Raw genomic sequence first — 72089 nt, 5'->3', positions numbered from 1 at the left:
AAAGTTCATCATCATCATCATCATCATCATCATCAACCTTTATTTGACTAGGCGAGTTAATTAAGAGCAGACTCTTATTTGCAATAACGGCCTAGGTGGGGTAGTGCCCCCCTGGGGAGGGGTTTGAGGATTAAAATTAAATAATAATAATAATAATAATAATAATAATAATAATAATAAAAAAGGGATAAAACAGGGACAGGGTTAAGGACAGACATATAGACATACACAGAGTAAGCAGTTGCTGTAGCCAGCACATGAAACACAGACACAGAAGTTCATATCACGCACAACCATCAGCAGTATTACACATACGGGTTCAAGCTGTTCGACGGGACATTAAGCTACAATAAGATTTGTGTGTGTGTGTGTGTGTGTGTGTGTGTGTGTGTGTGTGTGTGTGTGTGTGCGTGCAGCTGATGCTGATCATCGGCCTGGCTCAGGCCCTGGTGGTGTTCCGGGTGGTGGCGGCGCCGCTGCTGTCCGAGGGCAGCTGGGAGTTCATCAGGGATCACGCCAACATGGTGGCCATGATGCTGGGCGCTGTGCTGCACTACATAACCATCCAGATCATGACCCGGGTAAACAGACTGAGGCCCCCAGGGGCCCTCACAGGCCTGCCAGGGGCCCTCAGCCAAATGAGGAACAGTTTAAGTTCATTATAATAATAATAATGTGATTCATGTTGGCAGAGCATTTTATCCAACTGGACGTCGCTGTATAAAATGACCTCTAGTGACCTCTAGGAGAATCACAGCCTCATCAAACTTTACACACACAAACTAGAGGAGGATTCAAAAATAAAACTCTCCATAAACCATAATGTTGAAACGCAGTACATATAGAATCAGGACTGAGGTATTGTGGCAGTACTGAACCAGGAGGTAAACATTTCGTCCCAGCCGGGGGATTTTCTCTCTGCAGGAGTCACTTAAATAAAACTCTTCACTGCAGAGCACATGGCAAAATAAGTTATACACAAAAAACACATTAATAAAGTTGCTCTAATTTCTCATTTGTCTCATATTTTGTCTGCAGGTGAACAGGTGGGTCGCCTTCAGGCTGTGTGAGATAGGTGAGCATCAGAGGAATATTCATCTCTACATGTCAGAAAATATTTTTAATTCAGTAGCGATAAGTGTGAATGTTTTCAATTATGCAATATATTTTTACGTTTGTAAGATCATTTAGCTTAGGAAAAACATATGATTATTAATATACATATATATCATAATACAGTCCAACTCAAATATTTAAACATATCTTTTGAATGCACTTTAAAATATTTGTGTGTGTGTGTGTGTGTGTGTGTGTGTGTGTGTGTGTGTGTGTGTGTGTGTTTGCAGAGAAGATTCGCTCGCTCGCTGCCGCAGAGCGAAGCTTCACAGTGAAGATGTTCACCTTCCAGTTCTTCACCCTCTTCTCCTCGCTCTTCTATGTGGCTTTCTTCCTGGGCAGGTACTGTGTGTGTGTGTGTGTGTGTGTGTGTGTCGCTTCAGTTACGCATGTTTTGAGAGACATAATCATATATTTTTCAGATATTCAGTAATTCACATCTTTGGTCCTTCTCTTCTCCGTGTCTCAGTTCACGCTGCTTCTTGTTTCTTGTTCTGTAACTTTTATTTTTTAAAAACTCGATGACTGGTTCTGTTCTTGCTAAATATTTGTTTTATTATATCTGGCCGTTTTTAAATTTAAATTTTAATTGTAATTGTTTTAATTGCAAATCAGCATCTGCTAAAAAACACGCTGATGCTTGTACTTGACAGCTGTTTCCAGTTTGTTAGTGTGTGTTGCATCAATGCCTGTCAAATAAACCATAAATAAATATAATAAATAACATTTTATTTTCTGTCTTACAGGATCAACGGCTATCCAGGCAACTACGTGCGGATAGCAGGCAGGTGGAGGCTGGAGGAGGTGAGAGCTCACAGCTGCTTATTGTATTTTCTATTTTTTATCGATTTTTTTATTGTTTTTATGGGTCATGTTTGACATAAAAAAAAAAAAAAACGAGTTTGCACCAAACGTGTTCCATCTGTTTTGCAATTCATGCAGACATTGAAGTAAAAAGATTTCAAAATGGCAGAGGAATAGATTATCGACATGAAAATATGTGATGTCCTCTGCACTCCAGGGTAGTTTGAACTGGGCGAGCACAGAAACTAAATGTGAAAAAACATTTTTGCTTACAGAAATAAAATTAAAATCAGACTTTAAAAAAGTAACTATACCTGAAACTGTTTTGTGTGCTTACAAAATTCATCTAAAATTATAGAGAACATGTCTTTAGTTTTCGTCTTTGTCAGTTTGCTTGGTTGTTCGTCATCAAAATGATAAAATGATGCTTTGTTGAGTTTTTATTACGCAAAACTTTTTCTGACCTTCTTGAATCTCAACTCCGACAAATACCCCATATTACAAAAGAAAAAGACTAAAACTGACAAAAACTAAACCAAAACTAAGCATTTTGAAAAAGTACCCACTGTAAAAACAAACTGAAATCAAAAACAGAAAGTCAAAAAGAAATAAAAATAATGAATATAAAATGTAAAGTGATGAAGAGCTTGTTCTGGTTTGCCTGATGTGCCGTCCTGCTCATCTGCGCTCTCAGTTTCTGCTACATTTTGTGTTTTGAGGCGGTCGCGCCACAATGAAACACAGCTAATGTGGGTGTTCAGGGTATCCGCGGGGTCATGAAAAGTATTAAAAGGTGATAAATCAGTTTTGGGAAAATTAAGACCCTTAAAAAGTATTAAAAAGTCTTATCACGACTTTATAAAGTCTTAAATTTTGAAAGTATTTTTTCTGAATTAGCTGTCCAAGAGTTTGAGTCCCAAAAACATCGTAAAAGTGTGTGAATTTATTCATTTTTATTCAAAAACAAAGGTGAACAGGTACATAAAAAACTAGGCTATTGTGGGTCCGTTCGTAAATTGTCTCTGAGAGCGCCAGAGCGAGCGGGCGGGTGGAAATTCAGAAGCACAAAGTACGCTCTGGCGCTCCTAGTGCATATTACGAACGCACCGAAATGTTACATGAAGCCCCGCGAAAACGGAAGACAAGGCTGGTGAACGCATGGATGGCTGAACAGTAACACAATGGGAAAGTGCAAATTTGCAGCGTCCTGGTTGGAAATAACGGACTTCAGAGACTGGTTGCAGCCAGTCGAGGGGAATGTCAGGGAATCATTGTACATTATGCAAGAAGAAGATAAGCATTGTGTCAATGGGAACTAACTGAATTTTGTTGTATCATAGTGGTCTATAGTCTTTATCACAAACTAAAACTTAAGTTAAAAATATCACTGATGTAAATGGTTACAGCTTGAAGTGGCCATGAGGTATTAAAAAATATTGAGTAGGTCTTGAAAAAGTCTTAAAAAGGTATTTAAATTAACTTCAAGATTCCTGCCCTGTTACCCTGTTGTTACCCTGTATACTCGGAGAAACACAGGGTCGTGGACAGTCTTCGGTTATTTTCAGCGCAGCAGCTCGATGTGAGGTGGCTCCTCGTCCTCTGGTTTCCAGATTTGGGAAATAACGTCCTTCCTAAACACACGTTGCGGTCCTCAGGCCGTTACGTTGCCCTGCAACATGTGCAACCTCTTACTTTTAATGACGGGTCCCATCTGAAGGCAGCGCTTGCTGTTGTAAACGCTGCCGCCAACAGCCAAGTTTCCTTTCATGATATATGTATATATATATATATATATATATATATATATATATATACAGATAATTGAAGTCGTCCTCTTGGATTATGGTGATTTAATCTCTGGTCACACCTCTGCCGCCATTCATAAACACCTCCGCCCTGACGTTTAGCACAGCTGACAGGTATTCTACTCAAAAGGCTGGATGGCTCTAAGCCCTTAATGGCATCTTGCTATCATACATCATATATATAGCTGTTATTTGATTCGTTCAAGTGACTGGCTAATGCTCCAAGTCCTGCGTATAAACACTAACTTTGGGAAAACTTTAGTTTTTGTGCTGCGCCCTTAGAACATTTTACAACATTAAAACTTAACAGTTGTACCTACAAGTCAGTTTAAAACCAAGATTACAAACTCTTCCACTCTTGAATATTTCTGTAAACCTCTGTTATGATTTGACGCTATACAAATAAAATTGAATTGAATGTACCTGTTTTTAAATGTGTTCTGTTGTTGTTTGTTTTTTTTTTTTGTTTGTTTGTTTTTTGTTTTTTGAGTATGTATTTTCCATGTGTTGTTCAGGGATGTAATGTATGTGTGAAACTATGCACTGCTGCTCCTTCCTCCTTTGTACTCACAGATAGAGTGTATGTCGGGGAGTGATATTTAAAAGTTCTCTGCGACACTAGACATTAATCTGCTCTCTTGTCCTGGTGTCTGCCTCCTCCAGTGTCATCCCAGCGGCTGTTTGACCGACCTGTTCATCCAGATGGCCGTCATCATGCTGCTCAAGCAAATACTCAACAACATCTTTGAATTCACTGTGCCGTGAGTATGCCTGGTCTTCAGCATCACACTGTAAGGCACCAGGTGTCAGTGGGGAAATTTAAAGTTTGATAAGGTTTATTTTGCCCTCGGTGATGCTGGTCTGTAATATTCACCCACTGCATGTCGCATTAAAATCATCTTGCACTAGCCAAAGTCAAATTTATAAAAGTATTTCTCATAGGACTCTACAGAAAAAAGAGCCTATCTGTATTTAACTAAATGACAATCAGTCACAAAACAAAATATAGAAATGCACTTGGAGAGATGCTTCACTTGTGCTGCATGGTATTTGGGTATTAATGCCCCTTGTGTTGTCATGTGTTGTCCCACATTGACCTTAATAGGACACACGGAAACAGCAGGTGTAATGTGATGGAATTGACTAGTTTTAGTTAGTAGTCCAGCGGAGGCTTTTGCACAAGTTGAAGGTTTTAAGACCGGGGTTTTGGTGGCCAAAAGCAGGACACTACAGTGACTGAGTAGAAGAATATTTAAAAAGGACACTTTTTTTTTTTTTTTAAATCAAATGTAACAGCAAGATTTGTTACTGTGGGACTCCAAGTAATTAGACAGTTTGAAATGCTATCAGTGACTTGAGATCTTTGGGTTTTTTGGGGGGTCCACAATGCACAATTTTGTTGGCAGCTGTTGTTAGATTTAATTGGTACTCTATTTAGAGTTGAGTGTCCTTAGCATAACAATTAAAATGGGCATCACAACTAAGAAAAAATGGACCAAGAGACAGGATAAGTAGAGAATAGCAGGGGACTCAGCACTGAGCCCTGTGGGACACCAAATCTAACTTTGTAGCATCAAGATGATGGTGCTCCACTGGTGCATGCAGAGCCTTAGTTTTACTTGGTAGCTACTATTTTTATCAAGAACATAACAAAAATGAGAAGCAAACAGATTTGAAATAGTTGTGTAATTATTAATTACACGAGGATCGAAGTTAGTTTTTCTAAAGAAAGTGTTTAATCATGCTTCTTTTCAGGCAGAGGGCACAAGGCCAGAAAAGACTTTTGTATGAATGATATTAGTGTTCCTAATATTGATGTTGCTTTGAATGAGTCGAGTAGGAAGGGTTTGATTAATTTTGGCATTCATTTGATGTGTGATGTATATTGCCCTAAAAGCCAGCAGCACACATTTGTAAGTCTACACAACGAAAAATCTCAAGCTTGGAAAAGTGCCATTTACACAACCTTTTGCACACCAGAGCTAGCTAACTAGCTGTTCTTACATGCCTAGCTTTGACTGAAAGCATCCAGCTCACACCCCGATTTGTGGGTCCACAACAGAAAATGAAAACACCTCATCATAAAATAACCACAGACTGATATCTAACAGTGTGAGAGTATCTGAGGGAGGATTTTGTCTTTTTGATGTCAAATCTTGGTGTTTCTCAGCTGGCTGAAGAGCTTCTGCCGGAGGAACACCGCCAAGAAGCTGGAGAGGAAGTGTGGCCGCTGCTACAGGAAGGCCTGCCGTGATGAAACTGGAACTGTGGAACCATGTGAAGTCTGCAAACTCCGTGATTGGCTGCGCAACTACCACCTGGCCGACATCAACGCCTTCAGCCTCTTCAACGAGTTCCTGGAGATGGGTAGGCCAGAGGCACCCCCTCCCCCAACAGCAGTATCACTTTCTTAAAGTCTTCTCTTCGTTCTGCCATTTTTCTTTATCTTCCTCTCACAAAACATTCAAATACCAGCCCTTGTGTAAGTGTTAAATAGTGCCTCGGTTAACTCCCTAAAAATTTCTGCTGCAGATACAGAAATCAAAATCCATGCCAAAGTCCACGACAGAAGCTTGGAAAAGAACTGTCTTTTTGCTCGTTCTATAAAACTGTATTTGTCATGTGGTGAGATTGTGCATGTTAAGGTGAAACCTGTTTGTACAGCCTGATGTGTGAATGAAGCCTGTTTCCTCTGTCTGCTGCTGACTCATCCCGTCATCCTGCAGTGATCCAGTTCAGCTTCACCACCATCTTCGTAGCGGCGTTCCCGCTGGCTCCCCTGCTCGCTCTGATCAACAACATCTTTGAGATCCGCCTGGATGCCATCAAGATGGTCAGCTTGGAGCGGCGGCTCGTTCCCAGGAAAACCAATGACATCGGTGAGTTGTGGGCGTGTTGGTGTGTACGTCAGAGTCCTGCCTCAACAAGTTGGCAGCTGCTTTGATTCTGGCCTGCATACTGCCTAAAAGTCACATGACCAATGCTGTTGCAGCTGTTTGGCTATTTGGACAGTATTTCTGTTCTCAGTCCTGCTGCACCTTCACAGTTTAAACCTTAAAATGTTGTGTTTCAGTTTGGTGTTGAACAGCTTCATTGGAACTCTGCTGGAGGAATGGAGCTCCTTTCCTCCAAAAGAACTTTATTTTGTTTTTAACGTTAATTTGTCACCTGTCTGTATATAAACGTACTGTACAGTCTCACCTGTGTGCTCTGTCTGCAGGGATCTGGACGAACGTTTTGGAGGCCATCGGCGTGCTGGCAGTGATCGCCAACGGCCTGGTGATCGGAGTCTCATCCGACTTCATCCCTCGCCTCGTCTACCGCTATGGCTACGGACCGTGTGCCAACGGAAACATGTCCACACAGTCAGTGACGTCTTAGTCTTAAAACACACACAGGAGAACACACACCACAGTTATCCCAGCAGCTCAGCTCAGAATGGCAGGGTGTGTCAGGGTGTTGCAGGATGTTGCAGGATGTTGCAGGATGTTGCAGTGTGTGTCAGGGTGTTGCAGGGTGTGTCAGGGTGTTGCAGGGTGTTGCAGTGTGTGTCAGGGTGTTGCAGGGTGTGTCAGGGTGTTGCAGGGTGTGTCAGGGTGTTGCAGGGTGTGTCAGGGTGTTGCAGGGTGTTGCAGTGTGTGTCAGGGTGTTGCAGGGTGTTGCAGTGTGTGTCAGGGTGTTGCAGGGTGTGTCAGGGTGTGTCAGGGTGTTGCAGGGTGTTGCAGCGTGTGTCAGGGTGTTGCAGGGTGTTGCAGCGTGTGTCAGGGTGTTGCAGGGTGTTGTGTAACTGGGACTTGTGTGGTTTGGTTGCAGCTGCATGCAGGGCTACATCAACAACACTCTGTCCACGGCCTACATGTCAGACCCGATGGTGCAGAAGGCCTTCCGGCCCGATCAGCTGATCACAGAGAACGGCGTCAACGTCACTCAGTGCAGGTGAGATGATCAGCTTCTGACCGCAGTTTCTCTCTCTCTCTCTCTGTCTTGCTCTTCCTCCAGGCTGGGGACACACCGATATATTTTATCTACTATCTTCTCACTCTTAAAGCTTAATTTTGATACCGATATGCATGTTTTGTAAGGACTGTAGTGTAAATGCAGGTGTAAATCAGGTTCATATCTTTAGACCTGATGATCTAAAGATATGAACAATGATTAATTTTGGTTAAAATCAAGTTTTTAACCAAGTTTTAAAGTCCATGGCTGAGTTTGTCTGCTTTGAAACTGCAGTGCACAAAGGACAGTCTCAAAACAGCAGGTGTAGAGGTGCAAGATTTTAAGGTCTTAACCATAAGAAACCAATCACATCAGCTGACAAGGTGGTGGTTTGCATATCATTAGCACCAGCCATGCAGGTCGCTTGAGCGTTTCCAATCAGAATCTGAAGCAGGAACACTTTGTTGATCCCTGAGGGGAAATCGGCTCAGTTGCAGTTGCTCAAATTCTCAAGAAAAATATATATAAGCATAAGTGAAATTATAAGAAATAGAAAGGGAAAATAACAAAATATTCGCATTACACATTTGTTAAAAAAAAAACGTGTATTATGTAAAAGTGTGTGCATTAATCCTACAATAATATTACAGCAATATATTCAGAAAAAAAGAATAAGTTTAGCATATGTGAAAAGTAAACCTATATACACCACATAGACACTGAGGTATTGCACTATTTAATTATTATAAAGTCCTACTGGTATAAAATTATTGTACTGCTCAGTAATTAAAGAAAAACTAAAACAAACTAATGGGACCAAATGGAAATGTCTGTTTCACATGAACAATATCAGCGTAACTAAGAGATTCACTGACAGAAATATTTTTTTACATGTTTAGATTATCAGATATGACACAAGTTACGAGCCAGTGGGCGGGGACTCTTTGAATATTCATAGACCCACGCATACTTAATGAGTGCAAGATGTAGAGTTATATCTAAACCATTTTAAGGCATGAAGAGATGATTTTCCATAGAAAAGTTTTCTAAATAGGTGATATTGATGAACAGAGATTATTTCTTAGTGAATGGCTGGAGGGGCTTTAAGATAATTGACACCATTTTAGTTTTATTTTATGCGACTGGAATTTTTTTCGTAGTGTGACACTTAATCTGTCAAATCAGCAACAAGCGGACGATTACTGGCAATAAAAATAATATTACACTGATGGCCATTATGCTGAAAATTATTATATATGTACAGTTAAAAGTGAAAGTGCAGACCATTAAAGTGGCATACATGTAAACTTTGATGCCTTGAACATTTTTCAGAACTGGAGCCGTCACGAAAAGAGCGCTGATCAGCTGTGTTGAATTGTTTGTTGAACTGACCCTGACACGACTGACGTGATTAAAACATCAGTGTCCACGCCTGTATGCTGATGGTGCTCAGCTGCTCAGATCATCATGTCACAGCAAAATGAATGATGAAGTGCAGAGAAACACAACAGAAAAGCAGCTTCAAAGAAACATGAACATTTTACCGTCTGTGATAGATTCATAGAAAAGCCCACAGTTTGGGATGAAAGGACTTGTTTACAGCTTCGAGATAATAATTGTCATGCTGTGTGTGTGTGTGTGTGTGTGTGTGTGTAGCTATAAGGATTACCGGAGCGATGAGGACAACAGTCTGACATCTCAGTTCTGGCTGGTTTTGGCCGTTCGATTCGCCTTCGTCATCCTGTTTGAGGTACGGTGAGGACTGATATTAAATATATTTAATGTCTATAATGAAAATGAGACTTGGTCCACTCACAAGAGATCTGACGTCTGACTCCTCCGATGATTAATTAGAGCTATAAATGTTGTCGTCTCGTATCCTTTTACTAATTTCTTGCTAATTTTCAAGTCTTTTTTGTTGCTGATTTCCTCAGTTTTTCCTCATTTCTGGAAGTGAATCTGCTCGGTTTCAAAGAGTTAAATGTTTTGTGTTTAGAAACAAATCTGATGTCGATCCAGAATCACCGATGTTCAAATATCTAATTTTAATAAGAATAAATATAGTTTTCTTTTCATCTTTGTAATCTATTTTTGCAAAATTTCAAGCTTTTTTGTGTGGACTAATTTTATGTTGTTTGTTTGTTTTTTGTAAATTGTTACTAATGTTCCAGTATGCATTTTTTTAACCTTTTCCTAGCAAATGCACTTTATTTCATTGAAGAACATGGGGAAAAGGTGATGAATACATTAGCAACACATGACCTTTTGTTTGTAATAAATTAGTGAAAAAATTACAAGAAAATAACCAGAAAATTGGGGGAAAAAAACACACAACATCAAATTAGCTGCATTTTTTTTAAATGACAAGAAAACTGTATCTATATTATTGAAATGATGTAGAGCATTCAAATTACAGAATTTAAATTACAATTACAGAAATTAAACTGTTCCTCATTTAGCTGAGGACCCTCCAGAAGACCCTCAAGGACCCCCGGGGGTCCCCAGACCCCACTTTGAAAACCGCTGGGTTTTGAGAAGATGCTGAACACTTTAACTTGTAGAGCAGCTGCAGGTCACGTGACCTGAGTGACGTCAGATTTATGGCACATCTGCACCATCAGTTTACACTCGTTTATTTCTGTTTGTTGTTGTTTTGTTTTTGTTTGTTTTTTTTATTATCTACATTTCTGATATGTGTCTGAGTTTTCCCGCCTCAGCGCTTCTTCCTTGTCTTGTTGGTGATGTGGTTCACTGAAGAGCCACTGAGCTGCTGTTCCTGTGTGACACTCATCAGCCACAAGGGGGCGCCTCACATTCAGACTTCATGTGCATCAGCATGAAGCTGCTGCTTCAGGTTCTTCTCCTCCATACAAGTGTGACAGACCTGTCTCTCTCTCCTTCTCTCTCTCCCTGTCCCTCTCTCTGCCTGTCCCTCTCCCTGTCTCTCTCTCTCTCTCTCCCTCTCTCTGCCTGCCTGTCTCTCTCTCTCTGCCTGTCTGTCTCTCTGCAGCATGTGGTGGTGATGTGTAAGTTCGTGGCGGCCTGGTTCGTGCCCAGCAGTCCGATGCGGGTGAAGAACGTGCGGCTGCAGGACCAGCTGGCCCGGCTGAAGGACGAGCTGCGGTCAGTCGCCCCGCCTCTCGCTCACCTGTCACTCAAACTGTCGGTTATGACGCCCCGCCTCTCGCTCGCCTGTCACTCAAACTGTCGGTTATGACGCCCCGCCTCTCGCTCGCCTGTCACTCAAACTGTCGGTTATGACGCCCCGCCTCTCGCTCGCCTGTCACTCAAACTGTCTGTTATGACGCCCCGCCTCTCGCTCGCCTGTCACTCAAACTGTCGGTTATGACGCCCCGCCTCTCGCTCGCCTGTCACTCAAACTGTCGGTTATGACGCCCCGCCTCTCGCTCACCTGTCACTCAAACTGTCGGTTATGACGCCCCGCCTGTCGCTCAAACTGTCGGCTATGACGCCCCGCCTCTCGCTCGCCTGTCACTCAAACTGTCGGTTATGACGCCCCGCCTCTCGCTCGCCTGTCACTCAAACTGTCGGCTATGACGCCCCGCCTCTCGCTCGCCTGTCACTCAAACTGTCGGTTATGACGCCCCGCCTCTCGCTCGCCTGTCACTCAAACTGTCGGCTATGACGCCCCGCCTCTCGCTCGCCTGTCACTCAAACTGTCGGTTATGACGCCCCGCCTCTCGCTCGCCTGTCACTCAAACTGTCGGTCATGACGCCCCGCCTCTCGCTCGCCTGTCGCTCAAACTGTCGGTCATGACGCCCCGCCTCTCGCTCGCCTGTCGCTCAAACTGTCGGTCATGACGCCCCGCCTCTCGCTCGCCTGTCGCTCAAACTGTCGGTCATGACGCCCCGCCTCTCGCTCGCCTGTCGCTCAAACAGTCGGTCATGACGCCCCGCCTCTCGCTCGCCTGTCGCTCAAACAGTCGATCATGACGCCCCGCTCGCCTGTCGCTCAAACAGTCGGTCATGATGCCCCGCCTCTCGCTCACCTGTCGCTCAAACTGTCGGTTATGACGCCCCGCCTCTCGCACGCCTGTCGCTCAAACTGTCGGTCATGATGCCCCGCCTCTCGCTCACCTGTCGCTCAAACAGTCGGTCATGATGCCCCGCCTCTCGCTCACCTGTCGCTCAAACAGTCGGTCATGACGCCCCGCCTCTCGCTCAACTGTCACTCAAACTGTCGGTTATGATGCCCCGCCTCTCGCTCACCTGTCGCTCAAACTGTCGGTCATGACAGAAAAACTGACAAGTCACAATCGAATTACGACGGGTCAGAAATCACGTTGTTGATTTCTGTCATGTTGATTCTGGACAGTCAAACTCAGCTGTTAAACATCAGAATGGCTTGTCACACTCCAGTTTGTCTCCTCAGTTGTTCTGGTTTGTGCTCAGACTTTGGGCAGGCGTCGCCTCGGCGGCTCACCTGGTAGAGGGCGCACCGGGTGAGGCTGAGTCACGGGTTGCGTCCCGGGTTCGATTCTGAGCCGAGCCCCTTCTAGTCCAGCAATTTTAGGCCAAAATTGGGGTCAACCTAGGACAAATTGCAAGAGAAGCAAACTCAACTGATTTTGTATCCTCAGTTTGTCCTGAGTGAGGGGGAAAAAGTCCCAAGGAATCCCATTGGTGGAAAGTTTTGAAAATCACCTATTTATGACCACATATTACCAAAAAACACTGTTTTTAACACACAAAGACAAGAAAAAAAGTCAATTACAAGTTCTTTGAATTATTCTGTTTACACATGCATATCACACATTTTCTGATTTGATATGCACTAATTGGAATAAATGCCAGAACAAATATTTAAACAGTGAATTAAAAGGTTACTATATATATAGTAACCTTGAATTAAAAGGTTACTATATAACAGTGAATTAAAAGGTTACTATATATAGTAACCTTTTAATTCACTGTTTAAATATCTGTTCTGGCATTTATTCCTTATATTCCTTATTAGCGCATATCAAATCAGATAATGTGTGATATGCATGTGTAAACAGAATAATTCAAAGAACTTGTAATTGACTTTTTTTCTTGTCTTTGTGTGTGTAATCATCTTATGAATTTTTATAGTGATATCTGAAAGTCAAATTTTGAACCCCTTTCCCCTGTGTGTTAAAAACAGTGTTTTTTGGTAATATGTGGCCATAAATAGGTGATTTTCAAAACTTTCCACCAATGGGATTTCTTGGGACTTTTTTCCCCCTCACTCAGGACAAACTGAGGATACAAAATCAGTTGAGTTTTTTTTTCTCTTGTAATTTGTCCTAGGTTTTTTCATAAAATGACTGGACTATTCTCTACTGTCACCATGAAATGAAATGCCCCTAAAAAAAAAAAAAAAAAAAAAAAAAAAAAAAACTTGGCCTGCCTGGAAAACATTTACACAGATTCATAAGGCATGTGTTTAATATACAGTGACGTCCTCAGCTGCACCTGACTGGACTGTTATCTCTCCTCTGATTGGATGTTAGCAGCCATAACCCCGCCCACAGGTTTGGGTTCCCTGCCGCTCCTTCTCCTTTTCAGACGAAGGAACCGTCTCTGTCCACATTCTGCCACGCGTCCTTTACGTCGGCATGGATGTTCAGCAGTAAATCCACTAGGGGGCAGCACAGAGTCCAAAGTTTCTGACAACAACAAACATGGCGGTGGCCTGTGAGGTCATTAAACACATCGCCACAGGAGCACGGTCGCCTGTGAGGTCATTAAACACATCACCACAGGAGAACGGTGGCCTGTGAGGTCATTAAACAGGAGGAAGGACAATTATTTTATCAAATGTAATCCGTTTTTTAAATTTCTTCGTCGTGTGTCGCTCACCGTCCGGTCTCTCTTGAACTATCAGCTGCACTGCCTCCATGATTTGCGGTGGCGATGCTCTGTTTGGTCCGTATTTGTAATTTTCCCGAAAACCTGCACAAATACCGAGAAGAGGAACGCAGAGAGCGGACAGAAAGCTCCGTCTGTATCCAAATAAATACCGATAATGTCCAGTCAGAGGAGAGACACCAGCCGGATCAGCTGGCTGTCAACAGTTTCTGCCATGATAGAGAGAGTTACATTTTCAGTATGTTGACATGTTATTGTTTCAGAGAGTTAAGGTAATGTCCTGTGTGTGTGTGTGTGTGTGTGTGTGTTCCTCAGTGGGATGAAGCGCGACAGCAAATCAACAGAGGTCTAGCGCCGCTGCTCCTCTCAGGCCATCTCTTTAAACCACAGGGAAGCGATGGACGGACTCTGGCCTCCACAGCTGGACGTCCTGCTGAAACAGGACGGCACGCAGGGAGGGACAAATTCAAAACTGGACCAAAACTGAACAGGAAAAGAGACTCAGGAGACTCAGGAGGCGGAGGAGAGCTGGGTGTGGGTCCTGCAGAGGGTTTAGTCTCTGACTCGTCGTCCAGACCTGCATCACCGAGCTTCAGGTGTTTTATCCTGGACGACAGAAAATCTCTGATTTATTATTAGACGACATTTTTCCATGAGCTCACTGCTGTAACCAGTAAAAATAAAAAAATATATATTGTTAAAGGTGCACTACGCAAAATTACTGAGGGTCAATTTAAGCGAGGACTGTGTGGACCAAGCTGACAAAAAAAATGAAATAAACACAATTTGATGGTTGAGTCTACATAGTTCTCATCATTGACCCGACTCACTAATAGATTACTTGCTTACTGTATGCCATGTTTTTTTTTTTGTTTGTTTGTTTGTTTTTTGTTTTTTTTGGTCAGTTGAGTCTAATTCCATTGACCTCCACAGTAGAACAGCTCCCAAAGCACATAAACCAACGGAAACAAACACAACAAGTCCCGGTTCCCACTTTTCTTTAGGAAATTAAAACGCTATTTTCATTTTATTTTCCTGTTGTTTTTTTTGTTTTTTTTTTTTTTTTGAGATTGGAAAGTAGATCCGGCAGGTTTTGTGTGCAGGAAACTACCACAATGTAACCTTGAGCCAAGAAGAAATAACCGGATAGTACTTTGGCAAATAATTGTAATTACATGGGGGAAAAAAGTGGGGACGGGGACTTGTTGTTGTTTATGTTGTAATAATCCGGTGTGTTGGTGTTGGTTTCTGTGCTAAAAGTGTAATTTTACTTTAGGAGCTGTTTTGCTGTGGAAGTGAATGGAGGGACACAAACCCAGTGCTGTGGATCACTGTGGACACCACCACAGCGGCACATTTGCTTTAAATCAGCCGTGGACAGTTTTGCGTAGTGCACCTTTAAACGGGTGTGTGCTGTGATACAGAGAATCAGCTCATGACGTGGAAAAGTCATTTTTCCTAGTTGTCAAAACAGAAAAAGGGAAGCCTCTGCTCCGGCGTGATAACCACCAGTTTGCAGTGCGGAGTCAGCGTGTGCCTCCGTGTGGTCGTCTGCAAAACATCAGGACTTAAAAGAAAAAAAAAAAAAAAAAAAGCTTTTCCAGTTGTGTAAAAATGCTCCTCAGGTCTTCATGTGTCTCTCAGGCACAAACCAGCTGAATAATCTACTTACTGATTTGTTTGTGTTTTTTGTCCTGCAGTGTTTTATAGTGGAGGGTAATCCCACCCAAACTCAGTTTACCTGCATTTTTAATCTGTGGAATAAGGTTGAGCACATTGTAAGTGTGATGTAACTGTCTGTAGTTGTTACAATGAGAATTAACAGTCTGACATGATTATGTTTTGCAAAGACAGAGAGAAAGAAATAAATTAAGGCTTTTCTGACAGCAGAGTTTATTTTTGTTGTTGCTTTCGATGGTTCCTTCATGAAAAGCACACACTGGACATTCATGCTCCTTTTTATTTACTCATGCATCCGTTCCAGTGTTGCATCCTGGGAGAAAAGTGACCGAGATCTGCATTTTCCAAGAGGAGGAAGTTTAATGCTGAGCTGCTTCCTGCGTCGCAGCAGCAGGACTTTATCTGGCTTGTGTTTCCTTCCTGGTTGTTGGCCGGCGCTCCACCCGGCATTGTGTTGGGCCCGGCAGAAAGGCCGGCGGCCCTCAGGGTTCCTTCACCTTTCCCCCGGTTCCACACCGCCAAGGAACCAAGCAGCACTTCCCACTGTGCGCTTTATTTTACAGGTTCATGTTGCAGTCAAGTTTGACGTATGCACTGTCTTTTGTGCCTGTTTTTCCTCTGTATTTATTTTCTTTTCGCTTCATCTCTTCGTCATGTCTCAGCCTCATCACTCATTTAATTTGACACCTTGTCCCGTTTGTCTGCGGGCAAACAGAAGCAGCTCAGTGAGTAATTAAGTTTCTGTCACCATGATTAGGTTTTAATCAGCTGTCTGCCACGACGCTGCCATAATAAACCTGAACACTCTGCTCCATCTCATCTGATCCAACTGAAAAGGTTTTTTTTTGTTTTCATGCTCTGGACCCTTGTGAAGTCCTGGATTTTTCCCTCAGGACTCAGGACTGTCCAGGTGTCGTAACTCGTCAAATAAATTCACAGTGGTGAGACTAAAAAGCATAATGTTAAAATAATCACTCATCGATAATGTCTGGTGAATTAACCCTTTGAAACCTGAGACAGTTCACTTGATTTCTTTCAGAAACATGCAGACAAATTTCTATAACAGAAGTAAAAAAAAAAAAAAAAAAAAAAATCTTTAAAAAGTAAATACAAGAAAATTAGAAAATAAATAAATGAAAAAATAGAGGATAATAAAAAATGAATGACAAGAAAACTATAATAATAAATGAATAATGAAGCTGCAGTCAGACGCCATCACAAACATTTAAATCAAGAGTAAGTCAACTATTCCTCATGTTGCTGAGGGCCGCTGACGGTCCCTGGACCCCTCTTTGAAAACCACTGGCTTAACATACATACAAAACAATAAAGAAAAAAAAATAGTAATTCAAAACCCTTGTGATGTTGTACTTTGGTTGCGGTGGGATCAGAGGAACAATGAAAAGTATGAAGAGAAAATGGAGAGCAGTGGGTTTTCAGAGTGTGTTACAGTACACTGAAGGGCTCAGACTGTAAAGACACTGAAGCTGCAGATTTCATAAAGGTCACGCTTCAGATCGACAAACTCATTCAAACTGCTTTGTTATCGTGAAGCTTCGAATTCAGTGGAAGAAAACTCATAGAAAAGCATCATCATCACACTTCATAATAAGATAATAATGTGTTAGAGTGTTTATCTGGACTTGCAGCTCACAGACTAAACAGCATAAGTGTGTGTTGGCGTGCTGTCGTCCGTGCACGCTGTGTTTCTCCCTGTCATTAAGGCAGCAGCGTTTTAGATCGAGGAGCCGCTCTCCACACGATTGAACTAAAATGACCAGACTTGTGAAATATAACGCTTGTGTTTGTGTCACATTATTAAATTATTGGTTGTGTACAAAAAAAAAAAAAAAAAGATGCAGTCTCCAGCCCTGGCTTCATTTCGTCTCCAGGAAGCAGCTGAGAAGTTTGACCCGTTTTCTCCTCGCACCCCGTCAGGATTTATTTTGCAGTCAAGACGTCCGGCTGAATATTTTACTTTACATGAATTTTATCTCAAGCATATTTGTGACAAACCTCAAGGTGACGCTGTGACCTTTCCTTTAGCGCTGCCATCCTGACACACTGTCATTTTTTGAGCACATTAAATGCAATAGTGTATTAATAGTTTATAATTATTTTATTTTTTTAAAATCATTTCAAATGTGCTGGGTAGCGTCAGTCTCAAACAGTCACTGAGGATTCAGGTTGTAAGGATTTAGCTCATCTTCAGTCCAGTTTAGATTTTTTTATTTTACTTCAACTTAAAGGACTATACTATTTTTTGCATGTTCAGTGTCTGCTCTCCTCCCCGAGCGAGCAGTGGGGTTTCAGAGCTGCCACATCACTCCTCCTCCCTTTCCTCCAGCCGTGTGTGTGTGTGTGTGTGTAGTGTGTGTGTTGTCTGGTTCCTGGGTGTGACCAACACCAACACACCACAAAAAGCATGACCACAAAAAAGAAACAAGTCCCCGTTCCCACTTTCTGAGGAAATCAAACGTCTCTTTTCATGCTATTTTCCTATTTGAATTAGAAAGTAGATCCGGCAGGAAGTGTCTGCAGGATATTTCTGCATAGTAACCTTCCGCCAGGAGGAAACAACCTGGTAGTACTTTGACAAATCATTGTAATTAATCAGAAAAAAATGGGTACCAGGACTTGTTGTTGTTTATATTGTGATAATCTTCTTTGTTGGTGTTTATTTTGGAAGCTGTTTTGTTGTGGAAGTGAACGGAGAGACACAAACACAGGGCTGTGGATTAGCAGCTCATGAGGAGATTTCACCTCCATGTGGACTCAGACCACAGCCAGGAGACCAGATAACACAACACCAGTGATTCTTCATGTTTGGCATGATGTCCACAAAATGTATTAACGTCATGTTCCTGTTGATCTTCAGTGGGGTTTCAGAGCTGCCACATCACTCCTCCTCCCTTTCCTCCAGCCGCTGGTTTCCATTCATTCCACTACGATATGAACATGAACTTTCAGAGCCTTCACACTTTCTTCACTCCAGTTTTCCATCAGCCCAATAAAGTCCTCCACATGAGTTTTCCTAAAAGCAGCAGCACTGTTGGCTTTTCAGGACTTTTTCACACTGAAATGCTCCCTCCTCCTCCTCCTCCGCCAGGGAAAATAGTCCCTAAGCAGGGAAACGTTTTGCTTTCCACAGCCAATTATCAGCTGTGTGGTTTCTGAATGTTGAGAAGCAGAACATTATAAGGCGGCTGCTTCAACCACAAACTCACATTTTGACTCTGTGAGGTGAAATCTTTAGCTCCTGCAGGATTTGATAAACAGTTTGTTGACATGGAAAATGTGGGGAAATTGTAGTAAATGGACCAAACATTCAGAATCAGTGGAATGCTCCTTTAAATTAGGAATCTGATGACTTTTCCACCTCGGCCTGTCAGCTCCACATGTTATCAGTTTCCACACTCACTGAATACTGAGCAGAAACTCAGGCTGGGAAGTTTAGTGTTTTGTGGACTGATACAAAGAGGACACATACACACACACACACACACACACAGAGAGGACAGAGTGGGTGTCCTCGGGGTTTTGAGCATCAAACCCCCTCTGAGAGTCTGACTGGAGTCAGGAATGTTCTGGATGAGGTTTCTGAGGCTGGAGCTCGAAACCAGCGAAGAAGAGAGGAAGCCACAGGCCGGGGCGCTCCGGGCGGGACGATCTGCACGGCCGCGACTCCACGTAATGAAACTTTAACTCTCACTGCAGGAGGCGAGAGCTGCGCTGTGACGCAGCAGAGAACAGGACAATAAAAAAAAACCTCCATGCAGCGGGAAAATATTATGAAACAGAAAAAAATAGAAATGAAATGTCCCTATGAACAGGTCAAATAAAGTAAAATCTTTGAATGTAACACGGTACAAGATCATATAAAAAAAAATATCTCAGAATCACTAATTTTGTCCCTGATAAAGTCACACATTATTACATTAGCCTGCAAATATTATCATAAAGGATAGAGCAATTCAAAATGTAATCACAGCCAAATAGTTTTATGTAAGGAAATGCATGTTAATGTAACAATTTATAATTCATTACATGACTTTTTTTTTTAAATCTTTCTTTCTGTCTGTCTTTCTTTCTTTATTTATTTTTCTGGTTTTGTCTAATGACTATTTTGGGTTTTTGGGCTTTTGTGTTGTGTGTGTGTGTGTGTGTTTCGCCTGAAAAAGACTCTCCTCCTCCCTGTGTTATCTGTCTTCTTGCTGTAATGGAGTTATGACATTCATGGCACTGAACTCCTGTGGAAATGTTTGTGTGTGTGTGTGTGTGTGTGTGTGTGTGTGTGTGTGTGTGTGTGGGAGGGCGAGTTGGTTACACAACACGGAGGCTCAGCGGGGAAAAGCTGCGTTCCTTCAGCAGTGACATGCAGCTGAAAGTCCATCAGATCTTCCTCGTCATGTGACAAACTTTCAGATGTGTTCATAACTTTTTGCTCCGTACAGAAACACCCCCCCCCACTCCCCTGCCCCCCATCCGGCTCCATGGTTGGACATAAACATCGGTGTTACCTTGGTGACTCTGCTGTAACATGACATCGTGGTTTTAACTGTGACTCAGCAGCTTTTCACAGCAGAGAGAGAGAGCCTGCAGCCTCGCGGGTCACGGTGGAGGCACGTGGTTTTTAAAAAAAATAAAAAGGGTAAATAAAAACCTTGTGTCCTGCCCCGCTGTGGTCCTCCACCGCCCCCCAGGCCGGGCCGGGCCGCTCCCTCGCTCGGGAAGATAAGTGCAGCGAGGCTCCTTCTGGTCTGCGGCCTCCCTCAGATAAACTGCAGCTCTGTGAAAATCACTCCCTGCTCCCACAAACCACTTCCACTGAACTCCCCCGGACTGCTGATGAAGCTCCGCCTCCCTCGTCGCTCCGCTCTCCTCCTCCTCAGAAACACTTTAACACCGACAAGCAGCTCCTTCTGCCGCTCCGTGAACACAAGGGCCAAGGTATACACACCACAGGTATACACACCACAGGTACACACACCACAGGTACACACACCACAGGTACACACATCACAGGTATACACACTACAGGTACACACACCACAGGTATACACCACAGGTACACACACTACAGGTACACACACCACAGGTATACACCACAGGTACACACTACAGGTACACACACCACAGGTATACACCACAGGTACACACACCACAGGTACACACAACACAGGTATACACACCACACACCGCGGGTACACACACCACAGGTATAAACACCACAGGTACACACAACACAGGTATACACACCACACACCACAGGTATACACACCACAGGTATACACACCACAGGTACACACACCACAGGTATACACACCACAGGTATACACACCACAGGTACACACACCACAGGTAAACACACCACAGGTACACACACCACAGGTATACACACCACAGGTACACACACCACAGGTATACACACCACAGGTACACACACCACAGGTATACACACCACACACCGCGGGTACACACACCACAGGTACACACACCACAGGTACACACACCACAGGTACACACACCACAGGTACACACACCACAGGTATACACACCACACACCGCGGGTACACACACCACAGGTACGCACACTACAGGTATACACACCACAGGTACACACACTACAGGTATACACACTACAGGTACACACACCACAGGTATACACACTACAGGTACACACACCACAGGTACACACACCACAGGTATACACACCACAGGTATACACACCACAGGTAAACACACCGCAGGTATACACACCACAGGTATACACCACAGGTATACACCACAGGTATACACCACAGGTACACACCACAGGTATACACACCACAGGTAAACACACCACAGGTATACACACCACAGGTACACACATCACAGGTACACACACTACAGGTAAACACACCACAGGTATACACACCACAGGTACACACATCACAGGTACACACACTACAGGTACACACATCACAGGTATACACACCACAGGCATACACACCACAGGTATACACAACACAGGCATACACACCACAGGTATACACAACACAGGTATACACACCACAGGTATACACACCACAGGTAGACACCACAGGTACACACCACAGGTACACACCACAGGTACACAACACAGGTATACACACCACAGGTACACACCACAGGTAAACACACCACAGGTAAACACACCACAGGTATACACACCACAGGTGACATGAGGCAAGTCGAGGCCTCCGTCTCAGTCTGTCTGCCGCACAAACATCAACACCGACTTCATGTGAGGTGGGACAGTCAGCCACCTGTGTACCTGCTGAGCCTCAGGTGACTGCTCTGTTGCTACAGCAACAGTCAATGTCAGTCAGAAACTTTACCCAGTTTCCCCTCCAGGATCAGTAAAGTATCTCTGATTCTGATTCAGAGAAAACACAAAACACACAGTCACAGGTGGACTCCACACACACACACACACACACACACACACACTAGGAAAAAACACACATTAATCAATGCTTAATACATTTTATTTACTTACTATTTTTTATTTAGCCTACTTTACATTTTCTTTATATTACAGAGTTATTTTGTGAAATAAATCAAGATTTTATTTGTTGTACTAAAGTTTATGTCTTCAAAATAAAAAATATATATTGTAACAAAACGCTCAAAATGTTTTCAGTATCAACAGATTCAGATTAACTGTGAAGTTTCTGTAAGTTGATTAAAATAACTCACTTTTCTCAGCGATGTGTTCCTCCAGCAGGTTTTCAGCTGTAAAATGAGTCGATACGATCGCCATTTTTTCTCTCTGTCTGCAATGTGTCTTATTTTACCCATGATGCATTGCTTGACAGTCAGCCTTACTTTCGTCAGTCATGGGGAAACTTGATGCAGCAGGTAAAATTAAGTCTCTATATAAGCAAGTCTGACTTAAAGTTGTTTTTAATTCAAAGACGAGGTCTGGTTTTATGCAGCTGACGCCTGGAGCGGCCTCCATAGACCAGAATGCAATGCAGTAGCCTCAGTAGACCAGAATGCATTGCTGCATGAGGGCAGACTGGGTGTTGAGTCGGTTTGTGTTCATGATCACAGACACACACACACACACACACACACAAATGTTCACGACTGAAAGTAACACACTCACTTCAATATTTTGAGGGGTATTGAAAGGCATTCTGGGAAACGTAGTAAAGCGCTAACTGGAGTGGAAGCAGACGAGACAGATCGATGACATCACACAGCGTTGGGATTTATTTGACTTTAATAGCATGTTGCTCTGTCCGACCTTTGACCCCGCTCCACCTCGTCTCCATGTTTCAGCGTTTGGCTTTTTTCCCCCCGTCACTTTAACTGGTTTCAGCTCTCTGTCGTTTTCCCTTCTTTTCGTTTTTTACATTTTGTCCACATCTTTGTTGCTAAGCGCTCGTCTCTGTGGTGGGATCACCTGTCATTCAAACGGAGTGGGTGGGGCTTGGCTTCACCTGGCTGATGTCACTTCCTGCCTGACTCCCTCCCTCTGTTCCCACATGTCCCAGCTGCTTTGCTGTTTGACTCTCCTCCTCCTCCCTTCCTCACGTCGCCACATAACGAGGGATTGTGGGAAACAATTAACTCCAACCATCACTCATCCCCACCTCCTCCTCCTCCTCCTCCTCCTCCTCCTCCTCCTCCTCCTGCCTTCATCACTGAGGCTGGAGGTTAACGACAAACAACCCGCAAGTTTTCCATAGGCAGAATTTACTGCTGTTTATCACGAGGAACCCAGTGAACCCAAACACACAGAAACATCAAGGTGCTAACTGGAACCAAAAAGGGTTCTTCAGCGTGATGCCATAGAAGAACCAGTTTTAGATCCACAAAGAACCTTTTAGTGAACTTTTAGCTCTTTAAAGAAAACCCAGGAGCCATAAATGGTTCTTTAACCAATGGCTCTTTAAAATAAAAGCCTCTCTGAGTGTTTTAAATCAGACGACTGTGTGCAGGTTGAAAACCAACATGAACGTGTTGTTGGCCGGTTCTCCTCGTTCCTTGTTCCTCCACTGGGTTCCAGACGAGCTATTAAAAATGTTTTCTGATGGTTTATAGAGCGAGACATTAATCCAGTCACTGAGACCAGCAAACCCACTCTGGGGACTGAACTGAAACTAAGAACAAAATTTAAAACAAAATAAAAATAGAAACTAATGAAGAATACAAAACTACATTGACTCTGATATGAACTGATCTCCATTTTGCAGCTGACTGATGTAACACAGCAGTGATTTAACCCACAGCCAGTTTTTTTTTTTTTAAAAAAAAGCTTTTCCATTTGCTCTCTTTGTCCGGCTCTTCCCTTTTGGAAAAATGCTCTGCCGCACAGGAAGTGACACGTTTCAAACTTCAAGTTGGTGTGCTATCAATACAGGAAACGAGCCTCATTTTAACAAGCTCTTATCCTCTTCCTGCTGTCATTTCCCGTCAGAAACCCCCTCGGCCGTCTGAAGAGCCCTAACCCTGCGACCTCCATCAGGCAGACGTCTTCACTCCAGCTCTGGGCTGCATGAACCCACAACAAGCACTATTTAAGTATTTATGATACACAAGTGGACAGAGTGTTCAGTGAATTTGATCTTATTTATAACAGGAACATCTGTGAATTCTGGGTGATTACTCGGACTGTCAGTAGTTACTCCAACACTATGGGATTTTAGGTTGTTTTTTTTTTCTTAATAATTCAGTCACACGATAACGCCACGTTGTTGGCAGAGTTGGAGAAATTACTTTGAGTCTTTCTCGCTCCTCTCAGCAGGTTTACAGTCCCAGACATTTTCACAGAGGTACCACTCTGTGGTCCATTGAAAACAACAGTGGCCAGTTGTCTATCTGTCTGTCTGTCTGTCTGTCTGTCTGTCTGTCTGCCTGTCTGTCTGTCCTCTGGGTGGCGATGTGTTTCTGGTTGCAGATGGTTTGGAATAAACAGAAGAAGAAGACCTGGCTGGTTAGCACGAGCAGCGAGAGCCACCACACTGCAAAAACTCAAAATCTTACCAAGATTATTTGTCTTATTTCAAGTCAAAAATGTCTTATTACTAGTCAAAATATCTCATTACACTTAAAATAAGACATGATCACCTCAGAAGTAACTTGTTTTTAGACAACTTACTTGAAATAAGACAAATAATCTTAGTAAGATTTTGACTTTTTGCAGTGCAGGACTGAACCGTTGACACTCAATGGGCATGGGCCCTTTAGCTCCCGGAGAGATCCACCCACAGCAGCTGCTGCTAACGTCACTGTGGAAGTTTCAATGAAGTTATTCAAACAGACTCTTCTGCCAACACTGTGATATCAGTGAACGCCGCAGCTGTTGCCATGGCAACAGACATCAACCGGAAATACCCAGTCGAAGAGAAACTCCATCAACAGGAAAGCCAAGCCCCGCCCACTCTGTTTGACTGACAGGCAGTGCAGAAACACCACAGTGACGAGCGCTTAGCAACAAGATGACCATCACTATCACCATGACAACTGAACATCAGCAGTTATGCTATCAGTTATGCCGTTATGCTCAGGTTAATTAAAGTGAGTTTGAACAACAACAACAAAATAAAATACAATAAAATGTTTACAGAGATCTTTACAGTTGGAACAAGAAGAAGAACATTTTCCACCTCCCGTCCCAACGACACCTCAACAACAACAACAACCACATTTAGTGAAGCTGCAAAACCTGTGAGACTCTACGCAGCAAAGACACTGATTACATCTCATCCATGATGCATTACAATATAAAGTTTGATTGCGACGGTTTGAGCTCATAAAAATGATGGAAAAAACAAACAAACAACATAATTGTGATTTCATAGTAAATACACACCGGTCACATGATGTAAACAGGATCAGTACATCAACACAGAGCAGTAGTGGCAAACATTAGTGAAATGCACCTTTAGTTACGTCAGGCCGGTGGTGTGTGTCCTAAACCTGTAGGACTCACAGGAACATGAATGACACACTGCACAGGGCGACCTGGTTTCCACACACACACACACACACACACACACACACACACACACACAGACACACAGTACCTGGTGAGCTCCATGTTTCTCTCACCTTGATCTAAAATCACAAGACAGGAAGAGTCAAACGGGTTTTTTTCTCCTTTTCATGCGAGCTAACTCCAGGAATCCCATCTCATCTTAGGTTAGAACATCTCAAATCCTCAATCCAACACAGTTTATCAACTTTCATGCCTGTTGCTATAGTAACCAACGCAACTTCTCTCATCTCGCTGGGCTAAAATCTAATCGTTGTAACCGTTGTTTTTTTGAGGTTTTTTTTTTTCTTTTCTTCTGCAGGTTGTAGACAAGCTACCTCGGTTTAACTGTATGATATAGGAGGCTAAGGGTTTTTTTTTTTTTTTTTTTTTTTTTTTTAAGTTTTGTTTGGTGAAAAATCGAAGGTCACCTGTGAGCTGCACTGACAGACGCAGCCCCGGTGACATTCAGCTGCTTCAGTAAATACACATTAAACAAGTGAGCCAACACTACCTGGTGGAAAGGGGAGCAGGTTAGGATGGCCTCATGCTTATCCTAAAGCCAGTTAGGAGGGTTTTTTCATTTTGTTTTTTTTTTTGTTTGTTTTTTTCAAGATTTTGTTTTGTTTTGTTCTGTTAGCTTAGCATAAAGACTTGAGGTCTATGGGAGTCGTTAGCCTAGCTGTGTCAAAGTGAAAAAACTAACCTTACAGGGACTCTGAAGCTGTCTGCTTGTGTGTGTGTGTGTGTGTGTGTGTGTGTGTGTGTGTGTGCACTGCAAAAACGCAAAATCTTACCAAGATTATTTGTCTTATTTCAAGTCAAAATATCTCATTACACTTAAAATAAGACATGATCACCTCAGAAGTAAACTGTTTTTAGACAATTTTCACTTGTTTCAAGTGAAAATTCACTTGAAACAAGTGAAAATTTGCTTGTTTCATTGGCAAAATTTGCCAGTGGAAAAAGTGAAAATTCACTTGAAATAAGTGAAAATTAGCTAGAAACAAGAAACAAATTTTGCCAATGAAACAAGCAAATTTTCACTTGAAACAAGAGACAATTGTCTAAAAACAAGTTACTTCTGAGGTGATCATGTCTTATTTTAAGTGTAATGAGATATTTTGACTAGAAATAAGACATTTTTGACTTGAAATAAGACAAATAATCTTGGTAAGATTTTGACTTTTTGCAGCGTGTGTGTGTGTGTGTGTGTGTGTGTGTGTGTGTGAAATGTCAAATCCACATGATCCACTGTGTAAATAAACCTGCAGTGAGAGCGGGCGGGCCGGACCTGAGCTTGTTGGATTAACTGATCATTTCGATTGTTATCATCTTGGCCTGTCTGCCTGCCCGCTGAAACATTTTCCCACAACTTTTAAAACTTTCAATGCAACGTCTAAACCACCGAGCCGACCATGAATTAGTGCAGGCAGGCTGATGTCAACACTTGTATTTACGGTAAATCTGACGTGCCATGAACGCAACATGGAGCGCTGGTTTCCTGCTGTAGTGTAAATGACAGAGCGCGCACAGCTGTGGTGAACTGGTGTGAGACTCACGCTGGAGCCGCTCCAGTTATTTCCTCATTCCCAGTTTGACGGCTGTGGGTTCGAGCGCGCATCCAGTTTCAGCTTCACAGCTTCTCTGCGCTCTCTCGAAAAGGCACGGTTTAAAATCCTGCTGCTGCGAGAAGAGAAAAACAAAACATCCAAAACAAACAAAGAGGCCGACGGGTTCCAGCAAACAGACGAGGGGAGGTGAAGACAGACGATGTGGACTGACAGACAGAGCAGGAGGCGCAGGGCTGAACCTCCACGCCGTCACATTAGTGTCTACACTGCAAAAAGTCAAAATCTTACCAAGATTATTTGTCTTATTTCAAGTCAAAAATGTCTTATTACTAGTGAAAATATCTCATTACACTTAAAATAAGACATGATCACCTCAGAAGTAACTTGTTTTTAGACAACTGTCTCTTGTTTCAAGTGAAAATTTGCTTGTTTCATTGGCAAAATTTGTTTCTTGTTTCTAGCTAATTTTCACTTATTTCAAGTGAATTTTCACTTTTTCCACTGGCAAATTTTGCCAAAAAAACAAGTTACTTCTGAGGTGATCATGTCTTATTTTAAGTGTAATGAGATATTTTGACTAGAAATAAGACATTTTTGACTTGAAATAAGACAAATAATCTTGGTAAGATTTTGTGTTTTTGCAGTGTAACAGTTACAGTCGCAACAAACACACACACACACACACACACACACACACACACACACACACACACACACACACACACACACACACACATGGTTGGCTTGCAGGCTCACTCTTGTCCAACAGGATCTGGTGCAGTCTGATGTGATGCAGTTTGAGTGATTATCCATTTATTGTGGCTAGACAGAGACACTTTGGTGAGATTACATAAAAGATATCATTACTGTTACTGTTAGTGTCTAAATGCGTCTTTTCAGAGGCTTCAGCTCCACGACGAGCGCAAAAAATTTCTGGGAATTGATGACTGATTCAGTGTTTTGGCATAAAAATGGTTAAATTTCGACACTGAGTATCGGTACAAAATATCAGTAATGAGCAGGACCAGCCTTCACAACCCCTATCAGGCAAACACTGCACAGGTTTAAAGGCTAGGGTTCACTGCGTGTGTGTGTGTGTGTGTGTGTGTGTGTGTGCAGATGTGTGCACTCTGTCCTCAGCCAGGCCAAGTTAAACACACAGTCAGGACAAACTTAAAGTCCGTCGCTCCGTGAGATTCCAGTTCGTTTTTGAACTCTGACCGTCAGCTGGGACGTGAAGCCTGAAACCTTCAGCAGCTGTTTGGTCGCCGCGCCGACGCTCCTCTGTCCCACGCAGCGGCTTCACCCTGAACGCCTCGGGGTCGAACTAGATGGTGAGATCTGTGAAGTCTCGTCTGGCAAATCCTTTCTGGAAGGTCAAACAGCGACAGAGCCATGTCAGTCATTTATAATAACATATGTCACATGTTGTAAATAAGCAACACAGCTATTACAGTTTTGTATTTTTCATTGGATTTATTATCATTTTGTTTTTAATTTTCTCAGTCCACACTGCAAAAAGTCAAATCTTACCAAGATTATTTGTCCTATTTTAAGTCAGAATGTCTTATTTCTAGTCAAAATATCTCATTACACTTAAAATAAGACATGATGAGCTCACAAATAACTTGTCTTTAGACAATTTTCACCTGTTTCAAGTGAAAATTTACTTGAAACAAAATTAGCTTGAAACAAGAAACAAATTCTGCCAATGGAACAAGCTAATTTTTACTTGTTCACTTGTGTCACAAGGGGAAAAAGGGGTGTTGTGGAAGATGCAAATGTGCCAAGGCAGCACTTCAGCGCACTGCCCTTTGCTACTGTGGTGGACTGTGTCATCATACACAACATTGTGTTGTCACACTTTCTTTCCTCTTTGGCTTTATTAAAAATGCCTTTAGGCTAAATGGTATCCTGTCTCTGTACTGCTGTATAGTTCCACTTTGGCCATTGCAATAAACACACATGCATTTCATGGCATATCTGTCAACATCTTAGAAAATATGTCTGTACATGTTTTCTAAGATGTTGACAGATATGCCATGCCAGTATACTCTACCGAAATACATATTTTGATGGTTTTTACTATTATTTAATTAACTGAATGCCGGAAATATGTAGTTAGGTAGTTGATAGCATGTTGTAAATAGTACCACTGTAGGCCTATTCCTCATCCTTGAAAATGTAGGATTAGCCACCAGGATCAAGATCCTAGGTGGTCTAGAACCTGAGTTACAGGTAAAATCACAGCAGGTGGCAGCCATTTTGAAAAATGGTTGCCACGGTTACCACAGGACAAATCTGCAATGGCCCTATAGCCAAAAATGATCCTTGGGGCATGCTCTAACAGTGTGCCAAATTTCATGCTTGTATCGTAAAGTGCACGATTCCATCAAAATATTGCGCATAGCCACTGGACTATAAGAAGCTAATGATTAGCTAACAAGCTAATGTTCCATGATCCATGCAAATGAGGTGACGGCGCCTCGGTGACGCAACAACATGACACTGACACGGTGTCCCCTGGTGGACGGGCAGGTGTACTGCACACTGTGGCAGGAGATCGGGTTAATCCGGATCGATCCATCGAGCTAATGGTCCGTATCATCATATTAGAGCACACCGAGCACGCCGCTTTCCAAAACCAAGCAGCAAAGAAAAAACAGTAATGAAATCTGCTCCCCTCTTGGGAATATTGTGGATTTCAGAGAGAAGACGGGTCCGCCGACAGACCGCACGGCAGACACAAACACTGCCAGAGTGAAATAAAACACTCAGGACACACGACGAACCCGGAGGTGCACCTGAGACACAAACACGGTGTGTGACGTCGCTGGGTGTGTATCGATTGCAGAGCTCTGAACTGAAGAGATTTCAATTTCCAAAGTCTCAACGCCACGACGCGAAAAATCCCCCAAAATAAGAGTTCTGGACGGTTTGCCTAAACTGTAGTGTGCGGGCTGTTCATGGACCAGCGGAGACGAGACTGACTATTTGAGCTGACTGAACTCGCTCTAACGCCCCGTGCTCATTGGCTGAAAGCAGCGTCTCCTATGGCAACGACACTGCCAAGAAAAGGGAGGGGCTCAGTGCCGTCATGCATTAACGTTTGCAAATAAAGTCACTGAACTGATCTGAAGAGACGGAGGTGATCTCTGCACGACGCACTTTGGGCTCTGGTTTTGCAGATCAATTTTGCAAGTTTGGGACGCTGTGTGCCGTGGCGCAGGTACTCCACCGTTCCTCCTACCGGCTGAAGGGAGGAGAGAAGGCATGGAGTGGGTTTGACACAGTCGATTCACTTTAAACCAATCAAATGAGCCGCTGTCCTCGCCTTTAAAACACTCTGCACGAAGGCATAATGAACGTTTACACAATTGACATGGAGGTGTACTGCTGCAGGCGGAGCGGAGCCGGCGCACAACTGATGTCAGATCAAAGGAGATTGGCACCGTTTGTGCTGATTGTGAGGTTTTGGTGATGTGTGTGCACCGGTCAGCCACAATTGCACTGCGCCAGCTGCGCTCCGCCTTGCACTGAAAGTAGACGTGGTTTCATGGCGAGCTTTTGGTGCACCTCGGCGAAGCCTTTTGGCACGAAACTGTCACTGCGCCAAACTGAATCTGTTGACACCTCCCCCTGCTGCAACGCCACTCCCACCTCAGCGCACCTCGGTCTGCCAAACTACCAAACTGTGCGCCCCTCGGGTTGCGCTGGTCCAAACTAGCTCTGCGCGGGGTTCACCTCACTGCACCACCGTGCACTGCACCGGGAAAATAGAGCCCTTTGTCTTCTCCACTCCAGAGAAACTAACAGCGTCCAACACACCAGCTGCTTTGTTGTTTTTTTTTGTTTTTTTTAGCAATAATTCCTCCTCTGCCTTGAGCCCTAAACACACACGTGTTAAAACTTGACTAATGCTGGAAAAGAGAAACACATCATTAATGTCTTGCACCCTGTTTGTTGTCGAGTCTGTGTTTGTTTCCCAGTTTCTCCGTTTTTTCTGATTTTATTTTGTTCATGAGACGTCTTCTCAGGGGCGAGCGGTCATGATAAGCTATAAATGCAGCGCATGCCCAAGCCCTTCAATTCAAATCTTTAATATGTTGGTCTCCTAGTGTGTCCTTTTATAATATACCTTATTTCTATCATTTTGGTTGCAAACCGCTGCCTATATACACGTATCTATCTCAATTTGCTAGCGAAATGCTGGAAAGTTGACAGCTTGACGCCCATGCGCTCTGTGATACGAGTATTTACAGTAGTGTTGTAGCCGGTGTTTCTGTACGTGGGCGTTTTGAATGGAAAATAAGCTGTCTGCCAATCAGCTTTTCAGAAGACACATGCGCAACACGAGTAGCTACATAGCAGCTCGCTTGAAATGTTCAGCAGCAACTGCAAGTCATTCACTTGACAGCTAGCTACCGTTAACGGCGTTAGCTGGCTAGCTAGTACGGGAACGTTAACATTAGTTTGTTCTTTCATCTGCATCGTGCCAATCAAAATGGGTGAAAATACAACTCATTTGCTTGACTCTGTAACTGGTTATTACTGCATCATCCATCTGTTCTAATAATTTCCGCTTTCATTTACACTGTAAATTCCAACACATTGTTGTTGGTAACATCGGGACAAAATGCGCACACGTGTCTGTCAAAATCGAGTTCTCGAGTTGATATAGTATAGTTAAAAACCATATTATGCGTTTTTATTAATAAATAAATGCCCCGAAATTTTCAAGCTCACGCCCTCGCGGGCGCTCGCATGAAATTGGGATCACAGCATGACTACACAAAAACATCACCACTCGCCACTGCGTCTTATTATGTTTTCTACTGTTGTTTCTGCCAGTGTTGCCAACTCCTCAGTAAGGAAAGTAGCTATTCGCTCTCCTAAAAGTCGCCAAATGACGTCATCGCCTAATTTGCATAATTGGCAATTTGCACGTGATTGTAATGGACGCTGTAGGAGAGGAATAACATCGTAGGAGAGACAAAAAGTGAGTAAAAAACATTCTAAATATGTTTTAGAACTACAAATTTACGGGAAGGGCGGGACCAACGGCGGCTTTGCGCATGCGCGATTCATCTGCTGCCTGGCCGCGGAGTGGTGCGTCTCCTCTCTGCTCCTCTCCTGACTGCAGCTGCCTGCGACTACCGCGCACGGCTCGAGGCTGTGACCACCTGTGAGGACTTTGGGGCTCGCGGCAGCACCCGCTGCTCGCTGAGAACAGGAACAGCAGAGGAACGATACGTGCTTTCATGTCAGTTTCCAAAATACCAGAAGTCTCCAGTAACACCAGGAAAAGTCGCTAGATTTGTCGCTAGTCGCTTTTGACAAAAAAAGTAGCGAGAAAGTCGCCAAGTTGGCAACACTGGTTTCTGGGTTTCGGTGCATTCACTTACACTTATGCTTGTATAATATTTTGGTATTTGCTGACAATAAAAATGAAAAGGGGGATTCTTCCACTTCTTCCTGCTCTACATTCTTCTGACAGCTGGAGTTACCAGTCACGTTGCAGGAGAAGCTTTTCCGTGCAGAACCTCAGATGTTTTGGAGCGTAAACCAGCCAACAGGATGTGGAGCAGAAAGAGAAACAACATTAAAATGTCTCTTACAGGTTAAAGCATCAAGACTTCGACTGTGAAAGGAGCCGTTCTGCACACTGAACTACTTTTTGTACCTTTTGTCCTTTCAGTGAAGGAACGTGAAGGAATGCCGGCCGGACATGTTGAATGGAGCATTTTTCTGTTAGCGTTGATAATTCTACTTGTGTATTTTTTATTTGAAGACTTTTTTTTGCACCACTAGTGTCCCCGGTGTTTCTCTGCATGGGGTAAATTACACAACTAGTCCAGTAATTTTAGGCCAAAATTGGGGTCAACCTAGGACAAATTGCAAGAGAAGCAAACTCAACTGATTCTGTATCCTCAGTTTGTCCTGAGTGAGGGGAAAAAAGTCCCAAGAAATCCCATTGGTGGAAAGTTTTGAAAATCACCTATTTATGACCACATATTACCAAAAAACACTGTTTTTAACACACAGGGGAAAGGGGGTCAACATTTTACTTTCAGATATCACTATAAAAATTCACAAGTTGATTACACACACAAAGACAAGAAAAAAGTCAATTACAAGTTCTTTGAATTATTCTGTTTTCACATGCATATCACACATTATCTGATTTGATATGCGCTAATAAGGAATATGAGGAATAAATGCCAGAACAGATATATAGTAACCTTTTAATTCAAGGTTACTGTATATATAGTAACCTGTATATGTGTTACTGTATATATAGTAACCTTTTAATTCACTGTTTAAATGTCTCTTCTGGCATTTATTCCTTATATTCCTTATTAGCGCATATCAAATCAGATAATGTGTGATATGCATGTGTAAACAGAATAATTCAAAGAACTTGTAATTGACTTTTTTTCTTGTCTTTGTGTGTGTAATCAACTTGTGAATTTTTATAGTGATATCAGAAAGTAAAATGTTGACCCCCTTTCACCTGTGTGTTAAAAACAGTGTTTTTTGGTAATATGTGGTCATAAATAGGTGATTTTCCAAACTTTCCACCAATGGGATTCCTTGGGACTTTTTTCCCCTCACTCAGGACAAACTGAGGATACAAAATCAGTTGAGTTTGCTTCTCTTGCAATTTGTCCTAGGTTTTTTCATAAAATGACTGGACTAAACACACACACACAGTGAGAGGGGCCGGGCGGTCATAAAGGTGGTTTTGGGTTAAAAGCGGCCAGCGGGCAGACAGATACAACAGGACGGCCTTTGTTGGACTGCATTGTAATTCTGTCAGTTTCATTTGGGTTGGGAAGGGGGAAGTGGGTGTGGTGTGTGTGTGTGTGTGTGTGTGTGTGTGTGTGTGTGTGTGTGTGGAGGGGGGGTGGTATACGGGAAGAGCACAACAAACGGTGTCCGGCTGCTGCCAGATCCACCTCAGCAAACCCCGGTTTTATTCTTCCCAGAAGACAGAAGAGACAAACCCAGAATTCCTCGGCCAGATTCTCCGCATTCCTGCAGCCTGAGAGGAGCAGTCAAGACAAAAAACTAAAAAAAAAAAAAAATGCTGCACACCCGGGGCTGAACTCGGGCCTGAAAGACTCAAACTGAACAGACGTGAAGAGAAGCAGCGAAGAATGAAGAATTAAGAAATACAGATGAAAAGTTTTCCTGGAGAGAAGGGACTTGTTCTGACTTTAAATCCCTTCTTCAAGCACTTTTACAAGCTTCCTGTTATGTCATTGCTTCTGATCCTGTCCACTTTTAGCCTCCTGATGTTATTATTATTATTATTTTTTTTTTATGATACACGTATGTGACCCTCTTTATGGCAGGTACAGGAGAAAAGAGATATTATTTTTTAATAGGATCTATCAGGCTGACATTCCAGAGGAGATTGGTAATCCGTCTGGTCTATAAAAGGAACTGTCTTTCCTGTCCGTCTGCTGTAATCCTGTTAGTCCGTCACGGCTCCACCAAACCGGGGAAAACCAGTTTGCCCTCCGCTGCAAGTCAAAAGTTAACTGGTTTCTTCCCAATTAAAGCGATTCCCAGTCAAGCTGCGCGTTACGCTGAGAGCCGTGCCAGGGTTAAGTTAAAAAAAAAAAAAGCCCTTTCAGACCCACTGCACTGAGCACTGTAAACCTGCAAAAAAAAGATAACTAACTAACTAAGTAACTAAACGAGTAAATAAATAAATTTTATTTTATTTATGGAGCACTTTTCAAAATCACTTTTACAAAATGCTTAACAGAGGCAGCCAAAAATAAATAAATTAATAAAATCATCAGCTTTTAAAAATCAATTATAGTATAAAAATTAATTGGAGTATAAAAAACAAATATTATCTTCTATTTAAAGAATATGAAAGTGAACACTAAAAGCAACGCATACACAGTAAAAAATAAAATTATAATCACTATATAGAGTAAAAAAAAAAAAAAAAACTCAAGTCAGCTATTTGATGCAGTCATATTTCATATCGCTGTGTGTTTTCCTGCCAAATGACCCCTTATGATCTATGATTTCCCAGAACTTCATGTGTGTGTGTGTGATGACTGCTGCACTGCCTCACACCAGCTTCTGGTTTTCCAGCTATTTTATTCAGAAACACACACACACACACGCACCCACACATTAGACAAAAATGTGGTCTTCAGAAAAAAATTGCATCATGGGTGATTTCCCAACGCCGTGCTCGTAGGATAGAACAGAGCGAGAACCCAAAGTGAGGCTCTTATCAGCTACAGAGAAAATATTTGGATTAGCAGAGCCAAAACGTTCTGTGAGAAAGAGGAGGAGGAGGCAAGAGAGAGAGAGAGAGAGAGAGAGAGAGAGAGAAAGAGAGAGAGTGAAGGAGGAGAGGAAGAGGAGGCCAGAAGGAAAAAAAAAGGAGTGGAGGTCATCTGGGACAAAAAACGGATGTGTGCAGATGAAAAATAGCAAAACCATCTGGTGGAGACAAAAGGTGAAGTGTGTGAAAACAACACGAGTGCTGCCAGCACACACACACACACACACACACACACACACAAACACACACACACACATCACATCTTCATTCACACTCGAGGCGGGGCGAGGTGTGACACACAAACGTTTCGCGCCTTGTGAACGAGGCCGAGCTATGACTTCTCTTCATGTCTGTTTGTTAAACTGCTTTAAAGGTGCAATTCAGGATTTTCAGTGATCATAACTCATCTGATTGGTTTGTTGATGAATGCAATAATCAATCAACTTAACGATCACTTGGCCAGCGGCTGAAAACTCACTTTCAGGCAGAAACTCCCCACTCGCAGCGATTTACAACACCGCCTTACGGCCAAAAAAAAAAAAAATAGTAATATTCAGAGAGAGGGAGCACCACAAGATTAAAGTCATGAAATTAATAGAAAAAAGTCAGATATTCTCTGAGACTGAAGTTGTAAATTGATGAGGGAAAAATCATGGCTCCATCATTTTTTCCCCACTATGGCCCTAATACACCGTTTCACAATAAAAAAAAAAAAAAATTCTTAAAAGAAAAAAAAATAATAATAAAACCATGCATATACAGTGAAACTAAAACTGCAGTTACCTCTGATCAGGGTTGATAAAAGTCACGTAATGCCTCTTTAATGGGAAGTTCAGTTTGAGAGTTACACAATCTGATCATAATGCAGAGAAGTCCATGTAGGTTCAAACAAATATCAGCAACTAGGACTAGGGTTACTCAGGGAGCTCTGCTAATCTGTAATAATCACAGAGGTCGTATGTAATCTTAATCTGGTGAGAATCAGCTGTGTTTGTGATTTGTATGGTAAAAATTCCTGCACAAATTATCTGCTACATTTCGACAAACACAGAGGTCATCTGATAATATTATTCCTGTGTCAATCAGCATCTCAGTAATTATTGCATGTGTGTTTCAAATCCACCTGATCCACTGTGTGAGCTGCAGAGCTGCTGTAAGGTTGATTCTCTCACTTTGACAGAGCCAGGCTAGCGACTCCCATAGACCTCCAGTCTTTATGCTAAGCTAACAGGAAATGCTACCCATAGGAACTGAACCACTGGATGTACAGAGGTGAACATGGTGTCCAACATCTGGTCTCAGTCTGGGGAAGTTGGAAAAAATGGGAATTTCGGCCAAAACGTTGGAATATTCCTTTAAGGCCTGTGACCTGAGGGATTTGGTTGGGGTTATTTACATTAGAACATTAATATACAAACTTTTTAAGATTAGCGAAAGTTAGACTTCAGGCTCGACGGGCTTGCTATGGGTAGTAAAGATCACTGTTTAGGCTGGACTAGCATTAACCCGGCCTTATCGCTGGGATTAAATCTAGTTTGCCTTAATCCCTGGGCGATGTATGGTGGCTGTGGGCGCTGGTTGCAGATCTCACCAGTTTGTAGTCTCTGTGCAGCTTTCTGTACTGGAACATGTTGCAGAGGACGGTGGAAGCAGCCTTGGAGGCCATCAGGGCGCCGGAGCTGAACGGAGGCAGAGCGACAGACGGTCAGAAACCACACACACTGACAGGCAGGAAATACCACGCAGCCAATCACTGCATGATAAACATTACACAGGGTTCGGGTTAGGGTCAGGATGAGGCCGTGGCCCGGCCGGGGGACGGGCAGGACAGCGGGGGGGAGGATGAGTTTGGGATGGTACGAACTGCAGGTCACAGAGCTGAAGGTCCAACACTCTATACTTGTTCCAGAAGTGGGATTATTTCATCAGAGTTTTTTCACTTGTTTTAAGAAAAATGAGATGTTTACACTGAATATTGCACCCTATTACTAACCCTATTACTAACCCTATTGCACTGACATCACAGCCCAACCCCCCCAATCCCCCCAGACTACCTCACAACCACCTACTGTGAACACTATCACCTACTGTGAACACTATTAAAATGTGCAATATCACCACTAAATCCTTACTGTATATAGAATTACTTGATGTATATATAACTTATTTTTACTTATTTTTATCTATATTGTAATTTATCTTTTTTATTTTTTGTTCTTTACTATTACATGTTTGCACTAAAAAGGAGCTGCTCTTAATCTCATTGTACATGTGTATAGTGACAATTAAGGCATTCTATTCTATTCTATTCTAATATGAGACAAAGTGTCCTGTTACAGTGGGTATGTTTTGCAGTGTGGACAGTTTTGAGCATTTTATCTGTTGTTTATTTGGTCCAGGTTTTGAAGTTCGGCCTTCCTACTGCTTCTAGAAGTCTGTATTTGCGTCTATTAGGGCAAAAAAAGAGCCTCGTATGTTCGGTCGCTGCTGGGTTGGAGGTCGGCCCCCAGGGGCCTGACGGCCCGTCCTACCTGCTGTCATGGGAGGTTTTGATGCCCAGGAGTTTGGGCAGGCCGTTGAAGTAGGAGATGTCGCGGGCTGCCAGGGAGCTGCTGGTGACCAGGTGGTTCAGAGCTCCACAGATGTTGACCACGACTTCGCTGGACGGCTCCTTCTGCAGGCCGTCGCTCGGCAGCTTGGACACCAGCACGTTCACCATGGTTTTAGCTGCAGGGACCGAGATGAGAGCGAGGCACTTTTTTTTTTTTTAAAGGAATTCACCCACAGTCCCACCCACATCATTTGATTGACAGGTGACCTTAGCACCAAGGTGACCCATCATTATCACCACAACATATTAAACATCATCAGTGATACCAATGAGGTCAATTAAAGCCCCTTCATGAAGAATATTAACCACAGTGAAGAAAAAATGAGGGAGAACTACGGAGCCCCTGAAGGGACATGAGGAGGAAAAAGTTACATGGAAAAATAATAATGGTAAACAAAGAATAATTACATACTTTAGCTCTCTCCTGAGAAACTTTTGCATTGTCACTTTATGTGATTTTTTTTTCAAGACTTGCGCAGAATTGTCAGAGTACTTCTGGGTTTGGAATGAAAACTAAACTGAAGTAAACTGAACTAAAGAGAGGTTTACATTTAAACTTTATGAACTGTAAACCAGGTTTAAAATTTAAAGTCTTTGTTGGTGCAACACAGTCCATGTGTGGCTTCTTTCTGCCTACATCACAGCAGCTTGATGATGGTTTTCCATTCAGAAATAACCGACCACAGAAATACTGAACCGACCAATCAGAATCAACATAGATGTCACCATGATGATCGCATGGACCGCTGTTTGGAAGCCTGCATCCCATGAAGCGGGCCATAAAAACACTGGAATTGTGTGGATTACCACTTTAAATACAGACATGCACAGCAGGGCAGGACCACAGCGTGCAGTCGAGACTGTTTCCAACATCATCTTCATCATCGTCTTCATCATTCACTCATCATTAGCCCTGCGGTGCGGTTTGCGTCTCACCCATGTGGTCTTTGTTGCTGCAGTGTCTGGCCAGGTTCCTCAGCAGGCCGGTCAGCGCTTTGAGCTCCATGTCGCTGCTGGAGTCCAGCAGGTCCAGCAGGATGGGCAGCATCCTCTCCTGCTCCAGCATCACCCGGCTCAGCACCGACGACCACTGACCAGGAGGGTAAAGGACATATTACATGTAAACTTTCACTTGTTTACAGGCTCTTATTGGGTTAGGACCGGCCTTCATCACCAGTTCTTAATAATCTTTCACAGGCTCTTTGATCATCTGCTGCTGGTTTTTAAAAATACAAGCTGTCACATAAATAAGAGAATCATCAGCGAAGCCTTTTCCCTTCCCAAGGCTGTAAGAGCTGCAACATGCTCTGTGAACATTTTAAATTACAACTGGAAACTGATTTATTCAACATTGCTTTTAAATAACTGCAATGCTTCCTTTGTTTTAATCTTTTATTCAGTTCTTTTACATATTTTGTTTATATGCCCTCCTTTGTTTTACATTTTTATGTCCTTCCTTTGATTCTACATATTTTACTGTTTCTATATCTGAATTTGTTTTATCTCCATCTTTTATATATCTTACTGACATTTGTTTTACTGCCTCTAATGTTTGTTTTTTCAGTTGATAGCTTGGTTTTATCGTGCAGTCTGTGCACTGGTTTTAAATTGTCTGTTTAATATTCTTTTTTTCACTTCACTGTAAAGCGCTTTCAGCTACACTCCCTCTATGAAAGGTGCTATAGAAATAAAGTATTATATCTGACACAACATATCAGAAAGGCACAATGAATGACATCTGCATGAAATATCAAAATAAATCCTGTTTAGTGTATGCAAATACGGTAACCTACATAAAATGGGCTTTATGTGATTTTGGAGAGTCTTTGTGGGTGTTCCCTTTTCAAAATAAAACCACAGGCTCCCTGTGCTTCTGTGGTCTGAGCAGTGGGAGCTGTCAGGCCAAAATTGCACATAATGTCAGGGCTCTCCCCTGTGTGTTTAACAAAACAGAAATCACTCTAGACTCTAGACTCTTGTAAGCTGTGATAAACCTTTCTAAACAAGACCCACACCAGGTAGTGGAGCCTCATCAGTTCAAATGAGACCTTCATGGGGGCCAGATTATATTTTACTAACATCAATGTGACCCGGTTGACACATGGATATTTAAGGCTCCTTTGTGATGTATAATTTTAAATCATTTCATTTGTAATCAAGGAAAAACTGCATGCTTGTTCATGAAAATAACAAATAAGGTACATCAAGCAGAACAGAGAAATGAAACAAACACACAGCAGACAGGTTTTCCTTTTACCTCCCAGAAGAAAATAAAATAACTGCTCTGTCCATCGTTCTGGGAAAATTCTACATTCCATGTCAACCTTTTGTTTTTTTGATAACATGTGCAGCATCTACCCCGATGGTTCTTCCTTTACTTTTTCCTTGTCTGGTTTTGGGTGTTGGCTGTGAGCTGAGGCGGCAGGAGTGGTTCAGTTGAGAGCCGAAGCAAATGAGACGTTTTGTGTTTATCAGGGGGTGAAAGCTGACTGAACTATCTGAGCCTTCGTTGCTTCATGTTGTTCTCCTCCTTCCGCCTCCCTCTCTCTTCCAAACCAGTCACAAATATGCTGGTAATGAGTCAAACGCAAACATTTCTGGAATTTTGGTGGAGCATTTTTCTTATTCTTTATTTAGTGCAAATGACATCAGCTTCTGCCACTGTGTGTGTGTGTGTGTGTGTGTGTGTGTGTGTGTGTGTGTGTGTGTGTGAGACTCTACCCTGGCGTCTCCTGCGGTGATATTCTGCAGGGCTCCTATAGCAGCTTCCCGGCTGGTGGTGCTGCTGCCGCTGCTCTGCAGAACCGACTTGTACAGCGCCACCACCTTGGGGTGCCACAGCCACTCGGGGCCCCGGGGCTGCCGAGACACCTCCGACAGAACGGACAGATCCTGGTTATGCTGCTGGGGAGGGAGGAGAAAAGGACGGTCAATCTGTCGTCCTCCATGAGTGATGCAGTTCCCATCCGGGCCAGTTAATAAATAGAAGAGCTGTAGGGGGAACAGGTGCGGATCTACCAAGGTGGCCTGGGCTGGCTTTCCCCCCAGCTGCCACCCCAGTTTGGGCAATCTCAAAAAAATTAAAAAAATGTAAATGTTGTCGCCTGTGTGAAATTTACATGTCTGATTCTGGGAAATCGGATTCTCTGCTCATCACCAATGACCTCGGGCGTGGTGAAATTTTTCTCATCTGACAAGTAGAGGTCGAGAGTACGTTTCACAAACTATCAGTATCGACAGAACCGGGCTCCGATAGCGACCGACGGCTGACAGTTAGACGAAAATGACACTAACCCTGCACCAAAATGACTTTGTCCTTAGGCAAAGGGGACATGAATAGGTAACTTCAGTGTTTCACATATGAATCAAATAACAGCTGAAGTGCTGTAAACAATAATGAAACAATCTTACACAATAATGAATTTAATTCTGCAAAAGTCCAAAATAAAGTAGTCAAATTATTCCTCAGACACCAAAAATAATAAAAAGAGCTCCCATCCACTGAGGTATTGACAAACATGATTTTTTTTTTTTTTTTTTTTTTTAAATTTGCAACCACAGTTATTTATTCATTACCTTGAGTTGATGTTTAGTGGTCCAGATTTATTCATGCATTTATTTGGGTATTTATTACTTTAATTTAGACGTTCAGTTCAGCAGTTTATTCGGTTTCTAATAAAGTCACAGATGATCAGTTCATTTCCTACACGGTCGTTTTATCAGCTGATCGGCCTTTAACAGTCAACATTCAATGGAGAAATTATTGAAACTGTGGACTCCTATAAGTATCTTGGCATCATCATTGATGTTGTACTGTTTTTTTTTTTGTTTTTTTACTGCTACTGCAGCAGAATCAATTGCCCCTCAGGGACAAATAAAGGTCTTGAATACTTGAATACTTAAAGATCCACATATAGTCTGAGTTTCCTGTGTTTTACAGGAAATGAATGCGAGTGTGAGTGTGGTTTTAGTTTTCATTAATTAGTGAGTTTCAAAGCATTTTTTTTTCATGAAACACTGACGAACAAATGATCACATCGACAACTCCACCTCAGATTTCAACATGAGGCACAATGAGATCACAGATCTAAAGAAAAAAGGGAAGAGGAAGCGAGGGGGCGGATACTAAATGTGAAAAGAGGTCATATGAGTCCCGTTTCCCCTCGCCCTAAACCTCCAGTCTGAGAACATACATGCAGAGGTGGGCCTGATGTTTGGCCTCCATTAGCTGCTATTGAAGCGGGGGAATGTGATCCAGTAATTCTCAGTGCCGTGATGGAACCCGATCCTCCCTGCGGACCTGAGGCCTGCGCTACGGTTTCTACCTGCAAGGCCGCTCATTATCCAGCTAATACCTTTTTTTTTTTTTTTTTTTACCGAGGCAGAGGGGGAGAGCCTGGCTCGCTTTGAGTCATCTACAACGTTCATGACTCCCATTTCTCTGGTGCGGTCAAATGTCAACACTGAAACAGACTGACGAAAGTCAAAAACAGAATACGTCACGGATAAAAAATGTTTTGATCTCAGCTTTCCGTTCTTCTGTAATTCCCTCGTCTGCAAGGACAGAGCCACCCTGACGCATGCTCGACTCCCTGAGATATTACCTCTGTCTAAAAACTGTTTTGGCCCAAAGCATGCACGTTTTGTAGGTTTCACAAAGCCAGATTTAAGACTTTGAAAGACCCTTTTTAACCGTACCTGGAATTCAAATTTAAGACCAATTTGACAACCAGATTAAAGGAACAAGAAGCTACTAAAACACTGAAAATGGCTAAAGAAACTGAGCACCATCAGAAAAATGACAACAGAGCAAGTCACGGTACATAATGTCCAACATGTTTTGGAAAATCTGTGAGCTCTGTTCTGTATTTAATCTACAAGTGGAAATGTGGGTCGAACTTACTGTGACCGACTGGAAGAGAAACAGCCAAGAAAAAAATTCCTAGTCTCATTTAGAAAAACTCAGATATTCTCCGAGATAAAAGTGGTATGTTTATGAGAAATGAAAAAAAAAAAAAAAACAACATATTTAGGAGAAAAAACCTCAAAACTTCTGGGATTATAAAGTCATAAATTTGTGAGAAAAAAGAATATTTAAAAAAATTAATTAAAAATGTCTGTCATTAAATGCGTGGGTTTCCTCCGGGCACTCCGGTTTCCTCCTACCGTCCAAAGACATGCAGGTCAGGTGAATTGGAGAAGCTAAATTGCCCCTAGGTGTGATTGTGTGTGTGGTTGTCGGTGTTTGTCTGTCTGCCCTGCGATGGACTGGCGACCTATCCAGGGTGTTTCACTGCCTTCGCCCTATGTGCGCTGGGATAGGCTCCAGCACCCCCCCGCGACCCTAGTGAGGATAAGCGGTTTAGAAGATGAATGAATGAATGAATGAATTTAAAAATATAAAAAATAAATTAAAATTAAATGAATGTGTGAGTTTTTTTCTCATACATTTACCATTTTAATCTGGGAAATTTTGAGTTTTTTTTTTTTTTTTTCCAAATATTGCCGCCGCTCCCCCAGCTCTGTATTTTTTTTTTTCCAACAATGGCCCTGATACATTTAGGACATTACATTTGGGTGATATTTGATTATTTCAGACCTTCAGGTGGGCGTTGGTCTATACCTGCTTGGAGTTCTTGGCGTACAGCGAAAAGCAGCCGATGGCCTGGCTCTCCCTGGACGCCGCCGCCCGGCTCGGCCCCTCCAGCCGGTGGCGCACCGAGGGAGGAAGCTCCTTGTACAGCTGGTAGGACAGATTCCTCAGGACACACAGCGAGTTCTCCAGACCCTGAGGACAGAGGGAGGGACGAGGAACCAATTATTTTTATTTATTTATTTTAAAGATTATTTTTTTCTGCTTTATTTGACAGTCACAGTAGAGATAGACAGGAAAGGCAGGGGCGAGAGAGAGGGAATGACGTGCAGCAAAGGACCTGAGGTTGGATTTGAACCCCAGTCGCTGTGATCGGAACTAAGCCCTGGTACATGGTGAGCCACCGGGGCGCCCCGAGGAACCAATTATTAATAATAATGATCAGAATTATCCTCAATGAGGATGTGACCGGCTGTCTTTATCTATTGTTTCCCAAAGTCGAAGGTAAGCGCCCTGCACTCCATTTGTCCGTCCTGCACAACCTGAGCCTCTGCTGCCTGCCTCTCCTACCTGAATGATGGACACACCACAGCGCCACCAACAGGCCTGACAGTCTCCAAGCTTCAAGCAACAGTCTCTCAGACACCAAACGTCACACAGACAAGACAGACATGCATCCAGGTGGACGTGCACCAGCCATGGGGGACGGCCTGGTTTCTGTTTTCCTTCTGTAAGTCTGTCCGCGTAGAGACCGTAAAAGCATTTTGTCAATCTCAGTCCTCGTTTTAAAGGAACACTCCAAAGTTTTGGGGAAAGTGCTCTTTTTCCGACAAGACGTTTGATACCACTTTCACCTCTGTACGTCCAGTGGTTCAGTTCAGCTGTAAGGTTCGTTTTTTTTTTGTTGCCTTGATGGAGCTAGGCTAAGACTCCCATAGACTTGAAGTCTTCATGCTAAGCTGGTGCACAGTGCAGGCCTGCAGAAATGACCTGAGCATCTAAAACACAAAGAGACTGAGCTGATGCTTTAATTTCCAAAACATCCCCCGTGATCACGTCCAGTTAGAAAACTGCAGCAACCAATTTCCCTTTGGCTTCAGTAGACAAACACGATGTGTTTCTAAAGCAAAGCCCCAGCTTGAACCTCAGCTGCTTCACAAGGTTCTCAATAATGTGACTGAAAATAGAGACAACAATCAACTAAAACACTCAGGCATGCAAGAGGAATAGAGTGATTTTCTTCCAGTATTATTAAAGCATAGTTTTATAATTTGAAGGCAAGTTGGAAAACAATCCTCAAAAACTTTTTTGTTTATTCCTATAATTAAATCAAGGTGAAGACACAACTGAATTTCAATTATGGCGTAGTATTGCTCACAGAATGCAAATACACAGTTACTGACTGAACATGAAAATATGACAGGTTATGTATTACAGTGACGGTTGGAGTTGTGAATTTTCCCATGATGGAACTAAAGGCTTATCTTATCTTATCTTATCTTATCTTATCTTATCTTATCTTATCTGATCTTGTGTAGTTACCTTGTCTTCTGCCCGCTCCTCCTGCAGGGAGCTCTGAACATAAGACACCAGAGAGTCCACCAGACCTCGCATCTCTCTCATCTTCTGCCTCGTTCTCTCATTCACTGAGCTCAAGTTCCTGCACACACACACACACACACACACACACAAAGAAAAGTAAGAGATAGTCAAACATATATGATGACATATTAGGGCCATTATAGGCAGGAAAAAGTATTGAGCTGAGGGAGGGGATAAAAATCTCAGAATAATCAAGTTTCTTTCTCCTAAATTTGTGAGTTTTTCCTCGTAAATTTACCACTCTAATCTCAGAGAATATCCGAGTTCTTTTCTTGTAATTTACAACTTTAGTTTTGGAAATTCTGAAGTTTTTTCCTGAGAATATTACCTCTCTGTAATTTTTAACTCTCCTTACAATGGCCCTAATACACTGTTGAAGAAATGCCACCCCCAAAAATAATGCCCTGGAGCCCTGGAGTCAGATACTGAGAGGTCAAACGTTAAAGGTCACTAGTACATTCCAGAGTGATAAGGCTATAATGACCACACCATGTGACCGAGTCTCCCTGTGGCCAAAAAAAATGAACAGAGCAGTTCCTGTCTGGCTGAAGAACAGCAGCTCGGTTCAATCTCAGGTGAACAACAACAACAACAAAAAGTTGATGTGGTAATTGTAATATCACGTTCCTCCTGCCCCTTTGTGTTTTGTTGACCCGTGGGGAGTTCTGCTGCTCAAGAAGAAAGCGAAAGCAAGAACTTGCTTCCATGCCCCTGTAATCCATTTAATGAGGAAGTAAGCCGCGCATCCGGGCCAGTTTTCCCATAATCTGAGTATGATCTCACTCCTGTTATTCTAACCCCTGCCTGCACGATTATCAAAATTTCAAAGCTATTTTGATACTACTGCTAAAGAATGAGCTCAATGTCGAAGCTTTAAAAATATTTGATAGTTTGACCAAATGGATTCTGCGAGATGAAATTACAATCTGAAGTCACACCCACAGTGTCTGTGTGTTTACTTCATGAAAGCTGTTATAATTTGACAACGTATTTCAGATGGTCTTTGATGTCCCTCGATGGTTTTCATGTTTGCCTTTCTAGTATTATTGAATTTTAAGATGTTAAAGACCTCATTAAATGGGCTCTTACTTTCTTGATTTGATGCATTTCCTGTTGAAACAGGAAGTGTGGGCGGGACATGGTGCAGGGAAGGATCATTAACAAGTACAAACCAACAGCATCTCAGTTTGGGATGGAAACACTTTTATTTTGAAGGAAACTGGTGGATGAAAGAGGATGTTTAAAGATTTGTGAAGGTTTTACTGTTTGAGATTTTAATTTACAGCCACCAGTGCAGGTTCATGTCACTGTTTAAGATTCATTTTACAGGAAGTAGAGGTCATGTGAGGTCATTTCAAGGGGACTTTGACCAAAATTTTGGTATTGTGACGCTCCTGTATGATGATGTTTGCATGTGTTACCTGAGGCAGCCGGTGGTGTTGAAGAAGATGTCCTTCTCTGACGGGCTGAGCTGGATGCTGCTGCACAGAGGAATCAGAACTTTGTCGGTAAGCTCCGGTAAAGCCTCTCTGGACAGCTTCTCCTTCAGGTTGTCTCTGGACGACAGGTTCCACAGGATACCTGCAGACACAAGCAGCAAGCTAGGCTTTAATTCTCTGATATGTGCATTTCATTCATGAGTGTCACTGATGTAACCTCATACAAGAAGTGGAAGGTGGAGAAACAGTGAAGAGAGAGACAAAGGAAGAGTGAAAAAGAGTTATTATCCCTTTTACTGGCCAAATAAACGGAGGTAGGATTCCTCTCAACTACAGCACCAGACACAAGCAACCGAGGCTTTGCAGTGGCATCAAAAATCTCCTGTCAATCATAGACAGATAATCTTTACTGTCCACAGGTGAGGAAATTTGCCTTTGACTTCACAAGTTGGTTAAAACACATCAGAGAAAATTGAAATACTATATGCAATAATACAAACACGACATGCAGAGTCCAGACAACAGTGACGGACATGGTTCCAGTGTGAATGGTGTTCACACTGGAGTGGTGTTAAGCAGAGTTATTGCATTTGGTAATATTACAAAAATGACATTTTGTAAATGTTTTTGGTCACTGCAGCGGCTCTATAGTGCCCTCCCGAGGAGCAGTTTTATGGATTCTTTAAAGAAGGGATGAACAGGATCAGTCACAGTTTATCCGGCTTTTTGTTTGACCTGCATTTTGCAATTATCTATCTATCTATCCATCTATCTATCTATCTATCTATCTATCTATCTCTATATAGATAGATATATAGATATAGATATAGATATACACACACACACACATCCTAGCTGTCTCTGCTCTTTCCCAATCATCGCTGACTCCATTACTGAATTCCATTAGAGAACTAGCAGTGAACAATTGTCTAAATATATTAAAACGAGGAGATCAGGAGATCAAATTCACTATCCAGTAAACGAAGCTCTGTTTAGGCCCAGCTTTTCCTTGTCTGCTCCCCCAGTATAGGAGACAAAAAGCTTGTCTGAGGCCTCCTTTGTCTGTACTATGTCTGAGGTACACATAAAGCCTAAGGACCATAGAACCTAAGGACCATAGAAATTGAATGGGTAGGGCCAGTGAGAACCACTGTAAGCCTTTTTTTCACGGCAAATCAGATATTTCCGGGTGGTTGCTGCTACCATGGCAAGGTGAACAACCCGGGAATACTCTGATTTTCTGTGAACCTATCCATTCTATCCATTCAATTTCTATGCTAAGGACTCTCACAGGGTCTATGGAACCTCTCTATTTCTGCAGAGGGCACAGCACCATCAGCATGGAGACAAAATTCCTGCCCAGAGATTTAGGCTGGAAGGCTGCGTGTGGAGGTAGACAGACTGACCTTTACCCTCCCCAACACTCAGACAAGCTCTATCCACAGAAACAGCCAGGAGGGGATAGTGTCTTCAAAGACAGGAGCTGCAGACTGGACCATGCATTTTCTGACGGTGATGTAACCTGGGGTCATCACACACCCTCGCTGAGGGTCGATCAAGCCCCAACTTGTGTCTAAAATGTAGGACTTGGATTCCAGGGCTCACTCTTCCTGATCCACAGCCACCTAGAGGATCTGTCCACCGTCTCAGCGGCAGTCCTGACAACTTTGCCCAAACTTGCCTTCATCAATCCCATCAGTCCACAGGCCTGGCTGTGGACTGATGGGATTGATGCTGCCCTCTGAAACCCTTCAGTTCACCAAACAGAGGCCCAAAAGAAGCCTCACGAAGAGACCTTAGCACCACTTGAAAGGCTCAGGAAGAGAGAGGAGAAAGTGCTGTCATGGCTGACTCCTCCTTACCACCTGGGTGGAGGCATGCACTGTGTCTTCTACATTTTTGCCTAAACCAAACCCTTGCAAGCTCTGCTGTTCAGGGCTACAGAAGAACAGTCAGAGCCTGTGGCTCTGGGTGCCAGATCTTTCTATATCCAGCTCACACAGAAGAGCCCATGCACTGTCCTTCATCAGATCCCTGATTTCTTGAATTTGGGCAGTTTGGGACCACCAACTTCCTCGTTCATGCCAGATAAAAGAAGTAGAAGTCAGAAAGGTGTATGACCGCTCCACAGGCCAGAGACAACTGATTGTGTCCAATCCCTTGAGAATCCACTGGGTCCCAGAGAAGCACCAGAGGCTGTGTGGTCGTGGTCACCCGAGGGGGGCCTTGGCTCAAAGGCACCCCTTTCCTGGGAGTCAAAGACCAACACCTCCATTTGGTCACCTTGCAGCACTTGTGAGGCTGAGCCGTTGAGCTGGACCTTGAATCCTGCAAACCACCACTGAAGGGGACGAATGTATGCAGACAGTCCCAAAATACAACCAGAGTGGCCACTGCAAAGAAGCCCAACATCCTCTGAAATCACTGAAGATGCAGCTGGCAGTGCAATCTGAAATCAATCCCCATCTCTCCAGGATCAAAAGTGCCTCCTTCTGCATGAAACGCTAAATGATTGTTGGGGTCAGGAGACTCTTTTCCAGGTTCAGGTAAAGAGAGAGTAAAAAGAGAGTACAGTATGCAGCACATTTTGATTAGTTTTTTTTTAGGGTTAGTCTTTTTTAGGCATTTCTGTTTTATTAGACAGACAGAGTAGAGAAGGACAGGACAGACAGGGCAGATAGAAGGGATGACAGGCAGGAAAGGGTCTGGGCTGGATTCAGTCCCGTGCTGCTACAGCTTAGTCTCAGTATTTAGTAGGGGTGGAGGAAAAACTCGATACAGCACAGAATCCTGAGTGGTATATTGCATCGATACACAGACAGCAAGTACCGATGTTGTATCTTATTAAATAAAACAGATCTTGACACAGTTTTCCCAGGGGGACAGAATTTGCAGTTGAAAAAAAGGAAATAAATCGCAATATATATATATATATTTAGCATATAGTGGGTTAGTATCCAGTTCCCAACACAGCAGCCACAGCTTTGCAGCCACATTTCATTTGGTCTTTCTACAAAGTCCTGCACTTTAACTGAATTTCTGGAAGTCGAAGCAGGAACTGAGCTCAGATCCAGGGCTGCCGGTACCTGTGATGTTCTGCCGGTACCTGTGATGTTCTGCCGGTACCTGTGATGTTCTTGCGGAGCTCCTCGTCGGGTTTGTCCAGGATGCTGACGAGACGCATCACTCCACCTGCTTCTATGAGCGCCGCCTTGTTGTCAGAGTTTTCGTAGATGAGGTTCCGCACGGCGCCGGTGGCAAAACGCTGCACCTCCTGGCTCTCACTGGAGAAGAGGTGGACCAGTGCCGGTATACCCTGCAGGGCTCGGACCTGGGGCGAGACACATAGACAGACACAGAGAGAGAGAGAGAGAGAGAGAGAGAGAGAGAGAGAGAGAGAGAGAGAAGGGGGGGCGATCAGGTTATTCATTAATGGAGATTTGCCAACACACACATGCATACAGACCATACACAGCCAACAACAACACCAGAACGTAGTAAGTAAAAAACGTGTCACCTGGTTTTTGGCATCGTTGCTATGGTAACATTGGTGTTGTATGTAGGCAGCTCCCAAAACCTGCATGGCTGTGTCTGACTCCGAGAGATATCTGACTGCTGTAGCCATGTCCAGACTGTGCATCCTACACACACACACACACACACACACACAAGAATGTTAAATCGTATGCAGACAATTGTATATACACAGCACTTTTTTATTTTTCTTTCCTCACAATGGCCCTAATACACCGTTGTAATTATTACATCAATCAAAGAGGGTCATTGTTGTTGCATGGTCGGGTGTGTTAGCCAGGTGTGTTAGTCAGGTGTGTTAGCCAGGTGTGTTAGCCAGGTGTGTTGGTCAGGTGTGTTAGCCAGGTGTGTTGGTCAGATGTGTTGGCCAGGTGTGTTGGTCAGGTGTGTTAGCCAGGTGTGTTAGTCAGGTGTGTTAGCCAGGTGTGTTAGCCAGGTGTGTTAGCCAGGTGTGTTGGTCAGATGTGTTAGCCAGGTGTGTTGGTCAGGTGTGTTAGCCAGGTGTGTTAGCCAGGTGTGTTAGCCAGGTGTGTTAGTCAGGTGTGTTAGCCAGGTGTGTTAGCCAGGTGTGTTAGCCAGGTGTGTTAGTCAGGTGTGTTAGCCAGGTGTGTTAGCCAGGTGTGTTAGCCAGGTGTGTTAGTCAGGTGTGTTAGCCAGGTGTGTTAGTCAGGTGTGTTGGTCAGGTGTGTTAGTCAGGTGTGTTGGTCAGATGTGTTAGTCAGGTGTGTTAGCTGCCAGACGGAGACCCTCACCCTCCCAGCTGGTCGTTGCTGTGTGTTGACGCTCCGTCGCCCACATCGACTCCCTTCCCGACGCTCCTCATGCTGCGCAGGGAGGCGGCGCGGTGCAGGGAGGCCTGGTACTGCCCCGCCCCCAAAACAGGACCCGTCCTGGCCACGTGTTGCTGCCACTGGCCCCCCCAGCCGGGCCCCGCCCAGCCCTCCTGGCCCCAGGCCGAGCTCTGCTGCTGGTAGTGCTGCTGCCGGTTGGTGATGCGGCTGATGGTGCGGTGGGAGGGGCCTCTGTAGGCGTGCTGGTAGGAGAGATCCTCGTCGTGCCAGCCGCCGCCCGCTCCCTGGGCCAGCGTCCCGCTCAGGCTGCGCCTCAAGGAGCCCAGCGCGGGGCTGGGTGCCATGTAGGCGGGGTTGTCTGGAGGGGCCAGCAGGGACAGAGGCAGCTCCTCGTGATCTGCCTGGCAGAAAGACTTGGAGCGTCGGCTCCTGGGCTGTGACTGGGTGGCCTGGTAGCTGCCCCGCATCATGCTGGCTCCTGATTGGCTCATCCTGTAGTTGGTTTCCATAGCAGAGCGAGAGGAGAAGCCGGAGGAGGGGAGGGGCCCTGTGGGAACCTGTGGAGGGAGGAGGCGGGGTCAAAGGTCAGCAAACAGGCTGCTGGCTGGACAGAGACACAGCCCGGCCTCCATCACTTCCAAACAGCTTGACGGAAATGGAAACATTTTGATGAAATTTCCGATGTGGGAGATGTTTTTATGTTGCTTCAAGCAGAAAAAGCACATAATGAGAGAAAAAACTGACAAATAAGTTATAGATATCTGATTTAAAAGTGTAATATTCACTATTTGTCCCATGTTTAAGTCTTTTTCATGGCTGTATGAGCATTAAAACCACATGATGCAGCAGATTATGGATGACATGTACATGATATCTAATTTGCCCCTTCTAACCATATCACACTCACTCTATAGATCGGGATTATTCTTTGCAGCAACAAATATCAGAATATACGAAGGCCACAGAGGAAATGGATTTGTAAATGGTAGATACTACAACAATGTTTTCCCGTATTTTTCGATTTACTAATTTCCTGAGAAATGACTAGTAATGACGTCCAGATAAATAATCCTTCCCAAAACACTGAGCTGTGTGTGGTGCTGGCTGATGACTTCAGTGTTTTCTGAGCTGTAACACTCCTCAGGCAGTGTGTGTGTGTGTGTGTGTGTGTGTGTGTGTGTGTGTCAGAGTCTAAACTCAGTTCTGGAGAGCTCTTGTGAAATATCGCATCGACGTGTTGGAGGACGGACGAGCTGGCAGGAAGCACGCCGCAAATGTGGGACACGTTACACAAACTATTCAGGTCAGGGGCCGATGCTCATGATGCTCATGACAAGAATGAAAAATGAATTAAAAATATTGCTTTCCTTTGCTTGACCTGACTTGATCTTGACCGACATGAAGACCCTATGAAATTGTTTTTCACTACTCACACCTGCAATTTTTACACACACATTTATACCATCAAAAAGTTCATCATCTGTGGCTGAATCTAGCTAAACCAAATGTGAAGCAAACTCACTCCTTTTCATTGTGATGACCGTGAGAAGCCAACCAGCTAACCACCACTGCAATACAGGATCAGTGTAGCTCACCAGTCTGCAATATCCTGAGGTGCAATATTTTATTGTTTCAGCTGCTAAAACTGTCCTTTTCAATCTCAGCTGCTAATAACTTGTACCTTTTATATCATATTGTTTACATCTTGTTTTTATAGGTTATGGCAAATACATACATATATTCTCCGGGGTCAGTGGGACTTAATTGAGCTCTGTCTCTGTCCCAGCGTTGCCTTCATACACTCAGAGTGAAAATCACTCTGAGTGTATGAAGATTTATCCCAGTATTTTACCAGGAGCTACGTGTGAAAGAGGCTTTAGTGCTTCTGACACTGTTCATGTAATCAGCTGTTGGTCTTGTTAGTTTTTTCAAAATAAAACACCGGTGTCGCACAGCTCTGTGTGACGTCACAAACAGGAAATGCCACAGCGACACTCCTGAAACTTGTATGGTAGTTGATAATCCATCCATGTAAAAAACATATTTTCTTCAGCGAATCTCTCAGTTGCACTAATATTGTTCTTAGGAAGCAGCCAAGTCTTTTTTTGCACTGGAAAGTCAGAGCCAATAGGAAGCCAGCAGGAACACCTTCTCTGTGAACTGACCTGTGATTGGCTGAAGTCACAGGTTTGACTTTCTAAAGCCTGAATAGAGGTTTTATAGAGTTAAGAGGAGGTGCACAAGTCTAGTTTCTCTCAGACCACCTGAATTACAACCTGCTGAAAGGTTATTTTGCCTAATGACACACACACACACACACACACACACACACACACACACACACACACACACACACACACACACACACCCTGCCTCGCCCGCAGCTTTAAAGCTGCTTACTGAAGCAGGAAGCTCACTCTGGCATTTGCATTGTTGCACCGGCTGCTGAAAAGTCTACAGAGAAACGTCCTGTTTATATTTTTCTTTTCTAATGACATTGTTCTGAAATTGGTCAGCAGCTGCTCGGAAAATACTGTGCACAGAAAAAAAAAAAAAGAAAAAAGAAACTACAGCCAGATTCTTCTCTCTGTTTCTGACTGACTGTTCGCTGCAAAGAGCTCTGCAGTCGTGTTGCTGACAGCGAGCCAACACATGTTGCACTCTGAAGTAAAAATGTAACTAAAATTGTAAAAAAAAATAAAATAAAAATACTAAACCTAGATAAATTAAAAGTACTCAAAATGCTACACAAATGTCCCCCCTGTAGGGCTAATTATTGGACCTCAAGATAATTTTGTGAACCTTTTTCAGAGCCAAAAAGGTCCATATAAACAGTAAAAGGTACATATATGTACTGTTTCCTCTAAATGTTAATGTATAAAATCAGGAATTAGTGCGTGTTAGGCCAAATACAACAAATTAATACACAAAAAAAACAAAAACAAATGAATGAATTAATAGATCTATACATAGATACCTAAATAATTAATTAATTTAGTAAATATGTTAATTTAAGGTAGATTTTAACTTGTAGGCTATGGTGGAGTAGCCTTGGAATAAAATAAGTTTTATAGATTTGTGGAGATGAAAAATAGGTGATATGATTATCCAGTCAACACTCTAGTTATATTACAGGAACCAGACCGGGATCTGTGAGGTAAAAACCACGAGGGGACAAATAAGTTCCTGATGTCACGGGAACTAAAGCTGCACCTTAGACGGTCCTGCACCAGTGACCCCTACAGGTACGTTTGTTAGCTTTATTTTCTGAGAGTGTGCAGTAATGTCTTTTATTTTGTGAACAACAGGAAGTGTGCTTATTTTGCACCGTGAATAGCTTCGGAGCAAATTTCCAAACAGGCGTTATTTGGATAAATTTTAACCGAAGTTTCAGAAAATCGGCAAAACAAAATGCAAATTTATGCGCATTTCCATCCACTTCTGTTATGCAAATATTTGGAGTTGGTTGATCGAGGTGAGCAATAGGTGGCGCTACTTCTCCACCCAGGTGTGTAAAAAAACTTTTTTTTGCAATATTTGGAGATTTTTCACTGTTTCCATTCAGGTTTTTAATGTGCAAATTGAAAATGTGAATAAAAACAGGTGGATGCAAACCTGATGTAGGACCATATTCAAAGTAACTGCATTGTTGTTTATACACAGTCCACATTCCAATCTCAGACCATACCACTTTAAAAGTTCCTCATTATTCAAATAAAAACAGCTGTAGCAGCAAGGGAACCAATCATGTTCCTGCAGAAATCCAGCTCTCCAGTGTTCCCAGTGATTAATGGTTTTCATCTTAGTGGCCTTCTTCTTTCCAAGGAAGAGGAAATTACTGAGGATCACTACATCATACTGGGTGTAACATATTTTTAGCTGATGATGAATAATAATGCAACAAATTGTTACACTGCTCTCAATCTCACATGTTTACATTATTACTCAATACTGTTACATCATCAGTTAGAAATAAGTTACACCCATTCTGAGCGGAGGGGCACGTTAACCCACCAGCTGCTGCAGACCTGGAGCGCTTTATTGGTTTATAATATGATAATAACAGCTTGTACTCACAGCCATGACGCGGCTGGGCGTGTGGATCATGGATCTGGAGCTGAAGGCCAGCGTGGGTGTGTAGGTCTTCACCGCCGGGTAGCTGTAGTCTGCACAGAGAGGACAGACAGGATGTCAGAGCAGACAGACAGGCTTCACTCATGAGCTGCAAAGGAATAACAGAAATCCTCTGACGCTGAAGGACCCTGAACGCCTCTTTTCCCAGGTTTAGTTGTCATATTTTAAAGTGCCTTTGTTCGTAATCGAGGCAGCTGTCATCTGACAGGTTTTTAAATGCAGTTTGATGTGACATTTAACACCAAAACAAAGAGCTGCATGATGTCAATACCTGTGCTAAAGCAAGACTTATTTTGCTGACCTGCTCATCAAAAACTCCACAGAAATTAAACTTATTATTACAGAGCCGTGATAGGAGCCTGTACAGCAGCATCTCCTTCCTGTCTTTGTCTCAGACTGAGCTGAGCCTGCACACACACAGATTAATAAACCAGATTAGAAGAGCCTTTATTCATCCCTTTAACAGGACACAGCACAGAGAAGCAGAACATAAGGAACATAAAGAACATAAAGAACAAAGAAAATGTTAGAGAACATGTTAAAAAACACGTCACAGAACACGTTAGAGAACACGTTGGAGAACACGTTAAAGAAAACGTAAGAGAACACGTTAAAGAACACGTTAGAGAACACATTAGAGAACATGTTAGAGAACACGTTAGAGAACATAGTAAAGAACACGTTAGAGAACATGTTAGAGAACACGTTAGAGAACACATTAAAAAACATGTTAAAGAACACGTTAGAGAACACGTTAGAGAACATGTTAGAGAACATAGTGAAGAACATGTTAGAGAACACGTTACAGAACATGTTGGAGAACACGTTAGAGAACACGTTAAAGAAAATGTTAGAGAACACGTTAAAGAACACGTTAGAGAACACATTAGAGAACATGTTAGAGAACATGTTAGAGAACATAGTAAAGAACATGTTAGAGAACATGTTAGAGAACACATTAGAGAACACATTAAAAAACATGTTAAAGAACACGTTAGAGAACACGTTAGAGAACATAGTGAAGAACATGTTAGAGAACACGTTACAGAACATGTTAAAGAACACGTTAGAGAACACGTTAGAGAACATGTTAGAGAACATAGTGAAGAACATGTTAGAGAACACGTTAGAGAACATGTTAAAGAACATGTTAGAGAACACGTTAAAGAACACGTTAGAGAACACGTTAGAGAACACGTTAGAGAACTTGTTAGAGAACACGTTAGAGAACACGTTAGAGAACATGTTAGAGAACACGTTAGAGAACACGTTGGAGAACATGTTAGAGAACACGTTAAAAAACATGTTAGAGAACATAGTAAAGAACATGTTAGAGAACACATTAGAGAACATGTTAGAGAACACGTTAGAGAACATAGTAAAGAACATGTTAGAGAACATGTTAGAGAACATGTTAGAGAACACATTAGAGAACACGTTAAAAAACATGTTAGAGAACATAGTAAAGAACATGTTAGAGAACACGTTAGAGAACACGTTAGAGAACATGTTAGAGAACACGTTAGAGAACACGTTGGAGAACATGTTAGAGAACACGTTAAAAAACATGTTAGAGAACATAGTAAAGAACATGTTAGAGAACACGTTAGAGAACATGTTAGAGAACACGTTAGAGAACATAGTAAAGAACATATTAGAGAACACGTTAGAGAACATGTTAGTGAACACATTAGAGAACACGTTAAAAAACATGTTAGAGAACATAGTAAAGAACATGTTAGAGAACACGTTAACAACATGTTAGAGAACACGTTAGAGAACATAGTAAAGAACATGTTAGAGAACATAGTAAAGAACACTTTAGAGAACACGTTAACAACATGTTAGAGAACACGTTAGAGAACATAGTAAAGAACATGTTAGAGAACACGTTAACAACATGTTAGAGAACACGTTAGAGAACATAGTAAAGAACATGTTAGAGAACATAGTAAAGAACACTTTAGAGAACACGTTAGAGAACATAGTAAAGAACATGTTAGAGAACACATTAGAGAACATTTTCCAGAGGAAGTGGACGGGTTCAGCGGCGGGGCAGGGCGGCTGCTGCAGGGGAACAACATACATAATCCAGAGCAGGAAGGAGGGAGGAGAGGCTGCATGCCTGAGCACCGGCATCACCGGGTCAGAGGTCACCAACACACACACACACACACACACACACACACACACACACACTGCAGTATATACTGTTCACACAGCACATCAACAGGAACATAAGAGCACAGACTCAGGAGCTGCCACACTTTCAAGTCCAAACATCACCTCATCACCATGACAACCCATTTGACACCTCCAATACACACCTGTTTGACAGAAAAACATAACCACAACCAAAAGGTACTAACCTTTTGTTATTGTGAGCATTCTGCACTTGCATATCACGGCCAAATAATAATAATAATAATAATAATAATAATAATAATAATATCATAATGAATCTGAATCTGGTCTTGTCACCGATGTTTCCGTCTGCAGCCGCACGTCAGCTCAGAGCATCCACCTCTCTCTCCTTCAGACTTTCCAATTGCTGATGTGCGATTTATGTCCATATTCATATGAATTTGCAGATGAAATTGACTGAATTGTTTGATTTCCACGTCACGAGGACAAGTTAAATGCTCTCATTGCCTTTTTTTTTCATCGCCTCATTGTTGAATCATGTCGGCTCATCACGTTGTTCATATTAAAAACATTTCACCCACCAAAAGAGTGAAGTTACCTAAAACCAGAGGAGATGGAGGGACGTTCCTCATGACCAGCAGCTATGACAGCATGCTGATTTAACTTAAAGGCAAGCCTGGGGCCGGATTCTCCAAAGGTTCTTAAGATTAAATTTCTTCTTAAGTTCCACTTTTTTTCTTAAGTTTGGGTTTAAGAAGAATCTTAAGATATTTTCGAATTCACAAACAAAATATCTTAGGAATCCAAACAAAAGATCGTAAGAATGTTCTCAACTTTATGCTTATGATTTTTCTTAAGAATAAATGGGATTCTTGAAATAAATGATCTTACTATTTTTCTTAAATAGTATCGTAACTTTAAGACAGGTAAAGGTCGTCTTAAGTAACCACATGCTGTGTGAACGTAAGCTATTTTTCATGTTTTCAACATCTTTGATTAATTTAGAGCCAAATTTGGTTATATAACATAGATTAATGTAGTAGGCTAATACCTTAATAACTTTACATTGTATATGTTAACATAGTGATAATCGTTATCTAAACTGTAATTCAGCCTAATATCTAAGCCAGTATTTAGACACATATAGGCACATATATTGTTTCTGAGTCTATATGAGGACATTTTGTTTAGCCACCAGTCACCACTCATGTGTCAATTATATTTAGATTCCATTAACTAATAGGTTAGTAATATCGTCGCTGTCCAATACAAAGTATGTATCTCAGTTTTTGAGAAAACAGTTTTATAACATCAAATCAAAGTTGAGACTATAATGGATATTGTTTTGTTGGATTTTAGATGGAGCTGCTGTGGGTTGCAGCTCGAGGCTGTTTGTTTACATAAAGGTAGAGAGTTGAGAAGTTCGTAAGTGGAAAAAATTAAGAAGTTCTTAAGATAATGTGCAGTTCTTAAGAAAATAATGGGGAATAGCACTTGAGAACATTCTTAAGAACTTCTCATTTTTTCCTCTTACAAAACATCTTCAGATTATTAGTAAGAACTTTTTGGAGAATCTGGCCCCAGGACGGACACAGCCTGTAAGGATTATAACTCTGACCGTAACACAGCTTATCGCTGATGTCAGCATAGTTGGACAAGCTACCGCTAAAGTTACACACCTAAGCTGGTGCACTGAAAATCAAATGTGTTTGTTATCTAATAATTTGGTGTTTTGGCAGTCAGGATGAGGCGGCTCAGTGCGAGCAGCCACATCAGTCTGACCCGCACCAAACAGCACAGCCAGGAGAGTTTATTTTCAGAGCATACCGCTCCCGAAAAAACTCTCCTGATTTTTATTTTTATTGGTGACTCAGGCAGGATCACACTCCCTCACCTTTCTTCCCCATATAGAGAACAAACGCACTCATCAGTTAAATAGGTCGTTAACTCATGTAATTAACTATCTGTGTCTCGGCCACCAAGTTGGAGCTGAGCACACGACTGAGAGGAAGATTAACGAGAGGCAGATTAATGAACGGAGACATTTGGTGAATTAAAAATGGAAAAGAAAATGGGAGCAGCTGCAGGAGAATAAAACAGTCTGCCCTCCTGATCCATCTGAGAGCACATGATGGATATCTCTGCCTCGGTTTATCTGATCTGTGCCTCCCTGTGTGTGTGTGTGTGTGTGTGTGTGTGTGTGTGTGTGTGTGTGTGTGTGTGTAAAATCAGCCATGGGAACACTGACATTCTCCATGGTTTTGTAAGGTTAGACAGTCTTATCTGTACGAGGGAGTATAGGAGCTGCTCTCACTGGATTTAAACTGACACACACTTCAGTATCTCACACACACACACACACACGCACACACACACACTTGAGAGGCCTTCCCCCCATGCTGTACATCAGCCTGTGGAAACATCAGTGTTATGTTTCATATCTCACGCTGCTGTGCATCGTTCCCTCTGAGCTGAAAGCCTGAACGTTTTATAGTTGAGAGCATCCTGCACTTGAATATATTACATCCTATTAATAATAATAATACTATCGAATGAATGAATGAATGAATGAATGAATGATTTGAGTGTCCTGCCACAACTGTGGCCCATCCCACAAAGGAATTATAAGACACCAAATAAAAATATATCAACATCCATAACAAAACAAAAAAACACTGGTTGCCACAACAAAACAGAGGAAGCAAACAAGCAATAATACAACAAACTCCAGGCACTCAATGGTACACTGTTATCTTCCTGTTATCTCAGGCCTTCTCAATGAAATCCGCGACTGCATGTGTTTTATATTTAAATAGCCAGGTTCAAGGGCGCGGGAAGGGTGGTGCTGAGGGTGCTGCAGCACCCCCTGCTGAGGAGGGGTGGAATAAATGTCAAATTAATTTTACCACATTTCAAAGTCATTTTCTTTTGAAAATGACTTGATTGTGGCAGTCACTTAGGGTGTGGACAGGGGGAGAAAGTATAACGTGTATTAATCTACTGCACCTAATGCAAGGAAAACGAAAAACATGTAAAACTGCAGAGGGGCAATCACACCGAGACACATCAGGCGGCACCATCAGTCGGTATCAGGCGAGCCGGCCGCGGCACTGGCCAGCATGAGGCAGCTCACCTGTCAGATCCGGCAGACCTGACCGGGTGGGCGCGGTATCGGACGGTGCCGCGGCCGGCCATCCTGATGCCGACTGATGGTGCCGCGGCATGTGCGGGTCAATACGGTAGTCTAGAAAACTGGAGATTTTTTTTCTCGTGCGCCCCCAAGTAGATTGCGCCCTGGGCAGTTGCACTGCCCATCGCAGAAACCGTCCCTGCTGCCGAGTCTGCCAGCACAGCGGGATACTGCTGCAACTCTCTCTCTTGTTTGCGCTGCGCTCGCACAGCTGGTTGTCTGTCACTGAAAGTTTAGCCTCCAAATCAGTGATGTAGTCTACGTGATACGCAGGTATACGGCGTATACCTACTAGAAAAGGTCCCGCATTTCCGTATAACCACTTAACCCCCCCCCCCCCCCCCATACGCAGCACCCCCTGGCAAAAAGTAGTTCCCGCGCGCATGGCCAGGTTATCATCTCTTTGTCCTTCATTAGGTGGATTGTCTGTACTTTAACTTGATTAAACAACTTGAATCTTAAATCATGGTAAAACGGGCAGTAAAAAAGAAAGTGCATTTCATTTTCTATTTCTCCAAGGTCACAAGAGCCCATCCTCCTCATTGGCTCCCACCCAACGGCCTGTTTCAATATGTAGGGGGAGGATACCTGATCATATTTGGGCACACAAAGACCTCTTTTTCTTTGTGAGATAATGCTTTACATCATTTTCAGTTCCCAATTGTGTTTTTACTTCCCTAAATGTGCGTAGTTTAGGCTTGCTTACTAGTCCACAAAGCCAATTCTTGCTGTTAATGAGAGATAACCTTTCTTTAACCATGTTGAGATCAACCTTCATCGTATTATCCAGTACATCCTCACAACCTCGTCTACTGCACAACTCACGGAGCTCTCTTGTCCATACCCCATTGTTATCGATGTCCCAATAAAACACCCTTTTTGTTAGTCTACTGTCTTCCATTCCTAACAGCCTGTTCCATAGCCTCATCATACAGATATCAGTGTAAAGGCTATGAAGACATCACAGTCCACTGAGAGCCTCTCACAGCTGTTTGTTGTGTGTCTTACAGCGTGAGGCTGGGCGGGGCGACAGGTGACGTTCGGCCGAGGAGCTCAACCTGCCAACGAGGTTTTCGTCTGCAGCCGAACATCCACCTCTCTCGCCTTCAGGCGTTCCAGCCAGACTTTCTGCTGCTCTCTCAACATGTGATTCTGCACACAGGCTCAAAACATGAACGTCCAGAGCCCAACATTCACTGGATTTAGTGAAATAGCGCAGCGAGCCACATTCATGACGTCACAAACTGCACAGAGCTGTTACACTGCATTGCTGACGTGCGATTTATGTCCATATTCATATGAATTTGCAGATTAAATCGACTGAATTGTTTGATTTCCACATCATGAGTGCAAGTCAAATGCTCTCATTGCCTTAGACATTGTTGAATCATGTTGGCTCATCACATAGCTCATATTAAAAACACTTCATACTCATTTAAGATATAAAAGGGGACATGTTAGTGGCCTTGAGTTACGAGTAGCCCTACTTTCAGAGGTATGCATTTCTTACACTCATCCATTGTTACACGGTGTTAGAGCGAGCCTGGTGTGAAGCACCCGACTGGAGATACGGAGCAAAGCAGGAAGCCACACTGAGCATGCAGGGTCCCGTCTGGGGGGGGGTACACTGCAAAAACACAAAATCTTACCAAGATTATTTGTCTTATTTCTAGTCAAAATATCTCATTACACTTAAAATAAGACATGATCACCTCGAAAGTTAATTGTTTTTAGACAATTTTCACTTGTTTCAAGTGAAAATTTGCTTGTTTCATTGGCAAAATTTGCCAGTGGAAAAAGTGAAAATTCACTTGAAATACGTGAAAATTAGCTAGAAACAAGAAACAAATTTTGCCAATGAAACAAGCAAATTTTCACTTGTTTCAAGTGAATTTTCACTTGAAACAAGTGAAAATTGTCTAAAAACAAGTTACTTCTGAGGTGATCATGTCTTATTTTAAGTGTAATGAGATATTTTGACTAGTAATAAGACATTTTTGACTTGAAATAAGACAAATAATCTTGGTAAGATTTTGAGTTTTTGTAGTGTACTGCTGCAGATAAACAGCGTTCTGCAGACTCACAGAGCTGCTGCACCTTAAATTTCTTCACCACATCATCATCATCGTATCGTGGTTGTGTCAAACTGTTATGTGTTCACAGCTTTGACTGAGCGCGCTGCACGTTACGGCGTCTCCATGCACGCGAGCTGTGGAAATGAATCTTCTGTGCGTTTATCTGAGCACAGATTCTGTTTCTTATCTTAGTTGAAGCTCAAAGTGACCGAGCGGCCAAAAGCAGCTCTGAGGTCAGTGCTGCAGTTTCCTCTGGTATGTGAAGCTCATTATCGAGGTAGCAGACGTGCATATTAGTGCACGACATGTGTCCGCCCTGCTTGTCCCACCTCGCCGAGGACGAGTGGACTTGGACACGCCCTGCATGCTTTGGCACTCTGCGGGACAGAGCGTGCTGTCAGCTCATTAAAACAGAGCCTAACGTCCCCCAGCGTCCCCCAACGTCCCCCAGTGTCCCCCAGTGTCCCCCAGCGTCCCCCAGCGTCCCCAGCCCGAGGCCTGCATCCCCCCGGTCAGGGTCAGCAACACACACTTGTGCACACAGATACACACACTCACACACTCACACACACACCAAGAGAAATTCAGAGAATGCTATCTGAAGAATGTTTTTAATCAAATCCACTCTCGCTGGCTCTCCACGCCTGTAATTAAGCTCGACGTCTTCCAGCAGCACATTGTTGTCTCTCCGGCTCCTGACGGCAAAACAAGAAGCTCCCCGGTGATTTATCGAGTTTCACCCTGCAGCTCCTCGCTCCTCCACCCCGAGCGGCATCTGGTCACAACGTCCTGCCTCAACGCTGAACTTCCCATCTTCGTCCCAAACCCAAACCCATCCTCTGACTCCGGCTCGTTCTCGGGACCGGAGCGCTCCCACGTCCCGCTCGCTCCGTCCTCGTGTCCCATCGCGAGACTTCGACCAGCACCAGCTAAACTGCAAGCTTATGAAATTAATAGTTTTGTTTTTTGACGAGTGGATTTTCCATCAGACTGCATAAGATAGATAGATAGATAGATAGATACTTTATTCATCCCACAGGAAATTCGCAATTTTTCAGCAGTATCCACAGATTACAGATTAAATAAATAAAAAAATAAAAAAATAAAGAATAAGATCTAAGTACAACCCAGTGTGCAAAAAGCAATGTGCAAAAAAAAAAAAAAAAAAAAAAAAAAGGTAAGAGGTCCAGTCAGTGACCTGGTGCTGACAGCAAGGCTACAGCCCTACATTCACATTTATCTCGCTTTACTGCAAGAAACCCCTTTTTTTTTTTTTTTTTTTTTTTTTTTTTTTTACTTTTTTCAATTATTACTTCCTTTCACTTTGTACTTTTTTCAACATCAACATGATTGAAGTCAGGTTGAGGCAGATCTGTTGCTGTGGTTTGTAAACACAACATTCACAGTTGGCTCCTCCCTAGGATGGTGACGGAATGAAATGTAAAACAATCCGTCGCCATCCTGGGGAAAAAAAAACTGGCCTGCCTGCACCTCGCCGTCACTCTTCGCTGTGGAACGAGTTTTGTCCGCTCGCCGTTTCTCGTCACTTTTCCACAGTTAGCGATTTTCCTAGCTTCCTATTGGACGTGGTGCTGTCAGTCTGGCACCGTGCTGCGCTGTGATTGGCCGGGAGCTGCACACCTGATGCCTAAAGGCCGACGCCCAGAGGAGTCCCGAGCTCAGCAAAACAAGAAAACCCAGGCAGAGGGCGGGGTCTCGGCAGACACACACACACACACACACACACACCAACACACACTGCTGGTGGCTCACAGTCATGATGCAGCAGATCAGTTCTCTATGAGTATAAACTTTTTTTTTGTTTGTTTTTTAAGGAAACTCTCTGTGCCTTCAGCTGTGGGTCTGTTGGACAGCAGATCCTCAAAGCTTCTCAAACGGTGCAGGTTTTACGGCCTCAGGGAGAGAAAACTGATTTATTCCAACTCTGTTCACTTTCATTTATATAAAGTAGCCAGAAAAAAAACTGAGGTAAAACCAAAAAAAAAATGTTAATTTAAGAGAACATATTAAAACGGATTTCATTTCATAAAAAGTGGAAAGCCTGTAAATATTGCCGAGCTCCTCCTGGAGGGAAACAGCTTGTCCCTCTCAGCTCTGAGCGGCTCCACAGTTTTACAGTCCAGTGAGACGGGACAGGGCCCGGTGGGACAGGGCCGACGGGACAGGGCCCGGCGGGACAGGGCCCGGCGGGACAGGGCCCGGCGGGAGCTGCGTCACGCCGGCTCGCTCCTGTCTGGCCCTGAGGTTTTGTGGCACGGCGACAAACAGCAGCCCGGGACGGGACGGCCCATCCAAAATAGCCCCGGCCTCTGATAACACGCTGTGAGGGGCAGATTGGGCAGGAATGTTCCACATGTCAGCTGGTGGACGGTCAGTGAGCTGCTGCACCACACACACACACACACACACACACTCGTCTCTCAACACACACTCTGACACTGAATTTGAAGATTTAACGCGGTCACGCTGTCGTCTTTCCACGCGGCGGCTGTTGTGCACTACAAAAAAATCTTAGCAAGATTATTTGTCTTATTTCAAGTCAAAAATGTCTTATTTCTAGTCAAAATATCTCATTACACTTAAAATAAGAAATGATCACCTCAGAAGTAAATTGTTTTCAGACAATTTTCAATGCCAATGAAACAAGCAAATTTTCACTTGTTTCAAGCAAATTTTCACTTGAAACAAGAGACAATTGTCTAAAAACAAGTTACTTCTGAGGTGATCATGTCTTATTTTAAGTGTAATGAGATATTTTGACTAGAAATAAGACATTTTTGACTTGAAATAAGACAAATAATCTTGGTAAGATTTTGAGTTTTTGCAGTGTGAACTTCCTGTGGGTGGGTTTGTCTCCGCCGGCGTCTCGCTCTCCGTCTCTCTACGTCCTCTCGCTGAATCTAAAACATCCACTCTGCCGTGTGTGTGTGTGTGTGTGTGTGTGTGTGTGTCTGCTGTACACATGAGCTGTGTGTTTGTCATGGCGGCCTGCAGACCCGCTGCCACGAAACATCTGGTTAGGGCTGGGCGACACGGACAAAATCCAATATCACGACATTTTGGACCAAATATCTCCAGATCAATACTGTGACGTTATTGTAGAAATGAATCATCACTAAGGCCTGTATAATAACTAAGTGGGCAAAATCAAATTATAAAACAGCTAGAACAACACTGATGTCATATCACGATACAACGATATCCAAAATCCCAGACAATAACGATAAAATGTCGATAAATATTGCTTGATTGATTGATTACAGCATAAAACAGCTGTTCATTTCATTTAATTTCTTTCAGTATCAGTGTTTTATTGAAATGGCCTGTTAGCAGAACAGAAAGCAGCTGCTGCCTGTTAAAATCACATGCCCCCCACATGTCAGTGCTGAAAAAATGACACTAAGAGCAGTAAAACATTCAAGATTTCCATCTGAAATGTTTAGTGCAGGAAAAGTAGAAAGTCTCAAATTAATGGAAATATTGGACAGAACCAGAAATAATGAAATGTGACTGCAGGAGACGGACTGAGACTGTTTGCTCGGTGTCGACGCTGGGTTTGGTCCATCTCCCCTGAACAGGTCCAGGTGTGGTCGCACAGTAAAAGAATAACCAAGAACGACCCGAATGAAAGTGGGAAAGTGGGATGTGACACTGAAAAAGAGACTGAAAGACTTGCTGATGTGCAGACGTTATGCGGTGCACGTCTCAGGCTGGTGAAGAGCTTTAACGACGCCACGTAAAACTGCCAACATGAAATCCAGTGTGTTCAGAGCCTCGCAGCTGAAAGAGACTTCAGTTTCCAAACAGAAAAGCCTCCGTCATAAATCACCTCAGGACTCCTCCTTTTCCTTTTCTCTCTCTCTCTTTCTCTCTCTCTCTCTCTCTCTCTCTCTCTCTCTCTCTCTCGGGGGGAAGCAGTGACTCAGGGTCAGCAACCGTCTGCCATCAGAGCTAAATAATCCCCTGGACGTCCCGCTGCAGACAGGGGGCGCTGATGGGAGCCCCGTGGGGTGGCCTGGGGTTGTGGTGATTTTCCCCATGAATCGATTTTAAAATGATGCTGATTGAAATAAATGGATCGGCTAAGAGAAAGAACTGAGCCGCTTCCAGCCTGAATCGGTGTTAGCCACGGCGCTAATCCATTCCTAGAAAAACACTTAAAACTCACCACCCAATCTGACTGTTAGCTTTCATGAGCTTTAGCCACTTTCGTTTCTTTTCGTGACTTTCGTCTTTTTCCTACGTCACAGTACGTCTGGCTGCAGGGTCGCACCTGATTGGTTAAGACAGACTGATGGTACACTGCAAAAACTCAAAATCTTACCAAGATTATTTGTCTTATTTCAAGTCAAGAATGTCTTATTTCTAGTCAAAATATCTCATTACACTTAAAATAAGACATGATCACCTCAGAAGTAACTTGTTTTTAGACAATTTTCACTTGTTTCAAGTGAAAATTTGCTTGTTTCATTGGCAAAATTTGTTTCTTGTTTCAAGCTAATTTTCACTTATTTCAAGTGAATTTTCACTTTTTCCACTGGCAAATTTTGAGATATTTTGACTAGAAATAAGACATTTTTGACTTGAAATAAGACAAATAAACTTGGTAAGATTTTGCGTTTTTGCAGTGTAGGAACAGATGCTAACAGCTTCTGAGCCTCTAGGAGGAGCAGCAGGGAGCTGCTAACCCAATCCTGTGGGGGCATAAGACTGATAACATCCAATCAGAGGTGAGATAACAGTCTAATCAGGTGAACCCGGGACCCCGCTTCCTGTTTCCCCGGGCGTCGGCCACAACAACAACACAGCAGCCTCACCAAAACAAACACCTAAACTCTGGGAAAATTTGGACATCACAAGAGAAAGCTGGCAGCCGAGACAGAAGCTGAGCAGCGAGCTGGATTAGACAAACAGAAACACAACAAGTACAACAGTGTCCCTGAGGAACAGAGCGAAATCCCAGATGGAGACAAAACAAGCGAAGAGATCGACCTGCTGAGGGCCGACAGGCTGCTCAGCGCCAGGCGGGGTTACGGTTACTGACTGTTTCATCTGTAAAGTCTGGACCGTGCAGACTGGTGGTGGTTTTACTGGTCTGGAAGACGAGGCTCCACTTCAGCAGTACGATGCTCAGTGGACTGCTGAACCCAAAACCAATGGGCGCGTTCAAAAAAGGTCAAACATCCCACCAGGACACAATACTAGAAAACCAATTTTGCAAATTCACTTTCGCCACAGGGCCTCCATCAGAGCGTTGGAGGTTCACAGTGACCTGCAAACACGTCACTGGCTTCCAGGTAAACAGGTGAAAAGTGAGTATTGTGTCCGGCTTGACTTGAAACTTTGGGATGTGCTGCCTTTTCACACTTTTTGAATATATATATATATATAGATATATATATATAGATATATATGTATCTATATATATGTATGTGTGTATATATATATAGATAGATAGATAGATAGATATAGATATATACATATATATATATATATATATATATATATATATATATATATATATATATATATATTTTAACCTTCCAGAAGAAAAGGTTGTTTTTTGAAATCATTGCATATGTTTAATGGTCAGGTAAAGGTAAGGTCAAAAAGTTGCACAGTCACATCCATTAATCGAATGGTGTAAAATAAATAAATAAATTTGCTCTATAATCGAATCGCCCACAAGTTAAAGGTGAATTAATTCGGTGTTAAGCTGAAAATTCCCACCACTAGAACACAGTTTTCACTGCAAAACCACGAAACTGCCTCAACAGACTGGAACCGGTCATTTCATCCGGATTTAGCTTCAACTCCGCCGGTCCCATTGGTGGGTCTGCAGCCCGAGCTTTGTTCAAACCCACAGGACTTTATTTTGAAATTCTAGCAGAGACCCCGAGGTTTCCAAAGATCCCAAACATGAGCCGCTGGATTCCAGGGAAATGTGTCTGACATGACGCACCAGACATGCAGATCTGTTCTGTGTGATGTGATTCTGTTGAATATCAGAGTGATGGAGCCTCAGCAGAGACACAACACGGCTGTGACGCTGCTGAGCAACATGGAAAATGAAAGAACGTTTCCTCTGGTCTTGGAGCCACTTCAAGGAGATGTGAGGGAAACCCAGAGTTCGAGGGGTTAACTTCAGTAGCCTGTAAAACAGGAAGTTGCCAGGAAACCGCTTCCAAAGCTGTGTACACACTCCTGGCTTCCCATCCAGCGCACATACAAACACACACACACACACACACCAGTGTATTGACATGTAAATGAACCGGTACAGTACAGAATGCAGAGGCTTTGTCAGGTTTGTCAGTTTGTCATTGGTCAGCTGTCAACCAGCTGCAAAACAGTGAGATTTAAAGCCTGACAGGAAGCTGGAGAGAGCAGAGACGCTGCTGGAGCGGGCGGTCTGCCAGTTTATATATTACAAAAAAAAAAAAAAAAAAAAAAACAGGAAACCAAGTTTAAGGAGCTGTGACCGGAGGGTGAGGGGGCTTTCTCAAGACAAAGGGGACACAGCAGAGTTACATGACGGTGTAAAAAAAAAAAAAAAAATACAGAGGGTGGTTAATATTCACGGGATAAACTCAGAATTTCCGAGAATAAAGTCATTTATTTACGGCAAAAAAAAAACAACAACCTGGATATTCTCTGAGATTAAAGTGATAAATTTACAGGGAAAAAAAACTGATGATAAGCAGCAGCAGAGATTAAAAACACACAGCTGAGAAAACTGGCTTTCACTTGGTTTCTGTTGGCCACTTAGTGTGACTGCAGTCGTCCTCTTCATCTATTTATTTTTATTACTGCGATTTCTCATGTCTTTACATCTTTTGCATGTTGTTTTGAGAAACACATCCTAACCAAAAACAGCCGTATAGATGAAGATATTATGACCGAAATCTGGTTACAGCTACGACGGCGTATTAGTGCCAGTGTTTGGGTTTGAGTGAGTCAGAATTTGTCACGTCTGTGTTTGTGCTCAGACACTGATGGGACCGTCTGAAACAAAAGAAAGACATCAACAGTTCCTACAACAGCTGGTATTCTCCTTTAAGGGACTGGCAGGTTCATGCAGGCGCTGCTGAAGGGATTTCCGGTGCATTTTATCCAGGTCAGTCAGCAGGACTCCCGCCTCGGGGGGCAGAAACCAGAAAACCCCTCTGTGTCACAACAGCGTACAGTTTGTTTGGTTAAAGTCAGCGAGACGCACATGACCAGCGCTCACATCTCCCCTGTTTGGCCCAAAGTGGCCTGGAACCCGCTGGTCACCCTCTCTCTTTCAACGTCAAACACACTAAATCTGGCAGGTTAATGTTTAAAGAGCCGGTTGGGGGGTCAGAAAACAAACTCACAAGTGAATCCCAAAGAAAAGGGCAAAAGTCTCCATGAACAAGATCTTATGGGAGTTTAAAAAAAAAATGAAAGAAACAGTGAGAAAGCCTGTAAATACCAGAATGACAGAACAGCAGATAAAAGATAACAGTCAGTGTAAACTCAGCACTGAGGCACCACAAACACACTGGAAGCCCCTCTGGGAATATTACAGAGATGTTATGGATATGCAAAGCACCATGACATACAATGGGAATATTATCAGAAAACATTTCAACAATTCCACAAAATATGATATGGTTTATATAAGCTTACTACTGAGCACCACAAAAACACTAAAGGAATATTTTAAGAACTTAAAAGAACAGCATACAGGAGGTAAAACAGTACAGCAAAGTTACTATAAACCCACTGTGCATCACCACAGAAACACTAAAGAATATTACAGGAATATTATAGAGATACTATGGCGATACAAAGCAGCATGACATACAATAACCTCACTATAAACTCATTAATGAGCATCACAGACACCACACTGCACGTTCCTACAGGAATATTATAGGAAAATTAATCATTAATACCACAACATATGATACAGTTACTATAGGCTCAGTATTGAGCACCACAAAAACACAACAGGAATATTATAGGAACATGACAGCAAAGGATTATTATACAGGATACAGGATTATTATAGTGATACCATTAGGGAGACAGAACATCACAAAGTGTTTTAAGATCACCATAAACTCACTATAGGAGTTGGTGATGGTAATATTAGCCTACAGGAGGCTGAACTACACAAAGTGTGGTGAAGTCACTCTGAACACACTGCTGAGCTCCACAGAAACACTACAGGAGTATTACAGGAATATTATACTGATACCATAAGGGAGATAAAACATCACTGAGTAATATGAGATTAGTATAAACTCACTATAGGAACATGATAGTAATATTGCAGGAGGTTGAACAACACAAAGCATAAACACACTGCGGAGCACCACAGGAACATTACAGGAATATTACAGGATTATTGACAGCAAGGGAGATGAAAAACCATAAAATCAGTATAAAGTCACTACCTCAGAAACACAACAAGACAGTCATTACATACGGGAGACAAAACATCACAAAGACCACTGCTGTATGAAGTCACCAGAAATATGATAGCAATATTATCGGTTAATCCGCACAGAGCATGAAGTCGGTGTAAACACAGAACACGGAGCCCCACAGAAACACTACAGGAGTGTTACAGGAACACTGACACCATCAGGGACATGACACACCGTGAAGTCACCAGGAACATGATCTCAAAACAATACTACAAAGTTACTATAAACTCACTGCTGATCTCCATAGAAACACTAGAACTGCTACAGTGATACAACGAGGAGGACAAAAAAATCATAAATTTATACGACATCACTATAAACTCACTGTAGGAACATGATATCACAGGAGGTTAAACCACGGAAAGCATGCTGAAGTCACTGTAAACACACCGCCGAGCTCCACAGAGACGCTATAGGAAGATTCCAGGAAGATTCCGGGAATATTGACACCATATGGGAGATCAAACTCCATAAGGTCACAACAGAACCACAATAAACTCCAATAAAGAGCATCGCAAACACATTACCAGTCCATGTCGGAATGTTCATGACGATTCATGATAAAAAAAAAAGAAAAAAAAAAAAGAAAAAAAAAAACATCTTATATGATAAACCCTTAAGTTATTCCACCCTACACACACACACACACACACACACACACACACACACACACACACACACACACACACACACACGGGCTGTAATAACTTGTATTAACTCACCTGTTGAGTCGTCCAGCCGGGACATGGAGGAGGATTTCTTCTCGGCCAGGCGCATCCGGACCTGCTCCCGGACTCTGCGAGCCTTGGCCCCCAGGTCCGGAGCCGGGACGTCCGAGGGCAGCGCATAGGCGGTGCGGGAGGAGTTGGGCTGCAGGGCGGACAGAAAGCAGCCCTCGACCACGGCTGCGCTCATTCTGGGAGCCGGGGGGAAAAGATCCGGGCGGCTTCAAGCGACTGGAGGAAAGAGTGGCGAAATAGAGATAAAATGTCCTGTTGGAGGCTCGGCCGCTCTCTCTTTCTCTCTCTCTCCCTTTCTCCCTTTGTGTGTGTGTAAGTGTATGTGTATGTGTGTACGTGTGTGTGTGTGTCCGCTGCGAAATGGAGATCCGCAGGGTCTGAGTGGGCGGGACCTGCAGGCTGGGAGCCCAAATCCACCTGCTGACATGATGAGGAACCAACCAGGCCTGACGAGAGGAAGATGAGCTGCTGCAGCGAGGAAAACACACAGGGTCCACGGGAGGGAGAGAAAACAACACACACACACACACACACACACACACACACACACACACAGCTGAGAAAACTGCCTCTCACTTGGTTTCTGTTGGCTACTCAGTTTGATTGCTATCATCCTCTTCATCTAGACCTATTTATTTTTTTTATCACTATGATTTATTATCTC

The 72089-nt window shown here is 43.0% G+C and overlaps 2 protein-coding genes across 2 annotated transcripts in view; one reads left to right on the top strand and one right to left on the bottom strand.

The window, feature by feature from the left end:
• The window catches only part of ano9b (anoctamin 9b), a 39990-nt gene extending 24855 nt beyond the window's left edge, over positions 1-15135 (top strand). The window contains exons 13-24 of the mRNA XM_030077336.1: positions 417-581; positions 1039-1075; positions 1347-1458; positions 1863-1920; positions 4389-4486; positions 5896-6092; positions 6452-6604; positions 6946-7090; positions 7539-7661; positions 9318-9411; positions 10672-10784; positions 13830-15135. Of these exons, the coding sequence (XP_029933196.1) occupies positions 417-581; positions 1039-1075; positions 1347-1458; positions 1863-1920; positions 4389-4486; positions 5896-6092; positions 6452-6604; positions 6946-7090; positions 7539-7661; positions 9318-9411; positions 10672-10784; positions 13830-13866 (1332 nt within the window). The 3' untranslated portion in view covers positions 13867-15135. The remainder of the gene's footprint in view (positions 1-416; positions 582-1038; positions 1076-1346; positions 1459-1862; positions 1921-4388; positions 4487-5895; positions 6093-6451; positions 6605-6945; positions 7091-7538; positions 7662-9317; positions 9412-10671; positions 10785-13829) is intronic.
• A 12284-nt stretch (positions 15136-27419) lies between these two features.
• Positions 27420-71718, bottom strand: pkp3b (plakophilin 3b). The gene is made up of 13 exons (XM_030045728.1): positions 71408-71718; positions 54739-54827; positions 50623-51218; positions 49854-49977; positions 49463-49667; positions 46319-46478; positions 44838-44955; positions 43326-43490; positions 40424-40606; positions 38639-38792; positions 37623-37818; positions 36683-36770; positions 27420-28143 (listed from the first exon to the last, which is right to left on the bottom strand). The coding sequence occupies exons 1-13, from the start codon at positions 71598-71600 to the stop codon at positions 28102-28104; spliced, it is 2313 nt and encodes a 770-aa protein (XP_029901588.1). The 5' UTR covers positions 71601-71718; the 3' UTR covers positions 27420-28101.
• Positions 71719-72089: the final 371 nt, after the last annotated feature.

Source organism: Myripristis murdjan, chromosome 3 (assembly GCF_902150065.1).
Source record: "Myripristis murdjan chromosome 3, fMyrMur1.1, whole genome shotgun sequence".
In the NCBI taxonomy this organism is placed as follows: domain Eukaryota; kingdom Metazoa; phylum Chordata; class Actinopteri; order Holocentriformes; family Holocentridae; genus Myripristis; species Myripristis murdjan.
The sequence above is the reverse complement of the archived record's forward strand: the minus strand, read 5'-3'. Positions and strand labels throughout refer to the sequence as shown.

Excerpts from the sequence above, each read along its gene's own strand:
- pkp3b (XM_030045728.1), bottom strand. The coding sequence starts at position 71,600 with ATGAGCGCAGCCGTGGTCGAGGGCTGCTTTCTGTCCGCCCTGCAGCCC. Across the intron at positions 44,956-46,318 it reads AACACCACCGGCTGCCTCAG|GAACTTGAGCTCAGTGAATG; the intron begins GTAACACATGCA and ends GTGTGTGTGCAG. Across the intron at positions 40,607-43,325 it reads ACGCCAAGAACTCCAAGCAG|CAGCATAACCAGGATCTGTC; the intron begins GTATAGACCAAC and ends CTCCCTCCCCAG.